Here is a 72089-nt window from a genome sequence, read left to right as displayed (position 1 = left end):
AAATAAACGACATAATTAAATGCAGAAACATGACAGATCTTTCATCAAGACACCAAATGAGGGAATATCATTTGGAAGAATGGTGTTGTTCCTCCACACACTTGGCAATTTATCACAAGGAGCACTAAAGCTGTTGTGAGGCTACAATACGAAGGCACTTTATGTTGGGGTTTAGCCACATAAGCACTGGATGGATTGTCATGAAAGTGTGTACAGAGATTCATGTTCCCAGAGGATGGGGAATGACTTTGGTGAACCCTTGACTTTTCTTCTAGACCAACATTAGGTTAATGTTTTTGGTTTAGAGACAACTATCGGAAGGTTTGTCATGAAATTTGGAACAAAAATTCATGTTTATGTTCTAATCACCTTGATGACCCCCTGACTTTTCATATAGGGCCATTATCAGATCAGATTTTAAATTTGTCCAATACTTTGGTTCATGATCAACCTCTGCTGTACTGTCTTTAATGCTAATTGGAACACATTAGCATGCTAATATGTTAAACTAAGATGGTGACAATGGTAAACATTACACAGCAAGAAAAACAAATTGAATTAATAAATATTCTGAAGTGGATGTGAGGCACTTTACAAAACTGAATTTTTTAGTTGCCACTCTCATATTCATTGCAACCACTACACACTGCAGTGCTTTAAATGTATTCCACCTTTCACAATTTTAGCACTAGTGGTCACTATCACTCCAACTAGCAGAAGATTTCTTGGGGAAACATGGATGATTTTAATGTATTACTCAGAAAAACAAAAACTATGTGCTCTTACAGTAACATCCAGTGTGAGAGAGCTTAGCCAGGGCATCAAGAAAGGTGATAGGAGGCAAACTCAGAGACTTGTTCAATGACTACAAAAGGTGATTTATTCCTTTTCCTTTCTGCTCTCTCTAAACCACCAACTCTCCCCTTGAATAGGCCCTCCAACTTCTAACCTGCCAAAAAATATGACAAGTATGGAAAGAAATACATCAAAGTGCAATGGGGACAAATGTTGAGGTCTCACCCACTTTGTCACATCCAGTAACGTGTGTGTCTTATAACTGTCGAATGTTTTAATGGTGGTGGCAGAAGTTGGTTCTGACTGTTGCAGTTTGCAGAGCAAGCCCTGTCTGCTTGTGTTCACAGGTAGCTCAGCCTCCATTTTCTCCATTTCTCTGACAGAGTTAGTGGTACTTTAAATGAGGTGTTATAAACACCACATGCAAATTAATGTAGAGTAGAAATTGGTCGTTTTAGCATAAGTCTGGAGTTTAGCGTGTGTAGGCAGATGGATGAAGTGAGCAATTGGTTAATAGCATCATTTAGTCAAAGATGAATTCATTCTAAACAATCAGAATTGCTTTTGGTGATAAGAAAGCAAGAAAGAAATATCTCTGTAGATATCAGACATATAAGTTTTGCAGAGTCACTTCCCTGTAGCAGGAGCAGTACATGATTTATTATCATGGATGTCTCCGTACTGGAATTGGCACATACTGTATTTATTTATTTATTTATTTATTTATTTATTTATTTATTTATTACAGGTCATAAAAATTCAACCCTGGAGCACTGTTTACTCCCTGGTGTATGAGCCCTGCCACTGACTTAAGTTGTGTTTATTAGATAGTAACTTAGAAAGATATTCTGCTTCATTCAGCTCACTTACACATACACAATGTCGATAGTAGTTTGATGTTCAATACTTTCATACTATGTTACTTATCTTATGTTGATTGGCTCTGAGTTCAGTCCAAATACTCAGTGGAAGTCAATATGAGTTAGTCTGTTTCTAATTAGACAACTGCATTTAACAGCATCTGAAGGAGAGGTCTTCAGAAGTCATTTTGGTTTGCGGTGCTCCTTAAATTTCAGTGCGTTTTAAATAGACCCCAGAGTTTTCACTGGAAATCATATGTACATGTACAGGCTGTCATTTGCCATCTCCATCTTAAACCAAATAGCTGACAGTGAGGTCTGTATGACAGGAAATGAGTTACAGTTTGCAGTGGAGCATTTTTAAGTGATACGAATGGAAAATGACGTGACTCCAGCTCTGAACTGTGCTTCTTTAAAGGTCCTGTAAAGCTCAGTGAATATGGCAGGAGGGCACTGACACTGCCATTTAAAAATGTATGTACTCATGGTACTGGTGCCAATTATATGTGTTCATGCCATCAGAGCACAGCCTACTGAACAGCCATAATCTGACTTATTCACTAAGAAGATATTCAAGACATTTAAACTGACCTCATATTTTAGCACACCCATACTAGGGATATTTCTGAATTAGGACTTGATTTAGATTGGGATGCAATTTAGGTGCCTCTAAAAACCCACATTCAGATGAAATTTTGCAATAGAGCCTATTTAACCCCCAAAATTAGACATCAGATGGGATTGGCACCAGATCCACACTGCCTCGTCCTTACATTTTGTCATATTTCAAAGAAAACAGTTGTGTTCATTGATTTTACCTGTTGAATAAGTAACTGAAATGTACAGTACTGTGCAAAAGTTTTAGGCACCCTAGATGTTTAGATTCTTATCCATTATGCAATACCATCAGGGAGGTGTCTGATCAGTCCCATAAAGAACTATTTTCAGCAACAAGAAGAATGATGAGTCCTGCAACAGATGGTATGGTTTGGCCCCCACAGAGCCTTGATCTCAACATCATGGAGTCAATCTGGGATTACATGAAGAAGCCCCTGAGATGGCCTAAATAATAAATCCACAGAAGAACATTCTTTCTCCAGGATGGTTACAACAACCTGCCTGCAAGTTACCATGAAAAACTGTGTTTAAGTGTACCGAGGAGAACTACTGCTGTTTTAAAGGCAAAGCTGCTCACAGCAAATATTGATTTCATTTAGGTTTCTGCTGTTTATTCAACTTTTCAAGAAGTTAATTAATAAATTAAAACAATTTATAGCAATATTTTTGTAAGCATTCTCACTTTACCTCCAGTGCCTAAAACTTTTGCACAGTACTGTATGTTTAGACTACAAAAAAGATTGCATAACATCCCAAGTCCCTCTTGCAATGTCATCTCACATGGTTGCTGTTAACTAACAAACCCAACTCACTTTCATGCGTATTTGATTACCAAGCACAAGGCCTACAGCATTTGCAAACCATGACTTTATGAAAGGACTGTAGCTTCTGTAAATTGATCTAATGTAACACTATTTGTTGTTAGATAACACTAAGAGAATGAGCCTTACTAACACTACCATCATCCAAAAGATATAAACACTAGTGGTTATTCGGCAAAGCACAAATAGTGGGTTTTTTACAAACATTTTGTACAAATATTTTAAAAATTATTTGTTTTCGGGAAAAAAAACATGTCAAATACCAGCGCGCAGGTGGGTTACATCGTTATCTCAGTCTCTCTCCTCTGCGCCGCTGGTACGTCTATCAGCAGGTCTCAATGAGGGGAGTCACATCCACCTGCTGCATGACGCACATTTCCTAATTTGGACATCACTCCCGGAGTTTGGAATGTTCCCCAGAGATAAAGCTGAACTACTGACACAAGCAAAGTGCTTACAAGGGACTCTTGATAACCTGTTGTTCCCTTTCTCCTTTCCACAAAGTTAGGTTATAAAAAATAGGCAATAAATGAAAAGTGGAAATCAAGAATCACAAGTTCTTCTTTACACGTTACACGTTGAACTGTCTCTGTGTTATGGGTGTATAAATAAGTAGAGGTCTGTCTGCAGGTTGGCAATGCACTTGGTTTAGCTCAGTAGTCAGCACAGTTGTCTATGATCTGGGAGACTGGAGTTTGAGGCGCAGTGTAGGGGCCTCCTTCGTAAGATACTTTATTCATAAATACTTATTTTAACACTTTAATATCCTAGAATTAAAAGCACAATAAAAATAAAAACTGGATTTTTACACCTACTTCCCCTTTTATTCAAATACAAATACAAATAATTTTGCTACCTCAACAAATATAGATACAAATACAAATATTGGGCCCTCTGCACATCCCTAATAAACACACAGCAAGTGGATTTATTACAAGCTAAGGGTGATTCATCCAAACAACTAGCTACAAATTTAAATTAGCAAGTAGGTTAGCTGGAAATGCAACCTGCATCATGTTTGAAACACCTTTCTTATTCATTTAGTTGTCTCCAACATGCAAAGGTTTCTAAACCAGATGAGTGTTTTTGTCTCACGTTGCCTTTTGGCTTTGCTACCTCCGAGAGATTCTTATTTTGGTTGTGTCAAAGCCTGTAGCTTAATTCAGTCAGCCTTTGCGAAATTGAATTGTAGGTACTCTATATACTTATTGTCACAGCACAGGTAGGACTGAAGAAAATGATTTGTTGTCATATTTAGGAAATGAATTAAAACTAAGCATTGCAGCTACACCAGTTACTAACAGGACACAACATATACGGAATATCTGTGGTTGCCAATTATCAAGAAAGGATGTGGGCCAGTTTGAACCCTAGAGCTTGACTCCTCACCTGTAGTGTCTGATAAGATGGCATGGCTGAAACGCAATGCTACTGTGGTAAACAAACAACACTCATAAAATAACAGACACAAATCCACAGACATTGTCATCTAAAGGATAATGTTGTAATCACAGTTCTGACAGCCATTGGTGGCTAGTGATTAGTGATGGTGATTAGTCTGATAGCACTAGCACTCTTATTGGTCACCTGACTCTCGCCTTGCAGGTCATAGAGGTCCTTCGAGTGCCTCTGGTTCCAGGCAAGCAACCTAGAACTGTAATGAGAATTTGGTGTAGAGGCCACACTGAGTATTGTAACTTCCAGTAGCATCCACACTGGATCACAAAGCATTTTTCCCATACACATTCATTGGAAAAGGACCTGCTGCAGAACAGTGAATAGTTTTTTGTCACAAACCCTGCAAATTGACTCTTTCTTTTAAATTATCAGAATATGTTCCATTTAGTCTAATAACATTTGGAAAGACTCAAAGAGCTATTATGATTAAATTATTTTATCCCGTTTATGTGTGCAGGGAGCAAACAGGAAGTCAGCCAGCTTAGCCAGCAGAAGTCTTGGATCGGCATGCACTCAACAAGCCCGGCTGGAGAAGGACTCTATTGCTCGTGCTCAATGGGCCCAAAGACATGGAAGCATAAGGAAACCTGCAGAGACTTTTTTGTTGTATGTGTTCAGTGACCATCTGTCATAGAAATGAACAGGGCGCCTTTTTCATCCGGTTCTTCTTAATGGCTTAGTAACTTCCTGTGTAATGGTTCCAATTTGAAAAACCTTTATTACCATTGTCAATCAGAAAGGTAGTGAGTATCTAAAAGGAGCAATGAGACCAAATAGCAGCATATATACAGTAAGTCCATCTATTGTGTCTTATAGAATTACATTATTTTTGCTAGAAAAAAAGTTCCACCGCTGTACAGTGAACACATGAACATTTAGCCTGGGAGCCACCAGGAAACACTTCAAATCTGAGCCAATAGTGAAAATGAACTGCATCATAAGCATAAACTTTACAGCAGATTTCACACATTTTAAAATACAATTTACACCTAATGTATTAGTGTGCACATTAATGCAATCACCACATTAATGCAATAATGTGATCACCACAAACCAACCGGAGTTATTCAGACCACGACAGACAGAGGGTCGTAAAAATGAAAGACAATAATCAAATGATAGATTGATTGAGCAAGTGTGTGTGTGTGTGTGAAAGAGAGAGAGAGAGAGAGAAAGTTAGAGAGAGGGAGAAAGAAGAGATAGTGTTGCTGACAGCCTGTCAGTTTGCATGGACAACAATGTGACGACAAGGTCTGCTCCGATTTGACAGGTTGCCCTCTACACACACACATACACACACACACACACACACACACACACACACACAAAGACAGTGCATTAGCCCACAGAAAGAGAATAATAAAACATAAATTGGATCACATGGGTTCAAAGTAATTGCCAGTCGTCAAGGTGACAGAGAGGTGGAGCAGACAACTCTTTTATATTGAGAGTATGGGATTGAAGGGATTAGTTGTAGGAGAAAAATATAATCAAAACAGTACAGACTGATATTAAGGGTGTAGTGCTACAGTTTCTGGTATCAGTCACTTCATTTTGGTTCCTGCATGAACTGGTCAGGTTGTGATTAGATGTTTTGTTATATCCTTGTCCCCTTGTAGATGTACAGCTAAAATTAATTATTATTTTCAATATAATTTCATTTGTAGATTTTTAGTGAGTAATTTGTCTTTGATTCTACAAAATGTCTCAATATTTTTTTAAATGACTAACACAATTTTACACAGCCTAAAGTGATGTCTTTAAATTGTTTTTACATCACTTTTACATAATTACTTGTTTTTTCATTTATAATTAATGCAATTAATTTGATTAAATAACAAAAATTAAACTTCATTACCAAATATTTCACTATTTTGCATTATGAATCATAGTTACACAATTACTGAACAGACAAATTGTGTCTGTTCTGTATTAAAAAGTAAGAGTGGTGGTTAATTTATCCATTTTGCCAGCCCTAACTGGACAGAACATTTAAAAAAAAAAAAAAATCATATGTTCAAATGTATGCGTCCACATATCTTTGTGTACTTGTGTGTGCTGGAGCATTTTTTATTTGCTTTGGCCCGCTACTCTCAGTCAAAGGGAATCTTAATGCAAGAGAGCATACAATATTTTAGACAATAGTGTTCTAACTTGTCATTATTTTGGGGAAGATTGTTTCAACATGATAATGCCTCTGTGCACACAGCCAGCTCCATAAAGAAATGGTTTTAACAGTTTGGTGTGGAAGAACTTGACTGGCCTGCACAGAGCCCTGACCTCAACCCTGTCCAGCACCTTTGGGACAAACTGGAACACTGACTGTGAGCCAGTACTTATCACCCAACATCAGTGTTGGACCTCACTAATGTTTATTTACTGACATATTCGACTAGTGTGATGTTCAGGTGTACAAATAAGAGTAGATCAATACGGCTCATGTCTGTATGCTACTGTATATGCAGCTAGTGCCATAAGCTAACAATTAGCTTAAAGCATTAGTCTAGCTTAGCTAGGTTAATATTTAGTAATAAAGTTTTAATGTTTATATCAGATACGAAGTAAGGGTGATTTTCCAGTAACTAAAGAAAATCCTATTTAAATTACCAAATGAAGGGGACACTCAAAACATTTTATGATAAAAAAGCTGTGCTTCTATCTCTGCCAGGGAGCCGAGGCAGGTCTTGGTTACCATAAAAAAATCCTAGCTATTAAAAAGATGTCATCACATATCTAAGACTTCACATTCAAAAGGCCAAATCTGCTCCAGCAGGCACAAGAAACAGCAGATTTTGCAACACACACAGAATGACTTTTTTGTGTATGTGTTGCATTTATTTCAGTTTTTCAGCTACCAATACTGGCCCAGACTGGCCAGTAAAGTAATCCACTTTATTTATAGAGCAATTTGTGTGCAGTATATTACAGGGCTATCTATTATGACACTGTGTACGCCCACCTACACACACAGACACACAGACACACACACTCACACACACACACACACACACATACACACAAAACGGCTGAATGGTCTAATGCAATGACACAGAAAGATTGATTCAGGCTCCTAAACAGGCCACATCCCTTCATATGAAATAATCTTCTCTTCTCTTCATTTTAGGTTGTTCACACATCTGAAATGCAGAAGAAAATTAGTGATTTGTTAAAACAGACCCTCTTTCCTTGCCCCACCAAAATTTCAATGAACATTTGTGTGTTTGCGTTTGCCCGTTTGTTCATCGCTTCATGAGTATCTCCTGTAATAATGGCAGCGACAGAGAAAAACAAGGCACATGATCTAGGACAAGACAGACAGAGAGAGAGAGAGAGAGACAGAAAGACAGACAGAGAGAAAAAAGAGAAAAACAGAGAGTCCAAACGGGGAGAAATGGAGCGCAGCACATCAATCATTAGGATGATTATTATGGCAGTTGTCATGGCAACATTCTCCCATCCCCCTCTCCCTCCTCTCCCCTCCTCTCCTTCTCTTTCCCTTTCTCTCTCAAATCAATTCAAATGCACTTAAATGCCACGGTAGGCATAGTAAAGATTCTGTAAGTGTAGATTAATATGAAGAACAAAGAAACCAGGACAAGAACATAAAGTACGTGGCTGTAAAATAATGTACAACCAAAATGAGATTTTCATTCCATGGTTTTTATTTAAGGTGCCATATGTTGCAGTTTCATTTCTCTAAATCATGTCTGTAATGTGATTACCATAAACAAACGAGACAATTATCAGCTCGTACAGGCCTCTGCACTGCTTATTAATTTATATTTCAGCAAGTCAGATAGAAATCTGCTTGGTTTGTGTTACAGCACTCAGCAGGAAGAGGGCAGTACAACTGAAGCTACATCCTCCATGTTTTCCAGTGATAACAGATGGTGGAAGGACAGAGCTACGTAAGAAACACCAGCAGTTGTAATACCACTGATATGAGATACAGGAAGAGACTAAGAATCCTCCCTGGGAATTAATCTGCTGCTATGACAGCTTCCACTCTTCAGATTTTCCAACAGATTTTGGAACCAGGTTGCAGGAATTTGCTCATTACAACATAGTAAAATAGTTATTGATTGAAGTTTTGAACTGTAGCTTAATTAATTGCTTGTTAATTTCTGTTTAAAAAGTCCATTGCAACAAGTCATTTTGTCTCACATTTAAACTCCAACTGATACAGCCACTGACTTCCTGACATGAAAACACTGCTGCTAAGCCCAGAAATAATAGGCAAACAGTATAGGTCCACTTGCCTTTGACTACTTCTTCATAGACCTGGATAACTGAAAATCTTCAAGGATGCACTCGTAAATACATTTATCAGTATGAACTTGCCCAAAACACAAGTTTTGGGCAGACTTTGTGGGCATGGGTTGGGCTGATGCGAGTATGATACTGATCTGTTGTATAGAGAGACTGGCTGGGATGACAAGGAGCTCAGTCTTGGAGAGGTTAAGTTGAAGGTGGTGTTCTTTCATCTTTGCTGAGTTATCAGCAAGGCATGAAGAGATCCGAGCCAAGACTGTGTGGTCTTCCAGTGGGAACGATAGGAAGAGCTGGGTATCGTCAGCATAGCAATGGTATGAGAAACCATGGGAGCGGATGATTGCACCAAGTGAGGTGGTGTATATTGAGAAGGGGACCAGACACTGACCCTTGAGGAACCCTTGTGGATAAGCCGTGTGGTTTGGACACTTCTCCCCTCCAAGATACTTTAAAAGATCTCCCTGAGAGGTAAGACATAAACCAGCAGAGGGCAGATCCTGAGATACCAAGCTCAGTGAGTGTGCTACTAAACTCAGACAAAGCTGAAGTTATTGTGCTTGGCCCTAAACACCTTAGAAGCACATTATCTAATGATATAGCTACTTTAGATGGCATTGCCCTGGCCTCCAGCACCACTGTAAGGAATCTGGGAGCCATCTTTGATCAGGATATGTCCTTTAAGTCCCAACTAAAACAAATTTCAAGGACTGCCTTTTTTCACCCATATAACGTTGCAGAAATCAGGCACATCCTGTCTCAAAAAGATGCAGAAAAACTAGTCCACAGATTTGTTACCTCTGGCTGGATTATTGCAATTCCTTATTATCAGGCTGCCCTAATAAGTCTCTAAAGACTTTCCAGTTGGTCCAGAATGCAGCTGCACGTCTCTTGACAAAAACTAGGAAAAGAGATCATGTTTCTTCCATTTTAGCTTCTCTACACTGGCTCCCTGTAAAATCCAGATTAGAATTTAAAAACCTTCTCCTCACCTACAAAGCCCTTAATGGTCAAGCACCATCATATCTCATAGTACCCTATTACCTCACTAGAACACTTCGCTCCCAGAATGCAGATTTACTTGTGGTTCCTAGAGTCTCCAAAAGTAGAATGTGAGGCAGAGCCTCCAGCTATCAGGCTCCTCTCCTGTGGAACCATCTTCCATTTTCGGTGTGGGAGGCTGACACCCTCTCTACGTTTAAGAGTCGGCTTAAAACAATCTTTTTTGATAAAGCTTATAGTTAGGGCCGGTGAGGCTTGCCTTGGACCAGTCCCTACTTATGCTGCTATAGGCCTGGACCGCCGGGGACTTCCCATGATGCACTGAGCTCCTCTCTCTTCCTCCCCCTCTCCATCTGTGTGCATTCATGTCCCATTAATGCATGTTACTAAATTGGCATCTTCCCCGGCACTTTTGTGCTTTCTTGTCTCGCAGGTGACCCTCGGCTGCAGACTGATGGATGTCCAGCATGACACCCACCACTGCTGCTGATATTATTATTACTCATTTTTGCTGACTGCTACCACTATTATTATTAGTCATACTTCTGTCATTATTATTGTTGTTATTGTTGTTATTGTTATTATTGTTGCTGTGCCCAACCAGTCAAGGCAGATAGCTGCCCACCTAGAGCCCGGTTCTGCTTGAGGCTTCTTCCCGTTAAAGGGGAGTTTTCATTGCTGCTGTCGCCAAGTGCTTGCTCATGGGGGAATGTTGGGTCTCTGTAAATTAAAGAGTATGATCTAAGCCTACTCAATGTGAAAAGTGCCATGAGATAACTTCTCTTTTGATTTGGCACTATATAAATTGACTTGACTTGACTGCTGGTAACAACTTGGTTTGCTGTGAACATTAACATAAGCATTGTGAAACTGTGCCCCCTCAAAAACATTGTCTACGCCCTTACACACCTGCATTAGTGGAATCACATAGAGACTCTTTTTATGCTATAATCAAGGGGTTAAGCCCAAACCATGATAGAGGTGTCTATCCATCTATCTATCTATCTACAGTAGTAATATAAAATGATTAAATGATTTGGATACAGTAACTCTCAATAACAATAGAAAAATAGGCTGTGGTAACTTTGGAATATGAAAGAGAGTAATTCTAAACAACTGATTTACACGGCAGCTATTACATTTACCAGTCAAAAGTACCAGTCAAAAGTGTGGACACTTTCTTATTCAAGTGAATGTGAAGGTGTGTCCAAACTTTTGACTGGTACTGTGTATATTTATGTAACGCTTCATAGTACTAGCAAATTCCTACAAGTGTTGCACTGGAACAGTGATTGCTAAAAGGTTAAAAACATCACAAGGTAAAATTATGTTTCAGACAACCATTACATCAGTAAAACATGATGTAATGTGTTGCTAAAGTAACCACTCTAACCATTTAGTCAATTCATTCAACCTCCACAGCCACACAATAAATAATAAATAAATAATAAAGATTTCCTTGACCTTGACCTTGACCTTGACATGTTCCATCTTCTGTGTTTAACATGTGTAGAAATAGAAACTGAGACATTGTGGTGTAGTAGCCAGATTACAGTTTGGAGGTATTTACTGACCATCAACAGCTAGATTAATGTTTGCTGCAGTGACTGTATGAAGTCTCGTACTCTCAGTGAAGCAGCCTCCAACTCTGAATTAAAGCAGCTGATTCCTGAATGTAGTCTTACCAGTGGCTAACAGCAGAAAGCCAGCTAAGACACAATCATAGACTTTATATACAGTCTATGGACACAACATGTAAATACGACAAATTTGGAGTTACCCGTACCCACATTTCTCCTCTTTTGGTGGCAGTTAACCATGTCCCTGCAGACCTCACATCTAGCTAGGTTAGCACTTACCAGTCTATCCACCGAACGCACAGAGACAAAACTAATATCAACCCTCCATCTAACTAACGGTAAGACAGCAAACAAGTCAACCCACAAACTGTTTACCTAACTGTTAGTGGGAATAGTAACTACTCATTGCTAAATAAAATAGTAATAACATTACTGTAACACATCACACAGTAATGCGTTACTGCCCAACACTGTTGAATCACACACTCACACACTATCAATAGTTAGCATGGATAGTGACAATTCTCAGGGAACTTTGGCCATGGAAGGATCATACTTAAGGTAGAGGACTTATCTCCAGAGTCCATGGAGGTCCAAGAGAACACAGGAGATGTCAGGGACTGGTACAAAGCTAGAAGTGTTGGTTTTCGTTAGCTGAGATAATTTAGATAATTATAGCAATAAGTCACATATGGGCATTTTCAGTGCAACTCACTCAAAAAAATATATTTTGATGTTAGCTACCCTGACGACGTCATTACATTCATAGTGGAAATGAGCAGCACAGCTTGTGTTCTGCTTTTTATACTTAGCGCAGCAGATCATACCACTGTTGGAGGAGTTCAACACACTAAATATATGTCAGAGTGTTGGCTATTTCATCACAGTTGAGGAGTGGCCATAGAGTTTGCTATATTGTTTGACAGTTAAACAGTTTTATCACTTGCTACTGATTTGACCACCTTAAAGGCCATGCAGACATGTTTGGACATGTTTGGATTTTGTGAAATAAAGTGAGTTAATCCCTATTGATTCATGAATAATAGCTCTTGTTGTTCTGTGTTTAGAGATTTCCAGCAGGCCTGGCTACAGATCAGACCAAAATGAGCCACAGTACACAGAGATGTCTATTGATAACACAGTACATCACGTTCAGGCTAGCCTCTGTTCCACTTGCTTCTGCAACTCAATTCATTCAGCAGTTCAGCATTTCTTTCATCAGTCTTATCACTGTTATGACTCTTAAGAAAAAATGAAGCATGTTCCTAGGGTCTGCTTTCCACTGTGGATGATGATTTATCTTAGTATTCTAAGATAAATCAACATCCGCTACAGTACTTTTAACTTTTAGAAGTTGAAACCTTCAGGATTTTAACAAAGTTAAACAATTTATTTTTTGGATACAAAAACTACAGCTAACACAAAAATTTACTGGTGCACTTTGTGTCATCGTAATTTGACTTCATCCTTATCCATAAAATGCAGCAACACTCCTGTTATTTTCTCAACTTTTCAGCTGTAATCTCTGCTGTCTAAAAACATGGTCTAGGGCTTATGGGAAATGCTGTTTGTTAGGCTGCGAAAAAAAACAGAAATATGGAATAAACAACAATATTAGATTGTTTTTTTAATTAACTATCCTTGTCTAAATATATGGAGTGAATAACACAACATACTTTTGAGAAAGGTTATGTTCCGAGGCTGGATTTCTAAGTATTTACATTACTACAAATGTCAATGGGATTTCAAATGAGGTTTTCTTACTTCTGGAAAATAATCCACAAGATTCAGTTTTACTTCAGCTCTCTATAAGAGGGATTTATCTTTTCTGCACCTTTTGGCGAGATGTTATTGGTCATTGTCATCATAGACAAATACCCAACAGATATTTTCCCTAAAGTAAATTTAAGATGTAATGAGGGATACAGAGCCCTGCTCGAATCTGAATGTGTGTTACTTTCCTGCTCTGCAGCCAATAAATATTTTTAAAGCCTTGCCCAATTACTTTACATCATCTCTTATAAATTCTGTCTGAGAATATAGAGTAAACACTGAAATTAAAGACAGGGTCTGAGGAACATCCTGATGTCATCCTCTGGCACGTCTATAATGCAGGGTGGATGTTAGTCAACACGCAGGCTGGAACCCCTGGCCTATATTTAATAATTGCTCCATTCTCACCGTGACATCCTGCTAAATTTGTCTGAATTGAAAGCAATTAAATCGCATTTTCTGGTGTCTCATTATTAAACCCAGCTATTATAATTATTATTATAGTCACTGGTGAGAAATCTGCATCAACATCTTCTTATGCTGCTGCCAGAGGTCTCCTAATTTGATCTGTTTCAAATTGGCTCCACATTACATCCGTGCATTAGTCAAATTTTTTCGCTGACTGTCATTCCATACACACCTCTACCATTCCAACCTCCTTTTCTTTGCTAACCCTCTTTCCTTTATTGTGTTAAAACACACTAAGAGGCTATATTCAGACTTAATATTACTCTGCTACATATTTGCTAAGAGAAATGAAGGAAAAGGCAACATTTGAGCTTCTTTCTCTCGGCCCCCTCCCCCATCCTGCTCTCTTTTCATCTAGTATTTTCTATTTTCTCAGACATGAGGAGATCGATAAAGGCTGATAGGAACATGTAATGACCCTATTAGCAAGCATGTGTGTTTGTGTGTGTGCATTATTTAAAACAAGGACGTTCTCACGTAGTTTAAAAACACAGCAATGTTACTCAGCCGACAAAGCATCTAGATCAGATTTGTGAAAATATGAATTGATGAGTGTGGGAGAGTGAAGATAGCAGCAAATATGTCTCTTTGCATGTTTTCTTACATATATCAGCACTGTCTCCTGCTCCATAGCTCAATATTAAATAAAAAAAAACACACACATTTTCTCACTTGCCTCTTGTGGTATTATTAAAGATGCAGATAGATTTGGTTCTTCCTCTGAGATTTTTTTGCTGCCACCTCATTATAATGGAGAGGAATACAAATTTTGTTTGTGGTACTCACAGTGACAAAAAATTACATTAAAAAAATTAATCAGCATTAATCTCTTTCTAGGAATAATGTCCTCATCAATCAGGACAATTCAAAGAACACTCCATGAACAGTTTTCATATGCACTATATCTCAGTAGAAAATAGTGCCAATGAATACAGTTGACACTGGTTTGTGGTTTATTAAAAATAACAGTTACTTCCATTGTACTGGAGTGGCATAACCTGGGCAAATAAAATCTGTTTGCCATGTAAGGTAAATGAGAAAGTAAGTTTTTGGTTTTGTTTTTGTTTTTGGGGGGTTTTTTGGTTTTTGGTTTTTGGTATTTGTTGGGGTTTTTTGGTAATTTGGGTTGGTTCACTCTTTAATATAAATCTAAATGCAATTCCCCAATGTAGTAAATGATTAAACTAGTGAAATACTAGTAAAAGGGCGCATTTTTTGGAGAAATGTAAAAATTGAGATACCTAGAAGGACACATTCAGAAGGTGCCTCAGCTGTGGTCTCAACAGGTGTCCTCCATTACGTTCTCATTTACTATTGCATCTCCACAAGATATATGAAAAGGAAGAAGACATTAGGATGAACAATAAAATATCTTAAACTTGTACTAGTTAACTTTTTTTGGCCCCTTGAAGGGAGTGGAACACAGAGGTCTTCACAGATCCACTGCATTGAGGAGAGACTCAACCTGGGGTTGGACCAGATCCCAGCGTACTCAGTATCAGCTCTGATTACATTGTACATCATGATCACTATGACAAAAAATATCTTAAACGTTTGCTATCAAGTGAAAATTTATGGAATATGATTCACACTTTTTAAATTGGTTGTTGAATTTTTTTTTTTTCCCCAGTTTTCTATAGAATGCTTTATTATTGATGCAGGAGGTGAAAAAAGAACTTTCAGACATTTCTATAAAGTAGATTTTGAAGCATGAAAATATATCATTTTTGGATTTAGTTTCTATGACTTTACATTTGCTTTTAGGAAATTATTATCATATTGCTACCATTTTCCACTGTGACTGCTTATTAATTGCAGCCAGAGTTGGTGTTCTCTCTCTATTATGGTCTGTTTGGGTTGAATGTACCTTAGATTGGGTCTAATTATCCTCTGGTCTTTTTGGATCAGGTTGGGGAGTGCTAGGATCTGATCTGTCTTTCATTCAGGTGGGTGTCAGGTCCAACATTTTGGACCCTGTGATGACTTCTAGCAGAACAAGTTCAATACACAATATTGACATATCCCCTTATAAAGTTAATATGCTGAACATGCTAAGGCTGAAACATGCTAACCCAAACTGCATACAGGCAAATGTACATTGTGAGATGTTCACACGGCTGTTATTTAATACTTATATTTACCACTTGTATGACCTTTTTTTTCAAACTCACCTAGGAGGAGTTGAATCAACCTGACCAAGAGTTTGATGAGTTTGCAGGCCACGAAACCAAAATGAGCTAAAGGAAGTTATGACGCAGCTGCAGAGTCAAGTGATAATTCTCTGTGTTTAATTTTGACTTGCTATGTGAGTGAATGACACAGCATGAAGCTTGTGACCAGAAAGGTTGTCAGTTCAATCCCCAAACCAGCACTCAGAGACTGTGGTTGTAGTAGGCTTTTTACAGGTGTGAGTGTGAAGCAACCTTGCCTGGATAAATAATTTGTATTACAGTATTGATATTGTTATTATTAATCAGATAAAAGCTTCTTTTAATGAAATATAGATGGTGACGAGTACATGTTAATAGTTTTTGCTCAGCAGCTGCTGCAGGCTTGATAATGGAACATGTGAAGCAGGTGGGAGGCTGGTGAGTCAAACAGAAATATTCTGCAGCGCTCTGTGTGCAGCAGACTGAACTACAAAATAGTAAAATGTCTTGATGGATGACATTTAGCGAAGTTCAGGATGATAGGGGGAACTCTGCCTCTCTCTCTCTTCCTGTCTCTATCTATCTGTCTGTCTCTCTGTATTTACTGGGTCTTTGCTCTGACACAATTACACTTCAGCTCCTATCAGCTCGCTGGATGCTCCACTGCACCCCAGGAATGGCTGGGCACACACACACACACACATACACACACACCCGCACACACACACACACACACACACACACACACACACACACACACACACACACACACACGCACACACGCACACACGCCCACACACTTTTTGCTAGACCTACTAGGGTAGAATTTATATTGGATGTTTAGTTTATTCAGTCATTCTTTAGATGGAAAATAGACTTTTAAATTAAAAAAGCCAGATTTAATTGCTTTTTTGTAGATTCTGATGAAAAACTGTGAACTACCAATAACCTTTGCGCCAGGTTGAGCTAAATAAATCTGAATAATAGGAAATGAAACCTTAATAATCCTAAATGGGAAAATGGAAATGACTTAATGACAGTACATTAAAATGCCTTCATGACCAAATAAAGATAATTTTTATCCATACAACTTATAGTTATATAAACAACAAGATCTAATTCAGAAATATGATGACATTTAGTCATATCTAGGTCACACGCTCAATGTCCAGCTCCAAGGAAACAACAGAACAACCCTGTTTTACACAGCAACTTGGTATACTACACAGGTTCTGAAAGGTTCCACAGACCTCTGAAGGACTGGTGGCCTGACCAGTCTATCCGTCTATACAGTTAGCCATAATGCTGCTACAGGTGGCTAGTTCCTGTGTTTACTTTCATTGTCAGACGCTTATAATAACAATCTGAGTCTGTCAGTGGTGGAAACAAGCATTTTTAGTGGACGTGCTTCTACAGGCCCAATTGCCCCCAAGGATTACATTACAGCCTGTTTAGCAACTGCTGGCTGAAGCAAGCTCACTGTTCCAATTCCAAATGTTTTTGTCCTCATTAGTCACTTAGTCCCCAAATGATGAGAAAATAGGGTCCAGGTTGAAAGATACCGTAATTACCCTTTAACCTTGTCACTTGAGTAGCATTAATAGGGCTGAAGACTACAAATTTGAAAATGAAATCTGGGGGTTACCAGACCTCTGTAGCCCACTCCTCAACGCTGCTTGAAGCTGGCAGCTCCAGCCTACATTAGCCGCTACTAGCATAATAGAGCTTAATTTGTATGGGTTTCGTCAAGGAAAAAGGAAATGTGAATTAAAAGATCCTATCTCTGGTTCTGCTGTATCAATTTTGATCCTTTTTTTCTAATGTCCACCATAAATCTGATAATGTTATAGAGTGCTGTTTTTAACTATAGATGTAACGGATCTGAAGACACTTTCATTTTTTGTCATTTGTGTCAGTTTTAGAGGGAAATGACAAATGATGGGACCACTGCAGAACTCATGACTCATACAGGTCACTTTGGAAAGCAATGACATATTGACTATTTTGTCATTTAGTTTAGAGGACTTTTGTTGTTTTTGTTGCAGTTGCTCCCCTTCAGCTCAGTTCTGGTATTTAGTCATAGTCTAGTCATTTAACCATAATGAGGAGCTTCTGCCACATTGCTGTTAAAAGTAATTTGTTAAATGAGGACAGTGATATTTGTTCTTGGACTATATTAACTAGCTAGGTAGTTAGCAAGCTAACTGTGCAAGCTAACAAAGCTGAGTTTCTTTCCTAAACCTCCAAATAGTGTTTTGAAGTGGAGCTCTTGTCCCACAGTAATCTACATGTGGAAAAAGATCTTCAACAAGCTTTTTTAGGAATCTGAAAACCTCCAAACCACTTAGTTATGACATTTCTGACAGTACTGCAAAGCCTCTATAATCAAACACGTGTGTAATGGCAGGGTGTGTCTACTCCCCTCCTCCACATCTCCTTCCTATCTCCAGCTCCTCTTCCTCTTTCTTCCTCATCCCTCACTATTATGCTGCAGTCATTCAGAAGTTAATGATGTCTGTGCTAATGTGATCTAGGCTGAGGGCACAATCCACACGCACACACACACACACACACACAAGTTTGCGCAGCTATCCTTGTTAGGACATTGCATTGACTTCCATTCACAGCCTAAGCCAAACTCTAGACCTAACCTTAACCAGGACCTCACACACACACACACACACACACACACACACACACACACACACACAAAGGGTCAATAGTGTGAGAGGGTCAGACAGATGGTCAAGTTAACAAACGGCAGGGGAATTCAAACCATAATGTGCGAACACTACACAATTATATTTTGTCCAATTATATTTCTATCAAAGTCCCAATCCCATACTAATTATAAATGTAACCCTTAGCCTAATATAAAGCTGATCCTGATTCAAATCGTAACCTTAAACCCCAGAAACGCATGTAATAATTCTTATTCTAAACCGGGGTTTACTCAAATGTTGTGACTTAGGAGAATGTCGTTCATATTTATACCTTTGTGAGATTATTTCGTCCTTATAAGTTATGGAAAAGCTATGCTAACACTGTGACTTTAACAGCCCTTATTGTCTTCTTTTCCTATCTCCTCCCTGTCCTCTTGTCCATCTATCCATCAATCCATCTGTTCATAAATCAGTCAGTTATTATGGAAATACACGGACACACACACACACACACATACACAGACACACACAAAGAGACAGATACACACATACTGTGGTTTTACATAGTGCCGCACATTTCTTTTCTTTTTTTTTCAAATCATTGTAATAAACTTGTAATCCTCCTAAAAGCACTTAGATTTTGTAGCAGTCTTATTTTTGTCTCTCATGGTATTCCCATAATATTTCCATTCCTGTCTGATAACCTTGGAAATTGGATTTTGACAGAATTTTCACTCAAGGTCCACTTATTAGCTTTTTCTGGAGCTTTCAACCGCATTGAATGGCCTTCATCAGAGATGCAGTTTGCTTTATTTTAATGGAGTTGTTTCATCTATCATCACAATAAGAGCTCCACGAAGATTATTTTGTCCAATGTCTGCTTTCTTTTTTATGCATTGACTCATCCATGTAAAGGCTGATTATTCATTATGTTGTTGTAGTGGAGGTATAATAGATGCACACTGGTAAGGCAATATTTGCTGGCCCATGATGGGCAAAGAACACCCGTATGGCAGCGTTATAACAATATCAATCTTAACCAGTCCTTTAACCCAGCTTTGATTCTAAAATCATAGTTTTTTGTACAACATATGAATGTCCATCTATGTCCAGTCAGAATACATCAGAATCAGAATCAAGGATGCTGGAATACTAACAGCAAGAAAAAAGGACACAACCAGGATTTTAACAACACTGAGGTCATGAGTCCACACATTTTATATCACATTATCCTTCCTCTCTCCTGTGCATCACTAGCAGGCTTTCACTCATTTCTTTCATGTCACCACAGCGCCCCCTGCTGGTCACCAGATGAACTGTCAAGAAGAAAAAATAAGTCTATAGACTTGCTGTAGTGGGGTATGAATATCGTTTATAACGGGAGGACTAAAAGAACATCCACACATCAAGAAAATTAAATGCTTTTGATTAAAACAAATTGTGTTGAAACAAAGCCAAAAATGTGAATATACACTACCTTTACTTCAATATTAAAGGGGCACTCTGATGATTTACTATTTCACTACCATAAAGTTTGGAAAAGAATCATCAAAATATACAGTATATTGCCTACACCTCCTATATACTCCATACCCCCAGTTTGTAGCACAGACTTAATATTGTATTCCTGACACTTGACATCACCAGTGTTATTTTCTCAAACTTGAAACAACTCCTCCAGAGACAGAAGACATTACACAAAGGTTTGTGGCTTAGTAGTACTCCTCATGTGTGAAATCTGCAGAGAAACACTGAAATATAATATTATTTCAATTTCATTTATTATTACTCGCATAATTTTATGTATATTATATTATATTATAATAAAAAAAAATGTGACAATACACTAAAAACACAGTCCCAAGATACTGTGTAAAACTTTCCAAAATTCCAAAAATGCTCAGCTGAGAGCAGATTTTTTGTTGCATATACAGCACCTTTATTGGATAGTATGATAAAGAAGATATGGATAGAAAACATGGGGACACACAGAAGGATATGACATGCAACAAAGACTCTGACTCATACAGATCTAATAATTACCATAATAATAGTACCGGGGGTGTAGTGAGTTCATCTCCACTGTGTTTGACCAACTTTATAGTGATGGGACGTCAACACAAAATTCATGTGCTTGTTGAAGTGAAATGAAAGTGACATGTAACCATAAAGTTTAGTTTTATAACGTTACATTAACTACGTGGTGATCAGTGTCAAGAGGTCCTGGGTGTGCTGAGGTGTGTGTTGTGATGCCTCTTTCTAACATCAGAGGGCAGCATAGTTACATATTGATCATTTTATCCAACACTCAAAGCTTTGTAAGTGTGGACTTGTGTTAAATGAATCTCTGGATGGAATGGAAATATAAGAACAGAGGTACGTTTTGGTGTAGAGGGTAAGTTCATTAAGTATGACATACCATAAAGCTACATGGTTAGTTGTATAGTTGATATTGACCCAGTGACTATGGAAGAGGAACTGCTAATTATTGTCAGTCAAAGTTAACAGGCATTTCCCCTCAAAATCTGCTTATAAAGTATTTTACAGTATCTTCTGCTTTATCAGATAGAGGTGGAGATGTTCCAGGTGTGAATCACTTTAACTCATTTAGCTCCATAATGGAAATTTGGAAGTATTTCATTTATTTCATTAATCATTTGTCACAAGGAACAACTGATTTTTTTAAAGATGTAAAAAAAAATTGCAAGAAGCAGATTTTTAAGTATGACTACAAAAAATGACATTTCTTTACACCAATCAGATCAAATTTAGATGCATGATTAAAGCATTACCATACTGACTTTGAGAAAAGGTGCCATTATTTTATAGCAATGACACAGTATCTTGGAATATTTAGAGTTTTGGGTTTAGGAGGGAAATCTGCTGGAGCGGTTTTACAGTTGAAAAAAGGAAGATGGTAGATGGGGGGGGGGGGGGGGGGTAGCGATGAGAGATTTGGTCTAGATTTTTTGATCCAAAGTAAACTAGTTTGTAAAATAGTAAAATAATTTGACAGATTGACAGATATATGGATAGTTAATGCTGCACCTTGGTGTTTATCCTGGTGGGTTTTGGATCCACAGAAATTCAAAAAACTCTCAAGTATGGATACTGTCTCATGCTACATTAATATAGATGTGCACAATACTGTAAAACTGTGGATTAAGCCCTGAGACCTGTGTCTGTCTGTACTACTCCTGAATCCTCTTTTCAAGCCTGACAGCAAAACAGAGCAGATATCTGGTACCAACAGATGATTGTAAAAAAAAAAAAAAAAAAAAAAGAACAAAAACCTCTAACTGTGTCCCAGTAGATTAAACAGAGTAAACATCAGCCTGTGTCGTCTTGACACCAAACAACCACACCTTGTTGAATTTACCAGACTTTAGCTTCAAACATTTGAACAAGTCTGTGGTGCGTTTTATTTACATTAGCAGACACAGCTGACTGAACATGTGTTGAAAACAGCTAATCCACCATATTTACTCAAAGGATAAGGCTGCTGTTGTATATTCTTTTTTGTCAGGTAATCTCATCTAAAGACAAAAACCAACAATGTGTCATTCCGTCTGTCAATACTTTCTGACCTCCCTATACACTGTGTGTGGCTCTCAGCTATTGAAAATGTAAATCTTTAAAAAATGACTCAAATATATCTTTTCATTTTTAAAAAAAGACTCAGTAATTTCTTAAAGCACCTGGGCACTGTAGTTTTTATCAAATGCTACTCAAACAGGAGGAAATAGTGCAATGTTAGGACCTATTTTCAGCTGCATATTAATCCACATTTGGTGCTCTGGTGAGTATTTCTGGCAGCAGGATGGTGTGTGCAGGATTGAGTCAAAATAAAGTAGAGTGTGTGTGTTAAAGAAGGTAATGTTTAGTCAATCAATTCATGGTTGGTTTTGGCTCTTTTCATGAGATTTGTGGACAATAAGAAAAGCATTTAGAATAGTGATTAGTGTTCATGAGTGTCAGGCTGCTGTTTTTCCTGGATCAGTGTATAAAAAAACACACTTCAGTTCAGTGTTTTAGTAAGTCAGTGTTGTAATTTATTGTTGCTTTATAGTAACAGTCATCAGTCCTCACAGTTTATTTCAGCTCCGTTTGTCAGACACAGTACCTTTAAAAGACTACACACACACACACACACAAACATGCACACACACACACACATAAAAACAGTGCTTGTGACCCTCCCTGCCTCCTAAAACAATATGAAGGGAGTGATGAGAGTAGTGTTACACTGTCAATGACGTCTTTGAAGGATAACAACAATACTGATCGTTCTGTATTAAAGCTGATAGTCAACATTTTGTGAAGGCTGTTGTCACATTTGACCATTTTCATTCAAAAATATTGAAGAAAAGTGTTCAGACAGTGCCACGGATTCTAATAATGATAATAGATGATCGACTCTCATCTGATTTACGTCAGCACTTTGGTGGAAGGTCTAGTGGGAGGAGGCACAGGTGGGTCCAAAGGGAGACTATAAAGATAGATGATAGCATTTCAACACTTTCCATTTAATTCTATTCAGTTTGTGACAGTTTGTAATCCTGAAACCCAGATATTTAATAAGATGTATTATGTGTTTCATTGCCTGATTTACTATGTTTATCTTGTTAAACAAAATATAAGCATATCATAATATTTCTTTTTTATTAATTATGAACCCAATGCATAAATGTCATTAGAAGAACTCAGTGAGAACCTTGAGCGAAGATAATGCTGCATTCATGTCATGTCTGCAGAATGAGAGGAGTATGACATCCTCTTCTCGTTTTAAATTGGGGACGTTCACCAGTTACTAGCCCGATAGTCACATTAGATAAATGGAAAATAATCCTAAATTAACAGTTTCATCATTTGACATATTTTTAGCGGTTTGTTAATAGCAACCGAAACCAAATACAAACAAATAGGCCTATATGTTAACATTCTGGAGCTTTCTGTCAGAAATCCCCTCTGACATGGAAATACATCTCAGACGCTGACATGAAAGTTTTTCCCCCTCAGCTGCTCTGTATGATATGACATGAAGGCAGCATAATATCTGGGTTGGTCAACAAAAAAACATCAAAGCTGGACTTTTTTTTTAATAATAGCCAAAGCATCAGCATTGTCTTACAGTGACTTAAGAGGGATGTTTTTTTATAGCAGCTCATATTTAAAAGACAGTAAAAGTCAGTTTCCATCTAAATGTAACGCAAATTTATCCAAATTTCCAGGAGATTTGAAAAAGAAAATGTGAATTAATATGCGTTTCCATCCACTACTGTATGTGAATATTAGGAGTCGGCTCATCAAGATAAAAAGTTGGTGGTGGTAATTCTCCAGTTGCAGAAGAGGGCACAGCAAGATGACATCATTAAAAGAGTGCCAGTCAAACCTCAAACAATGGAAAACCATGTGAAAAATGTGATGGAAATAAGACTATATATGATTTCTGTTTGAGGAGCTTTACAGTCTCCTCACAGATCTGATGTTTTTGTCTCCTGAGTAGAAGCTTGAGAGACGTTTAAGTCACATGCTTCATGTACGTCAAGATTTATTCACTCGCATTTCTTGTTATCGATACACCAACTTTTCCACCTCAGACAAGTGTAAAAACTTTTCAACAATATTTTGACTTTTCTTAGAATTTCCTGCATTTCTACACTCCAGTTTTTGATTCATGCAAATTGAAAATACACATAAAACAGGTGGATGGAAACGCGCTTATATTCACACTTCACACAGACAGTCCAAAGCAGGGAGAGGTGAGAGTGACTTGTGAGGACTTCATTAACCAGAATTCATGTAATGTGAGTTTGGCAAACTAAATCTGTTGGTGAGATGTGAAGGAGGTTCAACAGAAGCTGTTGACCTCAGATTTCTATGGACCGAGTGTTCACTCAGCAGATCCCACCAGTGTCCATCCTGTGTAATTTAGGCTGATATGAAGGCTGCCAATATATATATTATCACATTATGCAAATTTAATAGAATGTAAACCCAATCTAAAACTATTTACCACATAACTCCCATTATATCTGTTATAGCCAGTCATTACAGAGCAAATAGTTACAAACTATTGTTATATACTAACAAGTATACTTGCTGTATATGAATTTGGTTTGATTCTTCTGTCATGTTGACTTCATTTTCAGTTTAAATTCATTAGTATAGTTTGTAAACTGTGTGTTAAACTAGTCCAGCAAGTTGACTGCAGTACATTCACGGTGTAACATTTAATGAACAACACATGTGTGTGTGTATGTGTGTGTGTGTGTATGTGTATGTGTGTGTGTGTGTGTGTGTGTGTGTGTGTGTGTGTGTGTGTGTGTGTGTGTGTGTACAGGTACATCTGTGGTTCATATTTCCTCTTGTTTTAACAGCAGACACCAGGCCGGTAGTAAAGCCTACTATCATCTGATCAGGACACACACACACACACACACACACACACACACACACACACACAGAGCAGTTTGGTACAGTAATACTAGAGACATAACTACAGAGCATACACAAGCATAGAGCGCTACATTCACACACACACACACACACACAAACAGTGAGAATGAGAGGGAGAGAGAGAGGTTAAGCAGAAAAGGAAGAACAGCACACCTACACACACTCAAACACACAGTGAATCAATAGTTTCTTTGTCCACCTTCAATCTGCAGCTGATCTATAACCACATCAACTCTCCTTCTCTTTCCAACATTCCTCCTCTCACCTCTCCTTTCTTCTCTCCTGTAAAGAAAAAAAAATATGGATCAGATTAAAAGAAAGGAAAAAGAGAAACCTGATGTGCTCCACAGAAGAGTGAAACTTGTCAAAAGAGGGAGGCAGGATGACAGAACTTTGGGAAAATGTTGAAAAGAGAGGAACTTTTATTGCTCCTGTGTTCCTGGTAGTTGAATTACAGTGTTGGGATGTAATGGTTGGGAACGCTATGTTAAAGTTCTGGTTTTACAAGCTGCCAGTTACATCATTCTGGAAAAAGTTCAACATGTAAAAAGGCTTCTCAGGAAAAAAAAAGACTACTAAACTAAAGTTTCTAAAAAAAAAAAGGTGTTCAAGCCTCTCTATAAAAGTTAATGATATTTCCATCTGCAGTATTGTTTCATATAAAAATCACATGATTGTGTGAGCTGGACTGGTGGCCATGAAAATGGTCATCAGTCAAATCACCAAACCACTGAGGCTTGATATAAAGAATTTATATCACATCTTAATATTTATATGAAACTGGATAGGAGTGTGAAATTATTTATTTTCTCAGGGTACAATATATCAGCCTGGTCCTATAAATTGCAACTATATTAGAATTTTTCAAGAGCGCTGGGGGGTTGTAGCTTTATATGTAGTTTTTTTTCCTGAAAGTAGTTGCTATGTAACTGTTAATTCTTATGTAATTTGGTAGACTATAAGAAATGTGCTCATTAAAGAGTTTTTAAGAAAGAATGTAATATACCAATACTAATACAAACTAAGCATTTTGAGTCATTTATTAAGATTTTTTGCAAATTAACAACTGAACCAACATAACACTTCTTCCGTTTTGTTTTGTTTTTTTGTATCAAATTGCACCACCCTTTCAGTAAAATGTCCTACTAATTGCCTGTTAAATACCTGCAAATTACATTGAAAATTTTCAGGAATTTGTTATAGAATTAAAGGACCAATGCTTTAAAGGATTAAAGCATTACCGAATAACGCAGCCCAGCTCTCTTAGAGGATGTACAACCTCAGCTGTTTTTGTAGGTGTAGCTGAATTTTGGTTGAATTAAAGGGTCTTTATTTCCACAACAATATTTGCTCTTTTCAACTGCTGACAGCCTGTTTATTTCCATGCTGGTCATTCATGCAGGTCACAGCTGATTCATGCAGGTAGCAGGACACATTGGCTTGGATTCTGTGTATTTTGTTTCAGCGGAAGACTAGGAAGAGGACTAGATGAAGTGGATTTGGCAAGAGAGCCAACCTGCTCTTAACATGGGATGAAACCCTACTTTTTCTTAAGGATGTTTAGCCACTTTATGGTGTACTCTTCTGCAATGCTGAGTCTTTTTCTGAGCTTTGTAACCACTCCAGATTGAAAAACATGTAAGAAGTGTAGCAGAATGTCAAAAAATAGAAACAGTGAGAATGTTCTGGCACCATTTGACTTTTACCTCACACTAAATGCCACCATTACACTTTTTTACCACTAGTTTTCTGACCTCCACCAGCCCCTCTCCTCTCTACCTCTCACCTACCTCTCCTCCCCTTCAGAGGTCTTGTCTCAGGTGGGTTTGTGCTGGTGGGACTAGATCAGTATCCATTTACACTTTAAACAATAGTCCTCTGTTCTGTCTCTCCCTTTTCCCCCTGCCCTCCCTCTGTCTCCTCCACTTTCAGCCCTCTGGCACTCTCACCTCCCGTCCACCACAGTACCCCTTTATCTGCCTCCTCTCAACACACTTCTCCCCTCACTCTGTTTTGACTGTTCAGTCTAGTCCTTCTGTTACTCTCATCTCTTTGTCCCTTAAATACGAATTAAGTTAAGTCAGGTCACATCTTCACTGGCAATCACAATGCCAGTGAAACTCTAAGAGTCGCACTGTAAAACAACTTCTGTTCAACTCCACCTTCAGAGGGTAAACACTATTTGGGAGTTCACAGTTTGGTGTTGGAACTGCCAAAAAATAGCTGTATTCAGTGAAATGGGAATGATTCATTTCAAACGACTGCATTGGTCATTATGTGATCATAGCTCCAAAAATACCATGACTGCCTGGAAACACCCACTTGCATGATTTTTCCTCTATGGTTGACATCGTAAAGTTTGTAATGAGGTTACAATCTTCTTGGCATTCCACTTATCTCATCATATGGAGTACACTCTTGAAAACAGTTGTATGATCTCCTCTTTGGCTCTACAGGGAGCTTTATCAAGTATGAGATACCCCTGATAGAGACTACTTTTTTTTTTAAAGAAGAACTCTTTAAAAACACTTTCTGTGCTTTTTTATACCACAATCACATAGTTTGTTAGCATATTCAACTATACACAAATGCTTTTGCTGCTCAAAACTCAAAACTATCTCACTCTAGTTGAAAGTTCAGTTAAACTAAGTACTGTGGCCCCTCCTCAACAGTTACAAGATACCTAAGAGTCTATCATCACCAAAGCTAAGAAGAACCAACACCAGCTTAGTACCCAGCCAGAGGTTCAAACTGGTAAAGCTCAGGGCTCATTATCATTGGGCAAAGGGGGAGGGGACTCTAGTGGAGATAGGTCCTCCACAGTATGATACTTCTGTAGCGAAAGCACCTGTCCCCTTGTCCCCCATCACTCACATACTATGTTGCCAAACCTGCATACAACTGTTGGGCAGAAATCAAAGGTGTACATAACCTTGAACACATGCCACAAACTGGGGGCATAGACTTTGAAAGATGTTTGAAAGATGCTGTCAAGTTGTAGGAAATCTATGATCCAGCATTTTTGGGACAATCTATACTTGGATTGTAAAGTGTAACTTAACACCCACTGACCTCCAGTGATTTAAAGGATAGGTTCACAATTTTTCAAGTCCATCTTAAAACATGAACTGTCATGCCCTGGCTGGATAGCTGAGTTATCTTTTTGTTTCTCCCAGTGTTCTTTGTCGTGTACTTCCTGTTTTATTTTGATACTCACCTCTTGTCTCGTTTCAGGTTTTTCACTTCCTGCCCTCATGTGTCTCCCTCTTGTGTGATTACCTGCCCTGCCCTGATGTGTTGCACCTGTGTCTCATTGTCTCCCCTCCCCCAGAGTATACAGTCTCAGTGTTCCCTATCTTCTGTGCCAGTTCGTCTTTTTCCTGTGTGACAGCATTCCAGCCCTTTTTTCCTTGTGAGGTCAGTTTCCTGGCCTGTTTTTGCCTTCGGCCTTGCCTTTAGCCCACTGATTTGGATAATCTTGTTTTGCTGACTGTTCACCTGTGTACCGACCCAGCTGTGATTAAAGGATTGATTTTTGAACTTGCCAACTGAGTCTGTCTGCATTTGAGTCCAAGCCGTGGTTCAGTACCTGACAGTACGAACTGGCCATAGCATGGACTCAGCAGACTCAGATACAGTACGCTCTGTGCTCCAGGCACAGGTTTGCAAAATCCACAGTCAAGATGAACAAATCAGTCTTCTTCGCCATGAAGTGAAGGAGCTGACGAATCATCAAGAGTCCCTCCTGACAGCTTTCTGAACCCAGATCAACTATTTAATTGACCAAATTCAGAAGATGCAGAACCTGCCGGCCTCTGCCGAATTGACACCGGCGGCACCACCGGAATCTGTGTTCGATGCTGCTTCTCCTGTGCCCGCTACTCCGTCCCAGACCAGAGTGTTTCTCCAGAGACTCAGGTGACTGCAGAGCTTTTCTTACCAAGTGTGATCTGCATTTTGAGCTTCAGGCTGCTGCCTTTCCCTCTGACTGCTCAAAAATTGCATACATTATTTCTCACTTGACTAGGAGAGCGGAGGCCTGGGCAGAGTGGAGCCAGAAATCACCTGTCTGCAATTCACTGTCACTGTTCTCCAAGACCTTCACCCAGATCTTCCAGCAGACAGCCCCTGGACAGCAGGCAGCCCGAGCCCTGGTTGGACTGTGACAGGGTAAGAAGAAGGTCTCTGATTACGCCATAGAGTTCCGCACTCTAGCAGCAGAGAGTGATTGGAACCAGCCAGCCTTGTTTGATGCATTTCTTGATGGACTTTCTGACACTCTCAAAGTCCAATTAGCCCCCCGGACGTACTCGCAGAGCTGGATTCCTTTATCGCACTGGCAATAAAGATTGACAAGCGCCTTTATGAGAGAGGCAGAACCAGACCCTGCAGTTCGCTGCCACTCCAGCGGAGGCAACAGGCTGGCAGTTCTCCTTCTTTTTCTTCCTGGTGACGCACTCCTCCGGCTAACTCTACCACAGCACCTCCCCCCATCACGGAGGAACCTATGCAGCTTGGCCGTACCCATCTGACTCCAGAGGAACGCCAACAACGAGTTTCAGAGGGTCACTGCATCTACTGCGGTCAACTGGGCCATTTCATCGCCTTCTGCCCGTTAAAAGACCGGGCTCACCAGTGAAGGTGAGGGCACTGGTGAGCTGTACTTTGACTGTCTCTAATCCCTCTCGTTTGCAACCTTTAGTGTCTCTCACCTCCCCTGTGTTTTCTCTTAAGCATCCAGTTCTAGTTGATTCCGGCTCAGATGCGAACCTTATGGACTTTAGTCTTGTCCGGAAGCTGGGCCTCAAAACCTTCCGCCTCAACCAGCCCTTGGATGCCAGTGCCCTTCCTTCTGTGCTAGTTCGTCTTGTTCCTGTGTGACAGCATTCCAGCTTTTTTTTTCCTTGTGAGGTCAGTTTCCTGACCTGTTTTTGCCTTTGACCTTGCCTTTAGCCTACTGATTTGGATAATCTTCTTTTGCTGACTGTTCACCTGTGTACCAACCCAGCTGTGATTAAAGGATTGATTTTTGAACTTGCCAACTGAGTCTGTCTGCATTTGAGTCCAAGCTGTGGTTCAGTACCTGACAGTACAAGCTGGCCATAACATGGACTCAGCAGACTCGGATACAGTACGCTCTGTGCTCCAGGCACAGGTTTACAAAATCCACAGTCAAGATGAACAAATCAGTCTTCTTCACCATGAAGTGGTCCTCCTGTTCATACTGGTTATTAAAAGATCCTCTTCAAATATGCATTCAATGTAAGTGATGGGGACAAAATCCACAGACCTCCTTCTGTGCAAAAATGCATTTAAAAGTTGATGTGAAGCTTATGAGGCTTCAGCAGTCTGAGTTAGTCATATCAAATGGATATCTGCCACATTTACAGCCTTTTTAGCATCAGATTCCCTCTTTGTGTTTCCTCAGACAGTGTTTCCCTGTTGAGCTGCGGTGGAAGTATAGTAACAAAAAAAGGGACTTTGGCACTAAAAAGTCTGTAACATTGAAAAATACCTACTTGATTTGACTCACTTGGACGACTGAAGCTTCATATTTGCTTCAAATAAACTTTGAAATACACTTTTACACAGAGGGAGGACTGTGGATTTTGTCCCCCAACAGTTACATTGTAAGTGCATTATGAAGGCATCTTCTAATGCAGACTTGAAAAATTGTGTACCCGTCCTTTAACTTCTCACCTTGTTGCAGTGGTGCACAGGTGTACTCCAGGACCCTGTGACATCACTGTTGGGTGACCACACCCAATCACACCCATGAGTGGTGCTAGGTGTGGTAAGTAGTGAAACAGGCTTGAACTTTCAACCAAAGATGACAGCAAAATATGGCTTTTCAGCCTGGTGTTACTCTTTAAAGTCAAGATACCAGTGTTAATCTGTCTCTTGCAGTCCTCCCAACATTCTGGAAAACCAAAACTAAAACATTGGAGTATTTCTTAAAGACAGAAGATCCAAACTGAATGTGGAAATGATTTAATGAAGTCAGCTGCTGCATAACATACCTTTAACATCCGGAGTGACACAAATAAGATGTATAAACGTCCTCTGATATCACACCAGGGTCAGATTAGATAATTAATTTCATAATAGATACTGTGCCCCCCCTGTTCCTGACATTATGTTGTGAGCAAAGGCTAGTTGATATTGTATATTGTATCGTTCATTAGTTTTTGTGAATCTAACATGCTGACATGTAGAAAAAATACTTTAATAGTTTTAATATCACTAAAATTCAGAACTTCAAGGTCCTTTCAGTGTTTTTCCCCCCGGAGTTCCAAAAGTTCTACCCTGCCTCTCTACTGCAGTGCTGCGGAACTAAATCCGGGATCCCTCCATACTCTACATACTGTATATAGGCTAGTCCCAGATTAGTAACTGAACTGGGTTAGTTCTTCCAGGGCTTGAACCATTATACAGTGGTTTCACAGGACCCAAATACCTCAGGGACAGCATGCCTACTTCCATTAAAAGTCTGTCCCTTGTGAGGAAATGTGCTGAACTAACTAAAAATACTGTATTTGGTGAAAAATAGAGCAAGTGCTTGTCGTTAGTGCCATTATCTGCAGATGCTAAGTTAAAGCTGTACTAATCAGTATTTTTATATTACCAATGGGTGAAATCACTACATGTAATGTGAAACCTGTCAGTCATAGTGACAAATCCACAGAGAATTATGACTCACTCTGTAGCCGCCCTCAACAGAGCATTTTAGCTTCTTTCAGCCCATTGTTTCCATTTCAAGGCCCATAACTTTACTGTTTTGGTTCAGTCTATTTGCTCTCATCCCCCTGGTACCCAGCAGCAGCAAGCAGCTGTTTTGAGTCAGAAAGTTCTGAGAAACCCAAAGTACACTAGCTGCCCAGCACCAAACAGCAGACAGATAAAGTTAGCAGATAGCTGGTGAACATAGTGGATCATATAAAAGAGTGCCAGATCTTTTTCTCAGGAGTTTACAGATACCAAAACTAAAAGGAGCTGAAAGGAGAGTAATTATCAAACTTAGGTTAGGTGGACACAAAATGACTTCAAATAAAAGCGTAGCTCACTGAAACACTCTTACCTTCAATACTTATATCTGTGGGTCCATAGTTTTTCTGAGTTGGCAGTGGAAAGTGACAGTCACTGGAAGGCGGCACGAACCGTCCGGTCACTGAGTGGCTGGGTGGGACGGAAGTTGTCCCCCAACATCCCATCATTTCCTTCTGGCAGCTCAGCCCCTTTGACATGAGACCGCAGCCTCCGAAACTCCTCAATCTACAGTAACAGAAAGGGAAATATTTAATTTTAGAGGCTGAACTGGGTCGCAGCTCCATATTTCAAGCCTCCACACATGACAAGTTTGACCAATATGGCCCAATACTGATATTCAGTATCTTAATGTTTTAGTTTGCATGACAAAAGCATCCCCAAAAACTTAAAACATGCAGTGTCCACTGTGAATGTTAGTGTTGGCAGAGTGGTCTGAAATTTGTACAGTGCTTTTATACAGTCTGGTCCCTGTAAAAAAACAACATAGTTGCATGAACATACTGCTTTTGTTGTTTGACTTTCAATAGATACACATGATCATTCATTATATGACTTCAAATATTTGCACTAAACTCAGGGTTTCCTCCGGCTGTTTGACACTGAGGTGATAAAGCTTTCAGAGCTGAGCTTAGTCACCATCTGGGGATGGTGAGAGAAATCTGGCTGGGGAAATATAAAAGGACTGGGACCCATGTGGAGTCCCTAATGACAGAGGAAGAGCCCTTAACAATATAATGATAATGTGGGAACCAGGTTTTAACAAACATAGTAGACATTGGTTTTTTTTCTTGCCAAGACCAGAACTGTGAAGCAAAAGATCCAAAATCTGACTTCCTGTTCATGTGTAAAGGCAGCCGCTGCGTATATTATCACTACTGGTGACACATGGGTAGCAGCTGGCTACATCGGCCAAAACAAACATGACAACAGTTCCGGTGCTGTCATGCTATTGGCTTACAGAAGGAGGATTTATAGCCCACTGTCAAAGTGCAAAATTAGTCGGCATGGCAACTGTTGTACGACACACACACATACTTGAATATTTAGATGTACATATGCACTGTGTACACACACTACACACACTCTTGGTCCTTGAACAGTCAATAACAGCTGGATGTTTGATGTGTCTATTCTAGAAGAACAGGACCTGCTGTTTTGAAACACTTCTGCTGTTGTCCATCTTCACTCAGTGGTGTGAACATGGTATATGTTCACACCACTGAACTATACCACTATATGTATATTTTTGGTATATGTATATATATATATATATATATATATATCATATATAGCTCTTCAATTGAAATGCCCACAAGTCATATACATGTAACCTTTGACAATTCCCTCAAAGTATATAATGCTTTATATGCAGGTGTCACTTGCAAAAAAGGTTGAAAACCACTGCCTAGACCAAGTCCACACTATTGTGGATACATCTGAAAACACATCAGTTTCTCTCCATTTCAGCATTCGATCCACATTAAACTGGTGTTTTTTTTAACCCCCCAAAATGTTTTTTTCAAAAGTATTCTCCCAAAGTGGTTCAACAAAACATCAGACCTGAACACCACTGTTCATTTCCCATTTTCAATGACGCGTCAGCATTGTTTTGTTTTTTTAAACAATGACCACAGTCATCTCCTGACCTTAACCACCTTAACAAACAAAACCTTTGCAGAGTACTTAAACCATAATCTTTCCCTAAACCCATAACCAAACCTGTTGTCCCATCATAAAACATATTCATTTTTCAACTGTAACTTGTAACAGTTTTTGAGGGCACAGACAAATTATCCACCAATGTATTTTGTTGTTTAATTTAGAGGAATTGTTGGTCTAAGGACTGAGACAAAGATATCATGTGAGGTGAAACAGCAGGTGCCCTTTCAATGTTGTGAAAACAGCTGGAAGTCAGAAATGGTAGTTTGGCCTACTCATTTAGCCTTTTTATTGATAGTGAGTGCAGATGTCTCAATCTTGTCTGGCTACACAAATACAAAAAAACAATTTCATCAAAAGTTTCAATGCAGCAGTCCAAGATTAGCCTTATTGAGCAGGTAGCATTTACAGCATTTATGATGATATATATAGACAGAGGGGTGCAGTCACTATTGCGTGCTTTGCCATATTAAAACAGAAGTGATGACAGAGAGAGTCAGAGTTTGCTATACTAAGGCCAAGCAGAGCACCCAGCTGTGTTTGTAAAAATGATTTAACTGGAGTTTTATAAGTTCATCCACATTAGTAACATGGCCTAAGGCATGAGGACAGCCAGAAGTCAGTCTATTAGCATTTCAAAGGGCCAGCAGGCCAGAGGGCAGCTCAGATGAAAGACTGAAAGAAATGTCAGGGGTTTGCCATCATCATCCTTTACAACAATTTGCTTGAAGAGAGCCATGAGTCAGGCAAAGGCTGAATTAAAGTTTAAATCTATTAAAGGCATGATGACAGGCTCATTGATTGGCAGTGGGTGTAAACGCTTCCTGTATTGTGGTGAATGCCTCACAGCCTCAGGTTAGTGGTCTTGTGTGGTATGAAAGCCATAAAAGGGCTTGACGTATTGATTATATGGGATGTAGAGAAAGAGAGAGCCAAGTTGAAACATGGACGCTACAGCTGTTGACAGCTATATACTTTCCAGTTTCATTTGTCAGATGACTGCACAAGCATAAAATAGTCATTTGATGATGGAGCTCTTGGTGAATAGCATTTATGATTCTTGATCAAACCATTTTTATTGCTCACTACTTTTTACCACTCTTATTAATACTCATGCAGTTGTCCTAATGTCAATCCAAATACCTGATAGTCCTGTACTCAATAGACTTCCCAAGAGCTTAAAGGATATGGCTTCCTATGGTTTTCTTATCGTCAACAAATCTCTGTGCAGAGCAAACCAACAGTAAACTAAGTGATCTACTTACAAGCCTGATATATCACATTCTTCTGTGCTGTAAACCTCCATTGTTGTCCAAAAACTATTAAAAACACAGCAATGAGCTCCAAAGACTGATATGGGTCTAATTCAGAGTCTGGAGAGTAGTCTCGTGCCACTGAGCATGTTTTGAGCATGGGTTCAAAACATGGATTCTTTATTGCTTCCAGTGATCGACAGCAGAACAGAGATTCTGAAGGGGAAAAGTAAAATTTCTGTTGCTTTTCTAACCGTGTGGTCTGGACATTTCCACAACCAGGGACAGGGCACTTCATTTTCTAATGTTAACTTCTCACAAGTTGAAAAGCCATGGAAAAATATCAATTCTTTATAATAAGAACTATGTTTCTGTGCATGCTCAGCAGCATCGGCCCTGCACGGAACTACTCTCTAGAGACTGAAAACGTGATCGCTGTTATTAGTCTTTGGAGCCATTTCTAAACAAGCTAATGTGACCAAACTCTTCATAATGAAGGAACATGTCACCTGGTGCAGCCATGTGACTCACTGACATGTTTTACGGCATAGAGGAAAGCCATATATCAGGCTTTGCATACACACACAACACTTGCTAGTAGTGTAGATTCATGATTGGTTTGGCTCTGCATATGAAATTTGCTGACAATAAGGAAAATATAAAAAATTGCCAGCCTTAACCTTTAAGGCCTTAGGAAGTCTAGTGAGTGCAGAAAACTTTCCTTCACTTGAACTCTGACCTTCCTGTGAAGGGGGAAGTTGAGAGATTTCAATATGTGGATCATTAAGGCATCAGACGATTGTTATATTTATTCACTGGCAGAGTATTGCTTTTTTAACATATGCTATAAGGAGCATCAGAGATAGCACTGATCCGGTTTAGCACCAGGTAAATCAATGACAATAATTATAATAAGACTTTTATTCTCTGTGGGGTTGTCACTATGAGCAACAGCTTTCACATTCACACAGTCACTTCATCGATTGATAGTATAAATACATTGCTTAGTGCAGCTTTAAATATTGCAAGGCAGGAATGGAAGAAGAATGCAGTAAATGTTTCTAACATAGTACAAGGAGCCTGAACTGCAGCATGTTTTTATTTCATTTTTTACCTGTAGCTGTGAGATGGTGAGAGGGTAGCGGTAGAGGATCCAGGTCACATTCTCACTACAAGGTGGTGTGGTCAGAGATCCTTCATACACCCAGTAGTCTCTCAATAATGGGTCTGAGGGCAGATTTAACATTTAATGTAATACAAAATAATATTCCACAAAATTGTGCAACTTTGTGAAGTTTTTGACTGCTTGGTTCCTAATCTTTTTGGCTTGTGACCCCTTAAAATGAAGCTTTGTCTACTTATGACCTCTCATCATAGATTATAGCCTCACTCTGGACATGACATGAGTGACGAGCAATGAGTCAGTTTTCCTTCTTGTGTCATTTGAGGGATTTTTAGAGGCTCAAAGAGGTCAAACTATCCAATATTTCACAAGGAAAAAAGCAAAAACTGATTTATTAAATTTAATTTTAAGATGGGAAGTGTGGCTGTAACTACAAAATAATAGACAATCCATTACATTGGATGAAGATGTTAGCCTGGTGTATTGATTCATTCATTCACATTCCATTCTGCGTTTCACTTTTCTTTTACTGAAGAATAATGTTTTATATTCATCATTATTGGTACTGTAAATCAAAAGGTGTGTGAACAAGGCCCAGTCAGTGAAGATCAGAGGGTAATACAATCACATATAAACTAAAAGACAAGGCAAGTTTATTTCGTGGAACTTTTCAAATACAAGGCAGTTCAATGGGGTTAACATAGAACATAAAGTTAAATTTATCAGACTTCACACAGCTCCCTCTGGAGACAGAAATGGCTTTATACTACTTTTTTCACATCTGCAGTAGAACTCCACAACACCTGGACACACACGCTGATGTATGATGAGTTCCCCATAATGAATGAATGAGTGAAGCAACGATAGTGAAACACCAGGTTGACATCTTGATTCAACTGTGGCAGTAAAACTGAAGCTACATTAATTTGTCACAAGGCTTCATATATTCATTATGAAACCAGATTTTCTGCTCACCTGGTAACAGAGTGTTGGGGTTGAAGCACGGAATTATCTTGCTCTTCCCCTGATGGAAAAACAACAGCAATACCATAATTGTCATCATGTTACCAGTTTCACAATGTTATTATTCATCTAATATTTAACATTTATACATCTGATGTAACATAACATCATCTAATCTGCTCTGATCTTTTCAGTTTTGGCCTCACCTTGTACTGCAGGTCCTGTAGGACTTCAGTGATGGCCTTCAGACCCAGATGCTCCTTACCAATCTGATTAAAACATATCAAACATTTCAGGTTCCAGTGAGCAGTTGGTGGTAAGAGAACTTATATCTTCAAAAGGCAATGTTGTCGGTGATTGTTTCATAGATGTCAACAATGTTTTAAGCAAATCTTAGTTTCTATCAGCCGTATCCTTGCAGGATGTAAACAGGAAGTAGAACTAAAGGAGCTGTCAAAAACAGGACGTGTGAGGTTGACGTGTTAAGATTGTGACCTCAGGAGGTCAGGGCTTTCTGAGGTAAAACGTGAATGAGACTTTTATTTATTACTGGGTGTGTTTTCCTCAGCTGGCACAACAGAGCAGAATCATTCTCTGAGGTTTTATTGGTTTCATTAAAATGAGAGGAATAAAAGGTTCCCACAATTTAAAGAGTTTTCCTGACAGTTAAACCCAGGATGATTTCTCTGGTTAATGAAGTGATGAAGTATGGGAATTGGGGAATTTCACATGAATGTAGCAGAGGGTAGTTTCAAGCTTGTGTAATACTTTCATTGCACATGATGATTCAAGCTAATCTGAAGTGAAAGCGTGTTCACTCCTCTAAGAAAACAATACAAGTACAATTCCAGGAAGGAAAAACACCACTAAAGCCACTGATCGGCTGAAAAAGTCAATATTTTTACAAAATACCTAGACACTTTCAGGACATACCTACACTTTCAGATATGTTTCAGAACCATTTACAGATATACTGTATTATGTTTTTAGAGAACTTTGTCATGTTTCAGATGTCTATGAGTTGAGACATTTCCCCTCTAAACTTCTCACATGGTTTCAAAATAAATAAGTGTTTGAGAGGTAAGAGGTAAAACTCAATCCACAATATTTCAATTTCTACCTTTAATACTTTAAGTAAATTTCGCCAAAAATACATTTAATGCAGGACTTTTTCTTGTAATTGCATATATTTACATTGTGGTATTGCTACTTTTACTTAAGAAAATGATCTGAGTACTTCTTCAACCGCTGTTGTAAGGCCACCCAGCCTGGGAACCATGGTGGAAGTAAATCTCCACTGTCATGAAGTCCTGATACTTTGTGTTGACATGGATGTTTACCTGCACAAAAAGAGCAATGATGAGGACTCCATTCTTCTTCCCCAGAGCGTCCTCCAGAGTGTTAAACAGTGTGCTGTTCCAGTGAATCAGATGGAGCTGCACAGAGACACAACAAAACCTGTATTTGAGAGGCCACTGCTGTGAACAGGTGTAGGGAACAGTAGTAAGTGAGAGTGTGAGAAGTCATCAGCTGGTGGTGACTGAGGGTTCTTATGTTGAGATCATCTGAACAGAGAAAAAGAGTGCAATACTTCTACTCTGAAACAGGTGTCAGACCAGACCACAGATCTGTAACTGATTAGATGATAAAGAAACCGTGAACTGAACTGTCAACATTGTTATCAATAGTTTCGACTGTGACTTCCTATTGAGGATTAATTGGTTGATTTGTTAAAATATGTCAAGATTTGTAACTACAGTATGGTCATTGAAAGACTATTGAAATAATGGCTAAAAGTAACCAGACCTTTACAAATTTTGCCAAGTTTTATCAAGCTGTCCACCAACCTAAATGACAAATTTCTCATTGCCCTCCAAAACTGTCACAAATGATTGTTACCAAAATAATTTTGTACAACAGCTCTCTGATCTGCCTATCTTCTAAGGTTAAGGTTATGATTTAGATTTGGTTAGGTTTAGTCAACTAAAACTATTTGGTCAGGTAAAGATTGTGATATTGGTTAAAAGAAACCAATGACATTGAACATGAATGCCAAAAGGGGTCTGCAGTCTCAAAGTGTGACATTTTGTACGTCCAATGTAGCCCAACCTCCTCCCTAACAGCTTTTTTAGCATTACACCAACATAAAGCTACTTCCACTCCACCTTTGCTTCAATAATTATTCGCAACCTCTGAGTGTGTTGAATTTAGGGTACATTTTTTGAAAGAGGATGATTGTTTTATTTCTTCTTTTCATAAGTTACATAATCTTGCTTCGAGGTTAAGAACTGTATGGTAGACATGTTAAGCTAAATTATACCACTCACTAAACAAATATTAAAGTAGTAACTGCACCAAGACAAACTGAGGAACTTCACACATTGATCTATGAATGAAGTAATGACGAATTAATTAATTAAAAGAGGCACCAGGTATCATCAATGTAATCGATGTAGTGTTATGACAGTTGTGGCATTTTCAAAGTTTCAGTTTTGCCCTTAACCTCCAACTAAATGCCAGATGTTAGTGCCAGGACATGCAGCCTGGGAGACTAAACCTGAGTTCAAAAGTTTGACCTTTAAAAAAATAGTTCAACATTTTGAGAAATACATTTGTTCACTTCCTTTCTGAGAAAGAGGGTTAGATGAGAAGACTGATATCACATTCAAGGACGAAAGTGGCATTGATTTTCTCATCTAACTATGCTGTATACAATTTATACAAATTAATAAAATTATTTCTGAAAATGTTGAACTAACTTTTTAAGGACAGGTGGACTTACATAGCAAGTTTCCTGTGTTGTAAGACAGTTTTATATTATATATATATATATATATATATATATATATATATATATATATATATATATATATATATATATAAGTGAATATATATATATATTCACTTTTTTTAACCAAATAATTAAACCTGATTTTCATTTTCATTTTCCTTTCCAGTTTGTTTACATACATACATACAGATGGACACAACCCAATCTGAAGGCTCCCTAGAGACATTCACACCAGCTTTTCAACTTTACCCACACCGGATGTCAAAAGTGTTACTTATCAGAAATGAAAACATTTTGTGTTCAAGGACTGTGGTGTTATCTGAAGGACAAATGCCAATGCCAGAAGTCTTATTATATTAACACAGTGTTTCTTTAGTTTTTTGGAGGTTGTTGATGTGGCTCCATGGTCTAGGCCTTATTTGTGTGTGTGTGTGTGTGTGTGTGTGTGTGTGTGTGTGTGTGTGTGTGTGTGTGTGTGTGTGGTGCACTATCTACCTCCATAGGGAAAGCCTTGAAGTTGACGGTGTGCTCTGATCCTCTCTGGTTCTCTTTGCCCCAATGGAATCGAACCTCATGAAGTTCATACTCATGATCGCTGGGCAACGGACCCCCGGTAACCACTGGCAACAGCACAGAAAACACCTGGTATTGTTTATTAATTATTTTATTTTTTATTTATTTGGGACCATGTACAGTGTTCAACATAAATGTTACCATTTGATGTCCCTTGGCAGATCACAGTTAAAACATATAACAGCAAAATAACAAACAGTGCAAAGCAAAAAACACACAGGACACATGATACAAAATAGAAAGCTACACACAATAGCACATCACATACACTCACAATGTCAATTAGAAATGACTAATGTATGTTTATCAGATTAAAAGCAAGATTATTTGTGTTTATGATAAAACCATGAGATAAAATCTAGAGTCAGTGGTTACAGAGCTGAATAGCTTTTAGCAGATTTTTTAATTTGGTTTTAAATGTACTGATGGAGCTGCAGCTCTTAATATCGTCGGGTAGGACATTCCACTGAGTTGTGGCTTTTACAGAGAACGCTGACTGCCCAAATGCAGTGTGACGAAATGGTCAGATTGTAATGGTATGGTACAATCTTGTATAAAGGATATTCTGGAGGATCTAATAGAACTCACTGAGCGTGTATACACAAAGTCATGTAGTGGAGGAGGGGCCAAACCATTAAAAAGCTCACTAAATTGTATTTCTCCAGTACCCTACAGTGATGGAAATGCATTGGCTTTTTGTCCAGAGCTTTTAGTGTTTGTTTGCATAAGGACTCAAGAGGTTTTATGGCTGTTTCTCCAGCCTGCCCCCAACATGTGATGCAATAAGACATATGGGAAAGAATCATAGCATGCATAAATATCTTGGCTGCGTCCAAAGAGAGACAGTTTCTAAGATGTTGAAAATTTGCTTAGTTGTACTTTATGATTTTAACCATTTTTTAAACATGTTTCTTAAAGTTCAAATTTGGATCCAATGTCACACCAAGATATTTAAAATCAGTTACTATGTCAGTCCTTTCACCTTTGATGAGAATATCAGCGTTAGGAGGTTGTACCATAGTCTTAGAGAAAAACATACCTTTTGTCTTGTTTACATTTAGACTCAGACATGATTGATGAAGCCAGTGATGTTTTCCAACACAATTGTTAGCTTAGCAGCTGCGAACTCAGCTGTTTTTGCATGTTTGTATACAACGGCGTCATCTGCATACATTTATAGTTCTACATCATGACACTGTTGAGGGAGATCATTAATTATAGGCTCAATAATAGTGGACCTAACACTGACCCTTTTGGAACCGGCACTTCATGTTGCTGGACAGTGCATCACAAACTTTAACACATTGTATCCTATTAGATAAATATAAAAACATTCATGCCAGTGCAGATGAGAAATTAATTTATAGAGTTCCGATATTAAAACATCATGATTGTTGATTGTGTTGAATGCTTTACGCAGCACCAACTACTCCTCCTTTGTCAAGTCTTGATTTAATTTGCTCTATTAAGTGCGAGGCAGCAGTTTTGGTGGAATGATTTGTTCTAAAGCCAAATTGCATACAATATAGACCAAAATTGCTTGTATTAAGAAGTCAGTTGTTCAATGACAACTTTCTGAGCAACCTTTGAGAGTACTGGTAGTATGCTTATTGGTCTGTAGTTACTGGCTTTAAGGCAGTCCCCAGATTTTAAAGATTAAAAAATATGTGTGACGATGGCACATTTCCAGTCATCAGGAAAGGAGCTGTGTTTAAAAGACAAGTTAATTAAATGAGCAATAGGGGACTTAAAATATCTTTGTGTGATTTAAGAAACATGGGGTCAAATTGGAAAGCATCTCCACTTTTTGAGCTTTTTATGTTTACTTGTAACTCATAAGTCTCCACCAGCTTGAAAACCTGGCCTGTAGCATCTATAGGAGCAATATCCAGTTTCCTTTTTGTAAATTTTATTCCGAACTCATACACAGATTCAAGAAAAAATATGAAAGACAGAAGCAACAGTAAGATGATCTTCAATTAACTCCTCATGTACTTTGAGTTTAAAATCTCTTCTAGTTTTAATTGCCTTCCTTAATGCAGCATCTCTAGATTTCATAAGTTTCCACAAATTTTCATCAATCCACAGTAAATTGTTTTTATTTTTAGATTTTATCTGTATCCTCACATTAAATCTTTCCCTCACAGAGTTGATTCTGTTAGTAAAAGTATCACCGCCATAGTTCAGATCATCAGAGGGCAGTACATCATCCCCGTTCAAGCTTTCACTGACAAATTCTTCTTGCTTAGCTCTGGGTATGCACTGAAGGATAATTGTCTTAGTTGCTGTGTTTTAGTCAGTTTTCTCACACATATGGTAAGCACACACAGGAAGTAGAGGATAGATCAAAACAGACAGAAGTGAAAGTGAGACAGAAAGTTTATTTACACTAGGTTAGACTGATTTATGATTCACACATTAGATGATAATAGTACATGCATTCACATTGATAGATCATCAGACAGCAAAAACTAAAGCAACATCTCCAAATCTGCTCTTGATTCTTAAAACAAACAGTTTTAGTTTTAGTAGTAGTAGTAGTAGTAGTAGTAGTTAATTGGGGGATGGCTTATCCAATAGGGGACAAATGCTGTGTGTGTGTGTGAGTGAGTGTGTTTCTCCTGACAGTCACCTGACTTGGACTTGAGAATGATGCGAACAGTGTGTCCATCGTTGATGACCTCACAGTCTCGACACACCACGTAGTTTGGGGATAGGCCGACATCCAGGAGGGACGGGTCATACTGGGCCTCCCTGGAGTTTAAGTTGATGGGAGACTGGTACTCGCCGTTGGCTGCTGGGAAATGGAGTCCCCACTCTACACCTATGGGGGGGAACAGGCAAACATACACATAAAAAATAGCTTTTGTTAAAAATGTTTCTGCCATCATCTCCAGAAATGCTCTCTGCGTTGTGGAGAAAGAGGAGAGGGAGAGCCAGACATGGTCCTGAGTGTAAACTAATATATGGACATTTTATTACACAGCACCAACATTTACATATAGACTGGAATGGCCTACCAAGTAAATTAAAAAAAAAGATTAATGATTTTAAATACAGTGGGTTAATTAAATATAAAAACTTACTGATCACACAGGCACTGAGGTGATAAAAAATTTTAAAAAATAAAAATTTCTCAGAGAGCATTAGAGATGTTGCTTATTTCTGTCACAGACTGACAGAGCTGTTGTTTCATGGAGTTATTATGTAACAACAAAAGAATGTCCCATGATTTATTGTAATGATGATGAAACAAAACCTCCCGATGGACTGTTACAGAGTTCAGGAGGTCTGGTCTATAATGCAAGGCCTTGGACTGGTTTTTAATCTGAACTCTATCATGTATTGCCTGCTGCAAGAAAAGATGCCCTCCAAACAAAAAGAACTGTTCCAACTGATCATCAGTGTAGTGTGTGTTAAACTGTGGTAAACCAGATGTGCCATAGTAATCAAACAGACTGTGACTTACAGCAACATGGTCTTTAAACATGTGCTTGTTGACCTCGGAGGGAAGAGAACTTTGGATAGAGATCAAAACCTTCCTTGGCGTGTGCTGGATCTTCGATCTGAGGGACCAACATGCTCTCAAGGAGGCACTTCCAGACTGACTGAACTCTCTGCACTTTGTTCACCCAGCACTTTATTTTTATTCATTGTGTTTCTGACTTGTGTTTCATGTATGTGTTTTGGGGTTTTTTTTGTAAATTGTGAAGTTTGTTAAAAAAAAAAAAGAATTAGCAAAGTTTTTACAATAAAAATCTTTAAAATCACCATACATGTGCATGGTGTCATTGTCGAGCCCTACATTCTACATGATGAGATGTTAAATATAGTGTGCTTCAGTGGTAATATGTAACCATGATCAAATCCTTATCCAAGCCCTAACCAGAATATGCTCCCAAACCTATGACCAAAATTACCGTACTATAATTACTTACAGTATTTTAAGTCTAACACATTTACTATGTAATCTTAGCAGCAATATACAATTAGATTTTTCCCTTTTGTAATGATATAATACATATTCATGGTTTTCTTAAAGACATTATAAACAGCAGAGGAATATACTGGAGCTAAAGGCCTTTCTAAAAGCACATATTCTAACTTACAGGTATCACTTTAACAATGTGTCTGTTCCATTTAAATGCCCTGCAAACCCTGCAAGTGAGCCAGCATGCGCAGTACCAAGCGCAATTAATGTTATTAATTACACCTGTGCTTATCCTGCAATAACATGTCAAAACCAACGTACCCCACAACAGTGTGTCACTGATGAAACCCTGTCAGCATTAGGTCCTTGCCGAAATACATTTATGTAATAAACATAGCGGTTTATCCCATAGCCTGCGAGCAAATTTAGCTTTTTGCTCTGAACTCTGGTTTTTCACACTTCCAAATGCCAAAGCAGACCTTCATAAAGCAGTGCAGCACCTGGCTTCAAGTATTTCACTAGATAAGGCTACCTTGGACCCAACTTCACCCAAGGGAACATGCAGCAAAGCATGAACTAAACACTTAAAGGTACTGTGTGGAGTTTCTGAGCTCAAGTAGCACTATGGACCAGGTTTTTTATGAGTGGGTCCCCGAGTTGTTTTTCTTGTGCACATATATGCACAAGAAAAACAACTCGGGGTGATGCAATGCACAGTCCTGCCAATGGTTTCACACTAATGCAATGATCCACAGGTGGCTGTAATGTTCCAATACAGGCAGGGAAGGAGAGCACTGCAAGCTAGTAAACATGGATGTAAACAATGCAAAAGAACTTAAAAATTAGCTTTGCTACTGTTTTGTTAGAAAAGAAATGCCTTCAACAGGTATGTTAGACATCATTTAATTTTGCTGAGTTACACTCAATAAAAGCATAACTTTGTTTACAAGAAAACTTCACAGGGCCCCTTTAAAGAGGTGTTCAGGAGTACTACTGAATAGTTTAAAAAAAGAAAAAAAAGTTGTATAATAGCCTCAAGTGATGTCACCTGAGGCAGCGTTGGTTGGGTCTGTAGACTACAAGTTTGAAAAAGAAAAAAATCTGGAGGAGTGGAGTTAGACAGCAGTGACGTTAGCAGACTTTGTGGCTCCTCATCTCTGTTGGAAGCTAGCAGCTCCAGGCTACATTAACGGCTACTAGCATAGAATACCCCAATCTCTGACCACACTTTCGGTGGTCAAGTTGCATTGTGGATAATGTGGGTGCCAGGTTTTGACAAGGAAGAAGAATGCATGTAATACAATAATAAATAATAAAATACAATATCTTCTGCTGCATCATTTTTTATACTTTTTTAAAACTGTCCATCATGAGTCAAATGTCGGTTGGAGAGTGCAATGCTAAATCATGGACTACTCTTGTTTACAACAGATCTGACTGAATTTAGATGTGTGTTTAGTTAGATGTAGAACTATACATCTTTTTCCTCATGCTGTTAGCTGTATCTGGAAGTTAAATGGCTTCTAAAGCTCACCAACAGCTCAACTATAAATGAGGACAATGGATTGAAATGTGAGAGTGGGTTTAAGTTAATGAGTCTGACATTTAGCCTATACTGTAATGTTAAGAAACCACAGTTTAACTACAATTTAGCACCTGGACTGTAAATGGTCCAAAATTTTCATGTCATAGAAACAGACACTGGTGGAGACAGAGACTAAATGTTCAACTAACAGACACTCCTGACTGGAAACAATGAAAAACACTAAGCCTGAAAGACACTGGATCACTGTGCCACACCTGTAAGTTGTTGATAGCTATTGTATGTAGATATGCAGTACAAAAAGTCAGAGTAAAGCAAACTTCAACAAAAGAAAATAGCTAGAGGTGTAGACAGATATGTGTATTCAGTTAAAAATGCAGTTGTACTCTTTAAAAGTGTCCTTAGCCTGTATAAAATGAGTGAAATAGGTGGAACTGTAGACATTTTGACTCGTTACAACAGAAAACTCACTGGTGATGTTAATAACATTAATGAAACGTTCAATTTAAGTGTCCAGTATGACATGATAGTGAACATGAACAATACTATAGCCAAGGGACTGGCTGACATAAACTGAATAATATGAATACATACACTTGTGCTTTTCTTGTTAAGACATTTCAAAATGTCTGTCATGAAAATGTATGTTTAATAGAGATAGCTCTCTGATATTTAGCAGACAGACTGGAAGTAGGTAGATATAGCAAGTTTCTGTTAAAAGTTAAGAATAAAAAAAAACTCAGTTAGCTAGCAAGGTAATCACATGTACATCCAAGAATCACATAGGTTTTGTTCAGAGTTAGGAATGTACAGCAAAATTGCTAACTCACTTAGCCTATTGGACATCTAAGATGCTGTATGTGGTCACTGGCCCCAGCTGTTGCTTGTTTAACTGTGGTTCACTGCTAGTTAAATCACAATGTCTCCTTATCATTTTCTACATGTGTTAAATACACACATACAAGATGTAAAAGCAGTAAGAGCTAGGCTAGCTGTCGCCATCTGTCTCCATTGTTTGTGCTAAACTAGCCTAAACTAAACGTATTATAGAGCTATACTGCTGCATTAAGCACACAGATTAAACTGATATTTTTTTCTCGTCTAACTCTCAGTAAGACAGCAAGTGAATTTCCTCAAAGCTACAGTATTCCTTTAGGACTTTTGGTTTAGTTTTGAGTTTCTGCAAGTGCTGCGCTTTTCTTTCTTCAACTATATTGCTCATTACGGCTCAAATTCTTCCTCTATTAACTTCACGTGGATTGGAAATGTAAATACATCACTGTCTGTGCAGCTTACATGAACTGGATATAGGTTCAATAAACTGCTTAATTGAAATGTATTGACAGTAAATGAAAAACCTATGGTTTTCTCTAAAATCACACTGATAATCAGTGTAAGAGTTTGAGAGTCTGCAGAGTTGGAGAGGACATCAGCAAACTACCTACATCAGGAAACTACCTACATCTGAGTTATTTAGGTCTCAACCTATTTAAGTGATTTCCTTTTTAAGCAGTCAGTTGGGTTAGGGTTTTGTGTTTTGTTTGCTCATATCACTCGCCACATTCATCCATACCCTACCTTCATTGCTGACCCAGCTAACTGACATTATTATATATTATTTTGTCTTAAGTTGATGATAAATGTAATTTTAGAAACTTTATACATGTGTGATTGACCTTGAGTAAATGATTTTTGTCTTTTCAGTCACTCAGTGCATAACCCTTCTTTTTCTTCTTTTCCCTGCTATTTTCATCATCCTCTTTAGGAACAAATGACACAAAATACTATCGAGGCCAGTTCCTCTGTGTGTGTGTGTGTGTGTGTGTGTGTCTGTGTCTGTGTCTGTGTCTGTGTCCAGTTCCTCTGTGTGTGTGTGTGTGTCTGTGTGTGTGTCTGTGTCCAGTTCCTCTGTGTGTGTGTGTGTGTGTGTGTGTGTGTGTGTGTGTGTGTGTGTGTGTGTGTGTGTGTGTGTGTGTGTGTTTGTGTGTGTAGGAGAACACTTTTCAGAAGGTCACATAAAGTGTTTCAAACACAAACTATTCTTCACTCTCTTTCTCTCTAAAGTCTGTTTGAAAAGAGCCTGCGATCACCCTTCGCCTTTCTCTCCCTCTACCCCTCCGCTCATTCCCTCTCTGCTTCCTCTCAGTATCCAGTGTGTGAACAGGATTTCTTGCTGGGACTGTGACAATGAGAGTATTGCTGCAAGCAGGGGAGAAAAACACCAAGTGAAAGAGAGATGGGAAGGAAGTTTAAGTGCAAAAAAATAAATTTAAGCAGGTTGTGGTTGCAGAAAGAGGGTCAGCCTATGTAGGGCACGAGAATTGACAAATTATTTTATAAGGATGTATATTTTTTATGAGAAACTAATATTGTAATATCTTAATTTTGACCAAACGACAGGAAAATTGTGCAAACTGACTTTGATTAACAGAGTAACACTGTTCAACAACCAGTTCACTATCAACTTAAGTTTTCTTGCACTGGCAGAAAGTGAAGACCAAGTGAAACAGCGTGGAGAAAGTGATATCAAGAAATACCACAGGTGCACTCTGGTCTAGATTCAGTTCAGCTTGTCGCTGACCACAATCACTCACAATGAGAACACTGTAGGATGTGTGGAACAGTGTCTTTTTTTTTTTAAAGGAGGAAACGAACACATTTGGTGAGTATCATGTTCAGGAAAGTCCAGTACACCCATGTTCCACCAAGAAAATGAACTAAACTTCTCACAGTACGCCTTTCTGCTGCAACTACAGCTGAGGCGGACACTTCACACTGACTGACTATTCACTCTGTAGCCAAGTGGTGGGGTGGGGGGACCCGTCACATTCCCTCTTTCCTCAGCAACTAGAGCCTTGACAACAGTTTACTAAAGGCACAGAGTGTTTCACTGCAGCGACAATAATGCAGCTAAAAAGGCTGTATAAAATTCTATGTGTGCTTGTTGGGATGAATGGGTTTTGACTGAGACAACAGACAGACCAATTGCATTCAAACAGCTACTATGTTGTTGTTTGAACATGCTAAGCTAAGTTAACCGGCTGCTTGTAGTTTCATGTTCATCCTACAGACATGAGAGTGATATCGATCTTCTTTTCTCTGGGGAAGAAAACAAATACGTGTGTTTCCCAAAATTTCAAACTGTTCCTTTAAACTATTTTTCCATAGTGGATTACTTTCAATGGGCTTTGTGAAAAAGCTGAAAAATGATACTGGGTTTCATATTCTATAGAAAATGAATACCTAATGCAGTCCAAGACAGTCATATTTTAGCAGGCTGGCATTTTATTCAAGAAGAAAACAACTGTTTTGCAAGTCCAATAACCAATAAAATCTTTTAGCTCTGGTTCTGGTATCTGGGGAAGAATAATCAACGTTTTCATGAAATATTGATCATTCCTCCCCAGTCATTCCTTTACTTTGAGGCTCTGCTTTAATGCAGTTTGGAAATAGCTCACAGTTAGTTTGTATTAGTGCTGGTTCTGGGAGCGAGTATCATTGTTTTGGTTTCATTGGGTGAATTTAGAGGGTTGCCCAGCCTTGGTGATTGTCTGTCCTGTTAAAGTGCTTTAGTTCTATTTAATAATTAATATCTTTTCACTGTGTAGAGTTGTTATTATGATGTGACTGTTGCCTCAGGCCTGTTATTTTTTCATAAATAGTCTATAAGGTCTTTTGGAGGAATCATAAATTATTCTATCTTCAATTAAAGCTTTCAATTTTTTATGTTGTTTCTCACATTATAATCCTTAAAAAAGTCGATTTTAATAAAGACCTTATAAACGTCCAATATCACAAGTGTCCTGCAGAGAATCGAAGCTCACATGCACAAAATGTTCTCTGACTCTGTGCCGAGAGTAAATAATAAATGAAAAACATTAAAAAATATACTATTTGTGTCAATTCAAGCATGGCTCTCTCTGCTTAGCCTATGAAAAATGGACTGTTCAGACACAAAGTTTCTACAGGACACTTGTGGCATATGCAAGCCATATGTTAGTGTCTAGGTTATGTGTGCAAAGTGTTACACAGCACTCAGTATACTTACAGTAAGAAGATTACAGATTAATATCACAGTTCATCCCACGGTGCTCAGTAAAGGCAAGCAACAAAAGGAAGAGAGAGTGAGATAACACACACACCAACTGAGCTCATCACACAACTGTATGACATACTATTACTAAACACATTTTTATATCAACCCAAAAAGTTGATATTAGTGTTAGATATTACACTGTGCAAAGAATGCAAAAACCCCCAGCTCCAGATAACCCTTTCCACAGTTACTGGAGAGTGTTACCTTTCACTCTGATCTTGTTCAGCCCAAATATGGACTGACTGACCTGACACTGAACAAAAATGTTTATGACAGTTAAAGGGTCAATCCACCAATTTTAAACATGAGGTTTAGCTTACTGATCATGCAAAGGCGCCTGTGAAAACAGGCTCATAACATCACAATGTAGTGATGTCTCATCTTGGTCTTGATATTTCATACTTTTGATAGAAAACCTGCATTACAACCTGGCACTGTGGAGTTTGAAAGACGCATGCTTTTCCCAGGCACAGAGAGTCTAAAAAAGGACATAATTAAGTTGCTTTATGGGAATTGTAGGATCCAGCATTTTTTTTCCTCATTAGGGACTAAAAGTCAGGAAATCTCATCTTCTGCTGCTTTGATTTTGATGATTCTTTTTTGATTTGTCTGTTGTTAGTCCCCCAAACTTTACTAAATCCAATATAAACTGCAGTACTAAATTGCTGGAGTATCCCTTTAATTCCATCACATATCAAGTTGTTTAAGAAAAATCTTGAATGTAAAATGTCCTTGAATGTGAAATCCTGAAATCCAAACAAAGCTTTGTTGCTGCTTTAATATAAAGTACATCTGTTCCTGTCCAGCAGAGGAACAAGTGACACCCTGATGTACAAATCAATTGTCTTATTTTGACAGACATTTTTTACAGTGTACCAACACAAAACCAGGATCTAGAGTACATATGACAACACTGCAAAAGTTCACTTCAGAATGAGCAGGCTGACACAGTAAGTGTCCAAGACCACTCAAAGTGCTTCAAGTTTTGGGTTCAGACCACTTTAAAACACATCTGGAACTTCAGCCTTTTAAAGCAGCTGTTAGCATCACATACTGTATTTCCCAGCATCCCTTCACATGTTGATGAAGACCAGCCTACCTTCCTCATAGCCCCAGTCCAGCTCATCTTTCCCCGGGACATAATTCGACTCCTCGTTCACGTTGTCAGCCATGGTGTTTGGCAGTCTGCTCACTGCGGGTGGAAACCAGTCTGTCCTCCCAGTAGACTCCCAGTCACACTGGTTTTGTCCAAAACTGAAGTCTCTACAGTCCACTGGATGGATTCCCAGCTCACCCTTTCACTGTCTTCTTAATGTCTTTTTCTTTCTTTTCTTTTCTTTACTTTCTTTTTTCTTTTCTGACTCTCGTTCTCCCTCTTTCTAGTCTTTCTTCCTTCTTATCCTCCTTTCTCCTCTCTTGCTCTCGTCTTCTCAAAGCCACTGACTGATGTGCGTGGAGCTCTCTGCCTCTCGGTATTTTTCTTTACACTCTTTGCTCCTCCTCTTTCTCTCTCTTCACTTTGCTGTTATCTCCCCCCACCCTCCTCTCTCTCTCTCTCTCTCTCTCCCCTCTCTTTCTCTCTCTTCCTCTTTGTCTTCCTCTCTTTCTCTCTCTGTCTTTCTCAGCAGGTGTGCTCACTTACCCTGGCTTTCTCCCATACAATGACAGACCAGTATTTCTTTTTCATCCCCGTCTCTCTATGCTCCCTCTTTTAAAAATAAACTTTAAAGTCTGTTAGCTGTAATTACTTTTTCTTTTAATTATATCATTTATGTTTCTTGGTAGTAGTTTAACTTGAATGTGGTTTTATGTTAACCTTCTGTGCTGTTTTGGGTACGCATGGTTGTATTATATGTGTGTGTGTGTTGGAATGCTGGCAGGAAGGTCATGCTGGTGTTTCTGTTGGAGACCACAGGCCCACCCTTGGGTGAAGGAAACAGCAGTGGTTGAGAAAACAGGCAAAAAATGGCAGGACAGAGAGAGTGAAAGGCCAAATTGTTCTAAAACCTTGATGACTTCAAGATGGACAGATAGGCTAACTCTGACACACTGGATTCTCAAACTATTCAATACGCCCACAGTTTTGCACATTTTCTCTTGAAGCCGTTCCCTGAAGTTTTCGATTGGACTTTACATGCAGGCACTAACTAACATTACATTAAGTTCTTGAATTTCATCTGGGATTAATTAAAAGATGACTGAACAGAATAGCATGTTGTATAGTGTATTTCTTGCCAAAAATGTCAGCTGTAAGAGGAAAGTGTATGAAAAGTCAAGAGGAACAAATAGCTCATAGTTTCCTATTATTCTCGCTTTCTTAATTTCTTTCTTTCTTAATCCATATCCTCCAGGCTGCTGATGTTAATTACCCTACATTCTTTATCAGGAAACTGTCCTCCGAGCCATCTAAATGCAGGCGAGCTCCCTTGTTTCTACATTGTGGATCTAAAAGCAGGACATGTACTGTACTCTCTCAGCCTGTGATCCACATCTGAACTTACTGAAGCCACATGGAGAACAGAAACAGGTCTACAGTCCTGACTACAGTCCAGGTTGATGTTAACCTTTGTATCTCAAACCTGTGGTACCTCAAAGTGAAAATGACAATTTAGCTGAGATGGTCTGAAATATGATCCTCCAGAACTACTGTTAATTTTAATTATTTATGTACACATTATGGATATTTATTATTTATTACAATAGCAAAACAAATCGAATAATGATTTGACACTGCAAATATAGTCAGTTGATTCACAGTGACATACATACACTATACTTTCAATGAAAAAGGCACAAAACAAGAGTTGCGATAAGCATCACTTTACATGTAGAGTAACTAGACTTTATAGTTATATATTTATTACATTTTTCTCTTATGTGTATGAATAGTCAAACAATATTTTTTTTACTACTTTGAATTGTTCTATAACAATATTTTCAGTGATTATCATTAAAGATTTATACATTTTTATAGCCTCCTGTCATTTTTCATTGTTTGGGTTCCTGGCAGCGTTATACTTTGTTAAATTGACAAAATAATGAGATATAATTATATCGTGCTGAAAATAGAATACCATGAATGTGGGGTAAAGACAGTCTGCAGATATTAAACAATATGAACCTGGACTCCAGAGGGTTAATATCATACATTTTGAGACATATAATGAGTGTACATATATTTTTGTAGATGTTCTTATCCTACTCCAATGATACAGTAAAATAATAATAATAATAATAAGTTTATTCATAGAGCACTTTTCAAGCAATAAGTACAAAGTGCTTTCCAAGGTGAGGAAATTCAAAACATAAACAACATTAGGGTCAATTGCAAGAGGTGAAAAATGAAACATATGCATATACATACATACAAACATACATATAAATACATACTGTATATAAATATATGCATACACACACACACACACACAAACCAACAGCTCATGACCACAGAAGTGTAGTCTGTCAAAAAATGACATAGCCCACTGATACCACACAAACACACATGCACACACACACACAAACACACACACACACACACACACACACACACACACACACACACACACACACAAACACACACACACAGACAAACCTTTCACATCCAAAAAATGGCACTTTGCTCCTCTCTGCAGGACATGATGATCCATTACAGCTGAGTTGCAGGAGCAGCTACAAACTCGTCAACACGTCAAAGAACAGACAGCAGCAGAGCAAGTCTGTCTCAGTTCTCGTCAATAACATGAGTTTGGATCTAATAAAGAGTCACATTTATGATGTCTTTTTGGGCCTCCTCAGAGAGCCTTGGGTTTTTTCTGTTTTGCAGTTGTTCAAATCCAAAGAATCCAAAAAGCACCTTTGTTGGTTGAATGTGATTTTTCTGAAGAAACACTTACTTACACAGTTCTCTATGGGTTAAAGAGATTTACTTGTGTTTTGAGTTGTTGGATCTGCTGTACATCTACAGAAATCATTTCTTGTAATGTTAACTTTATTAAAAGTAAGCTTTTACTGAAGTTTGAAGAAAAATGGTTTGAAAATATCTTATCAAAGCCAAAATTAAGGACATTTGTATATATCAAACAAAAATTTGGCCCTGGTTCATAAGATGTATCTTGTTTATCTAGAAGCCAAAGATCTTTTGTTTCCAGTTGAGAGCTGGTTTTCTTCCAACAACTACTGAAGTTGAAATATTAAGGAGAAAATCTGACTGTGAGAATTGTGTGATTCAGGTCATGTGCAAAGTGAGTCCTTTTTTTGGTGCTTTATAAATTATGATGATTTAAGAGAGTCAATTCTCCATGAAATGAGTAAAAAAAATACCTGAAATATTCTTCAGATTATCAGAATTTGGAACGTCTGTTTTATTTTGATTTGTTTAAGTTTGCTAATGTTTCAAAAGCCTGAAAAATAAGGCAAGATGTTATTTTTCATTAGTATTTATTCTGATTTCTCCAATACTATACAGTAAATGTTTTTGTCAGTGATTTATGAATTTTGTTTATTTGTTTGATTTGTTGATTTTATTGTTAAATATGGTTATATGTATATATATATATATATATATATATATTTGTAGCTGTATTACAGGAACTTTGGCATTTCTGTTCAGGATGGAAGTCAGTTGTTGGTGTTAGTCAAGCTTTATGCCTTTCAAGAAAGCATTGTCTTCATTATTGAAGCTGTTTAGATGTGGGATCAATACATGTGATGGCTGGAAGGTGTCCAGTTTGTCCTCTCTTGTAACCATGGCAACTGACCAGAGAGGATGTAAGACCATCTTGCTGATGGAATTATCAGCAAGAGAAGCCGGTCCATGTTTCAGCCACCAACTCTGGTGGAATCATACCATATGTTAAGGCTTCAGTTATTTTGAGTGTGTCTAATCAATTTGTGTACCATCTGTTTTGTCCATATGTTTGGACTGTATTTTACTATATTATGAAATGACAGAAGTATGAAAATTGTGTGTGTGTGTGTGTGTGTGTGTGTGTGTGTGTGTGTGTGTGTGTGTGTGTGTGTGTGTGTGTGTAATGTTGTGTCATGATGGCAATCTTGTCTGTGAATAAACAAGCTGGTATGCTGTTTGCCGACCTTTTTTGCATATAGCCAACCAAAACAATTCACTTAAAGCTCTATTTGCATACACCATCACATGTTAACAATGACACTAACAGCTAAACAGCAATCTGTGACACCGTTTTGTTTTTTTAAAGTCCCCTTCCACTCAAAAATATGCTTTTCTTCTAGTTCCTATAGTTGAATGTTTGAGCATCTCTGTGTAGAATGATGTATGTGCAGAGTTTGATACTAGAAGGCCTTTATCACATTCATCTGCTGAAAGTGGAAAGTTTCTCTGTGCTCATTGAAAATAAAATATTAAGGGGTAGGCATGATTTGTAGCATCGCCACTAATTATGAGCCATATATTTGAGCAATATTCAATTTACACAGATGTGATGTGGAAACTTGAAGCCTCCAGTGCACAAACTCTGAGAATGGACTTTTCAGTGAAGCAGCAGACATCTTGTATCCAGCACTTAAACCTCTGAAATGATATATATTTGGATATTCATAGATTCTGGATTTTTTAATGAGAGATAAGGGGTAGATGTCATTTAGATGTCATGTCTGGAGGGCCTCTTTTATCATGAAAAATGATGACTTTTGCCATTTCAGTTCTGTCCATAGACTACAGTCTATGGCTCTGCCCATCAGATTTGAGTTGTGTGTAATGAACATTGCAGCCTCTAGGAGCTGCCAGAGTGACTTTTAGACTTTAGCTTTGTAACAGTTTTATAATTTCTTTGATATTTCCTGTCTACTACAATACACAAGTGATGTTGAATTCAAATGTGGAATTAGCTGTATGGCTTATGTATGAAAAAGGCCACACTTTATTTCAATAAAGGGCGGAGTGGAGACATCGTAACACATCTTAAGTTTCCGAGGAGACCGTGAAGACATCACGCTGTAGCGTGGCGAGGGCGGGTCGTGTGACGTAGAGCCGGGGCTCTGGCTGTTTATTGTTCCTTCCTCACAGCGCCGACACAGAAAAACAGGCTAACAAGCTGTCAGCTACCTTTTTCCTTCACGGTTCACGGTCGGTTTAACGAAGGGTGTCACAGTCGAGATAGCTGGGGCCATGGCGTACGCGTATCTCTTCAAATACATCATCATCGGAGACACGGGTAAGCTGCAGCAAGTGCTAGCGAAAGCTGCCAGTTAGCATTCAGCTAGCGAACTATTTCCGCAGTGTTGGATAGTCTCAATGACGTGGTCAAAGCAGAGATGCGAGGGGTGGGATGACAGCACCAAATCTACACTGTTTAACACACTGGGACAATATTTTAAAACACCCTGACAGTACCAAATAATGTCATGTCACATTAAGTACACACAGCACTTTGGCTTAGCAGATAACGTTATATGTTAGGCCTTTTGTCCGTTTGCGTCGAGGGTGGGGGGGTGTTAGCCACAGCTAGCTAGCATAGCAGTAGCTCTGTAACGAAAAAAAATAAAGCAAACAGCTGTCACGACACTAAATTAGCGGTGTATTACAGTGAGTTACTTGAAAAAGATAATCACAGTATCCATTTCCTTTTGTTGTGGATGCATAATCAAGTAACATAGTTTACATTAACTTAGTTTCTTCTTGTCAGAGAAGGCCAAAACGTCGAGCTAAAGCCTTCAATATTCCCCTGAAATGGCGTAACGTTAGAGCAGCTGATATTACTGATCAGTTTTCTGTTGAACGGATCGGACTCGTTGGCTTTCCTGTCCTGTAATTGTTATAATTTTTATTTTAGAAGATTGTGGGGGTTTCTGTCGTGTAACGTTAGCTCACTGTGTGGAAAACCAGTGGAGCAGTAGTTAATGTTGTCATCTGTTTACTGTTAGCTGGCTATCCTGGTGAGGGGCCTGCTCAGTTAGCCTGCAGGCTGGCAGCAGGTGCATTTGCAATTCTTCATTATTACAATGATGTAATACTAGCGTTAGTAAATCAGACAGGTTAACAGCATTTATCTAAGGTCGAATGAAATGTGATTATTTCGTACAGGGAGCCAAACCAAAGACTTGGGCCAAATGTATACAGTCAGGGCCCAAAAAGTGTTTCCACTTAAGAAAGCATCATTAAAATGATCATTAGACTTTTTTCGTACAGTTATTTGTTTACATTGTTAGGAGGACTAAAGTAAGAAACACATAATATAGTAGAAGGTATTGAGCATGTAGGGAATGATTCATAATATGCATATTTGTTTAATTCATTTTAGATGAGCACTGTGGTGACTGCATGTTTACTACAACGTCATTACAAAACAGGTTCATGTTTTGCCTGCTGTTGTTTATCTCTAGTAGCGAGTGTTGAAGAGAGCTGCAGCCAAGGTCCTGGCTCGATTACATGTTCCTACACCAGAAATACTCTTGAAGAAATACTGAGCACTGTACGCATCTACAGCAGGGTTTATTTTTCTAATTATGTCAAGCATGGTCCAGGCTTTTTTGGGAGTTCAAGGCATCCTCAGCAAAATGAGAGAATACAAACGATCATTGCTTTAACAAATTACAGTTTAATAATCAACAATTCCTAAACTAAACATCATCTGATAAAGATCTTATCAAATTTGAGAATTTTCAGAACTGCACATATGTACAATGTCTGTTGTGTATGTGTATGATTGCATGTTAACATATACATATATTCAGGGTGAAAGTAGGCGTTGTAACATATCACATAGATTGTTTTGATTGCAGAGCTTATGTGTCGTAGTCGTATTATTTTGTGCATCTCCAGTAGATATACACACTTTGACATTTTCTTTGCACAGGATGTTCGGGGGGGTCAGTGTGTGATCAGTTGTATTTCAACTGCTCTTAAACGTCATTGTGGGTTGCCAGAAAATCCTGAACCCTCCTCTCTTGTACTGAAGCTCTTCCACAAATAACAGCAGTAGCACAGAAGTCCTTTAAACAGGGCAGATATTACGTGGTACATTTTTCTCATGTTGACAACATGTTTACCTTTGACATCAAGTCCTATTATCTTTGTTGAAGTGGAAGAAAGGAAGAATAGAAGGACAGAAAGACAGAAATTTGTTGTTGACATAGAGCTGTTGGCTTTGACTAACTGTATAATAAAAACATGGTTTAGTTATAGTTTTAGCACTTAATCTTAATTTATTACAACTAATCCCACACAATCAGCACATCAATACACACTTGAAATATATTTGAAGGATAAATCTTGAAATGAAGCAAACCCAAGATAAAGAGTAACATTTTTTCACAGCACTAACACAATCTTTCCAGTTACAGTCCAGATCAGATAGTCAGTTCTTTTGAACTTTGAACAGTAAACCGTCCGTGTCTCAACAAATTAGATTTGAGATTTAGATTAAATTTAAAAAGAAACTAGAGGGACTTTTCCCAACTCCCACTTCCTAATTGTTAATAATCAAGCCACAAGGTCAGCAAAAGCTACAGCTTTAAAAAGGATGAGACCCAAAACTGCAAGCCTGCAAATATGTGAAGGAGACGTCAGTTTTGTTGGAGGATGTTTGCGAACACTGGATCATGTGATTTCTGTCAACAAAAAGATCAACTGGCTGTAATTGCACATGCATGAACACACAGATCATATTAGGCGGAAAATCAGCCTATAGAGTATTCGTATGTGCATTCTTTTGTGTCATGACTGTTGATAAGGAGTATTGGTTTTAATGATGGATTGTGTTTAGTGATATTATTTGTCTTACTGTTTGCTAATAGTATTATAAGCCTGAACAAGCAGTCAGTCAGGTTCTAATCCTTTAATTTGATGACTTAAGTGTGTTGGTTATTCCAAATACATCCTGACACAGGCATCGAATTTTAGATGGTAAGATAGAAAGAGGCACATAATTCGGAAGATATTTTTCCCAAAGGTTGGAACCAAATGGACACCAACCAAAGAGGCTGTTGAGGTTATTTATGCTGTGGTAACTAACAGTTTGTTAGTGTTTTGTATTTTTTACGTTAGTCTATAAAATGTTGAAAATAAACACAGTTGATCCTAACATATCCAGAGACCAAAGGTGGCATTTTACTGAGCATCTTTGAAGCTTTTTGGTATTTAACATTATAATTGACCACAGTGTTGATGCAAGTAGAAAAATTTGCATTGAACATTTTTGACTAATAGTTTAGCAATGCTATTAATACATATACTTAACACTTTACTAAAACATAATTGTTTCAGCATTGTCCTGCTGTATAATATTAGTATTGATAAATGGAATAAAATTTGCATGGACAGAACTAATGACAAAATAAAAAGACTTATATTTGTTAACAAGTAGCGTCTTACCACCTGTTCTTTAGAGGTGCAGGAGTGTTTTAAGGCTGTACAATTTGTTTTACATGATCAGATTATTTTTTGTTTGATTGATTTCAGTTTTTATAGATTTTTATTATGAGTTTGCTATAGTTTTGCAACCCTACATTATAATGTAATCTATCAGGTCCTTATCTTCCTTCAGACTAATGGAGATTCACTGGTTGTTACTTTGTACCAGATGTTATCTGTCCTTCATTATCAGAGGCTAGTCATGGCCTACAGTAATTTGACATGTTTCACTTGGGTGTGTCTGTTTGTACCCTGGTAACTGCCATGTTGAGTCATGATACACCAAAGCAAATAACTATATATCCCCAAATTACAAGACCAGTAGCTTTGTCCAGAAAACCTCTGGTGTCCACACTGGTCCAGCTGTATGGCAACCGATCTCCATTACAGAAACTAACTGTAAAGGCCTCAGTCTTCCCTCCATTGTCTTCCTGGCCACAGTTTGACCCTTACCTGTGCCAAACCACCTGTCAGACCCATGGTTTCTATGTAATATGCTGAGCAGTAGACTAAGTAGTTGGAAGTGCAGAGGAAAATATCATCGTTTGGCTCATCCAGTCAGTTTAGATCTGTGATAATCATGGCAAATACTTGTCAGGTTATTTAGCTGAACTTTTTAAAGGTTTAATGTACAGGTGACATTTTAGACAGGAAAAACTTGTGGACTAACACCTCTCTTTTCCTTGTTGGCAGTTTTCTGTTGTAAGTGTCTGCATTCAGACTTGTATTGGTATCTGGCATTCTTGTTATTCTAAGCTGTTACATACAGTTGAGCTCCCAGATGCCTCTCCTTAACCATTTCTTAACGTTACACTTTAAAACATAAAGTCAGCCAAATATTTTAGGAGGTCATTACACTGAACTGGTGACATGACCGGACAGTTATAACCCAAATTCCTTCTCATAAAATTGTTTTCTGTCACAGAAATTAAAATAGCAGACATGGTCAGAAAGTCAGAAAAACAACATATTAATCAAAATTAACATGTATTTACATTAAAGTTATGCAAAAGTGACTATAAAATATTTAGAAGTGAGTAGTTTTTTGAGACTTGTGATTTGTGCAAATCACTTTCATGAATCAGCCTCCAAATATAGTCTCTCATCGTCATATCCAGTGATTCATATGTTGTTTTTTCTGACTTAATGTGAATGAAAATGTGCAAATTGGCCTGTTTTCCCATTGGAAACAAGTACATTTTAAAATATCACTGTCCAAAGTTTGCAGGGAATAATAGCCATTTTCTATACTTTTTATGCATAAGCAATTATGAAATAACACTTACTACCCAGGAACAAAAAACGAGTTAAAATTAGTTAGTGTATTCCGTCATCCATTCAGTTTTGGAGGAGCAGCTCTGCAGTTTGACACAAGGACTGGCTCTGCTTTTTAATACAAGGCCGTAGCTGTAAGTTTTAGAAGTAAAGAGTTATTGATTGAACTGTCCAAGTTATTAGGAAAAAAAAGTTTTGAATTCTGTTTTAGGTTGGATTTTCTCTCAAGCCAATGGCCTCCAGCCAGCCTGTCCACAGATCTGGTTGGCAGAAAAACAGATTGACTCTGAAAAGAAAATTATAGTCTCTGTACATGTTGAAGCCTCCAAAAATAGACTGCGCTATGGAACACTGCCTGTAGGTCTGCACATTTCCAGAGACTTACCACTTTTTCGAGAGTTTTGACCCCGTTTTCTGAATTTTGATTTGTGATATGGATCACTGGTAACTCAGAAGTCTATGAGGGAACCAGAGTTCATTGGAAATTTTTACAAGAAATGTAAAGGTTAATATAAAACCAATACTTTAACTTCATTAAACTGAATATTCAACATTAAAACTATGCATGAGAAGACATGAGTAAACCCTCCATTCGGTCACTTTATAAAGATGGTCCTGGGTCAGTTGGACAGTGTCGGCTATATATCTGCCCTTATTAAACTTTTACAACAGGAGCCCTCGGGAGCCTACAATCCAGTGGAGGTTCGGTGAAAGAGAACATTACACATTTTTCAGACAGTGCTTCTAATGGACTGTTGCTATATTCAGTTTAATATCTCTGGCTAGCATCTGCTTACATAGTGCTACGCAGTGTATGTAGACATTCTTTATAAGAAGACATACATTCTGAGTTTCTCTTAAATCCGTTTTAATAGCGCCAATTCAAATAAAACTCAAACTACACTGTCCTATACACTGATAACGTATATCCACGCCAAGACTTCCTCTTCCATGTGGCGGTCAATGTCTACAGTCCAATTAGCAATTTGAGAGGCGAGGTTGGAGTTGAGAGACGACGTCTATGACCGGATTGTTTCACTAGTAGTCAGTTTACACTCAGTTAACATTTTAAAACCAAGTAAACATTGATACTTTTCGTAGGTGTTTTAGGTCCAGATGAACTGCCAGATAATCGAGAAATTTCCCCATCTCTACTGTTTACCTGCATGCAATCAAAGCACGTTCCTGTAGAAATTGCCAGAATGGAAACTGAAACCAGGACGCTTCCGATCCCAAAATCTTGTCCCGTTGCCTTCAGATTCTGCATTCATATAGATATCTGTTTATAGAGATTAATGATTCACAAATGGGTGTGTCTTGTGCCATGGCAAGTTGACAAGGCGTCTTCAGTTCTTGATTGAAATGAAGTCAATTTTTCACTACTTAATCCATTATAGCATTTCTTCCTCTCTTATGGAGGATGTAGCTACATTATCCAGTGTGTTAATCAGCAGTCTGAGTAATTGGTGGTTAGCTGAGCACAACTTTGGTATGGTAAGCTTGCGGTCATATGACCTGACTTACACAGATCAACTCTCCTAACTGCCTCACATACAAGGCGGTTTTCTGACTGCTGTATTTCAAACTGTAATTTTAGGGTCAACACGGTGTTACTGTGCATTTCAACAAGGCAACTTAGTTTTTACAATGTTACTAATGGCTTTTCCTGCCTGTCCAGTGCTTTGGATTGGCTCATACAACCATCTACAGACACAAGGGCTGGGCGATAAAACAATAACAATAATTATCTCTGTAAGTTTCCTCGGTAGAAATATAACAAATGTTCGATATAATTAAACTGAGAGGGAGTGAGAGAAGCATTTGCAGGAGCTATGCTGCTAACGACTGGGTTTCCATGGTGCCGAGCCACACTTCTAATTCACTGAGCCTCGCCTCCATCACAGCAAATAAACTACATTTATTATATGTACCGTTATCACTAAAGGAGGCAGAGGAATAGCTGAACATATGACACGCTGAGCAAGAGAGAGAAGCCATCGCTAACTGATAAGCTAGAGTAACTAGGAGATCTGAATAGTGCAATAAACAATTGCAGGATTAGTGAGAAAGTTGCTAAAAGCAGGAGAGAGCTATGAGTGCTTGAGCAGAACCAGTGTATGTTTAAATGTACAGAAGATAATTAGCCGCTGTAATGAAGAATATAGCAAAATTAACTGGGTGGAGAGCAGCAAAACGCTACCAGTGACAGAAAAGCCGGCAACCAGAAATGAGACAATACACTTAAGGCAGCACATCAGCACGTCAGGTCACAACTTCACATTGACTGATGTGCACCGACTATGAAATTTTCATCATTAAAACATTTTTGGCCATATCGCCCAGCCCTAACAGACACTGCTTGTCCAAAACTGACTGTCTGCTGGAAATGGTTGTTGATGTATTGATGTTTTTTTAAGACTATTGCCATGAGGTTTATTGTGTTTCATTATATCATTATATTGCATTGACATTCCCAGTGGCTAGAGAAAAACTGCAGTGCTCAAAGGCACCTCAATAGTACATATTCAGATTCCTCAGCTGGGATTGCAGCGCAATCTGCTGACCTTGCGAAGCTTCAGGTTACTGCTGTAAGCGAGCAGAGCAGCATCTCATTGGCCTGCTGAACACTCTGACACATCTGCAGTAAAAGCCATGTTGTTGTTGTTTAAAAATGTGAAATCACTGGTAACACCCTGCCAAAATGAGCCTGTTATTGATGCCTAATTCATTTAAGAGTCTTTCCAGCCTAAAAGACCATGTACATGGATTGTGTCACCAGCAGGTCAAAATTTACATTCGACCAATTCTTTGGTTTTTGACCAAATACCTGAAAAATTAATATTGCTGTTAGTATCAGCTGTTCAGTTCAGCTTATAACAAATGCCAGCATGCTAACAAACTAAACAGGTACCTGCACATTGTGAGCATATTAGTACGCTGACATTAGCATTTAGCTCAAAGCACAGCTGTGCCTAATTGCAACCTCAGAGTTGTTCGAAACAAGTATGGCTTATTTCTTTTATTGTGAAAATCAAAAGATAAATATTTCAACTAATTTTGTTTCTTTTCAAACGCAAAAGATGTGTTCTATGGATACCTATAACTTAAAGTTCCTTCCAGATGTGTATTAAAATTTATAAAAATAGGAAGAACAATAATGTGTGTCAGGTATTGTTTTTTCATAAAAAAAGTATAATTATACGTTAAAATCCTTTTAAAATGACATCTACTCCTTCTCCCTCATTTAAAATACCAGAATCTGAATATGCAAATATATTTCATTTCTAAAGTTTTCCTGCTGGACACAAGATGTCTCCTACTTCACTGTAAAGTTCATTCTCAGTGTTTGTGCACCCGAGGCTTCAAGTTTCCACATCACACTTGTGTAAGTTGAATATTAGACCAGGATGGGCTCCAAACTAGTGGTGATGTCACAAATCCTGCTCGTAGGCCCTTAAAATCAGATTTTCAATGAACACAGAGAAACTTTCCACTTTCAGCAGATGGATGTGAAAATACAGTAGCTTTCTAGTGTCAAACTCTGCTCATACATCATTCTGCACAGTGAGGCTCAAACATCCAACTGTAGGAATAAGAAGAAAAACACATTTATGAGTGGAGGGGGACTTTCAGTAGCAGACATGTGTGAAAAAGGCACCATGGATGGGATGAACGGAGAAAAGGCTCAGCCATGATCCAGCTACCCTTGAGAGAACCTGCACTTTTACTGGGTTAAGCTGAAGGAATTGTTGCTGTGACAACAGCTACAGTCAGCGTTCAAGAACAGAAAAATCCACCCTGATGTAAAATCATCAACATTCACATTAACCATGTTTCCTCTTATGAAGAACAAGGCTCTGCTTTATGTTTGAATAGTCTCACATTGCCAGAGCTATCTCCTTATAATACTTGCACTGGGCCTGTGCAGAATATTGTTCTTGCTTGTTTGAAGCTCTTAGACCATATCATTAAGGGCATGTCCAAACTGAACTAAGCTTACCTCTATTATTAAATATGTTGCTAGGGGGACAAAATGATGTTGAAAACATTTTACACATGGTTATCATTAGCATATACCTCCTCAGCCAGGTCCTCCACTTGCACTGGAGTGGAAGGAAGCAGCATGCAGTCGTTGGCTTGTCTCAACAATCTACATTAGGGGTGGGAATCACAGATGAACTCGATATAATACTATCACAATATTCTTCCCACATTAACAATATATCAGAACAAAGGCAATTCTGTGATACACGATATATCACAAAAAAATAATCTTCAATATATCATGATATCTGTAATGGAAGAAGAAAGAAAAAATATTTCAAAGAGCAGGAAATGGATAATGTACAGTATGTATTAACAGTACATTAGTTTCTGTAAATTCATCTATAAATGATACTGAGTTTTTGCACTTCTAGTTGGATGCTAATTTCATTTCATTGGCTTTGTACCCATACTCTGCATGATGGCAATAAAGTTGAATCTAATCTAATCTAATTACTTTCGCAGAAAAGAAATGCCACCAAGTATAAATATCACAACATTGATAACTGTAGCCTCAGTTTTTATAAAAACACAACACTGCTAACTGTAGCTTCAGTTTAAATAAATATCACAACAATGCTAACTGTAGCCTCAGTTTTTTATAAATATCGCAACACTGCTAACTGTAGCCTCAGTTTATATAAGTATTACAACAATGCTAACTGTAGCCTCGGTTTTTATAAATATCGCAACACTGCTAACTGTAACCTCAGTTTATATAAATATCACAACACTGCTAACTGTAGCCTCAGTTTTTATAAATATCACAACACTGCTAACTGTAGCCTCAGTTTATATAAATATTACAACAATGCTAACTGTAGCCTCAGTTTTTATAAATGTCACAACACTGCTAACTGTAGCCTCAGTTTTTATAAATATCGCAACACTGCTAACTGTAACCTCAGTTTATATAAATATCACAACACTGCTAACTGTAGCCTCAGTTTTTATAAATATCACAACACTGCTAACTGTAGCCTCAGTTTATATAAATATTACAACACTGCTAACTGTAGCCTCAGTTTTTATAAATATCACACCACTGCTAACTGTAGCCTCAGTTTATATAAATATCACAACACTGCTAACTGTAGCCTCAGTTTATATAAATATTACAACAATGCTAACTGTAGCCTCAGTTTATATAAATATCACAACACTGCTAACTGTAGCCTCAGTTTTTATAAATATCGCAACACTGCTAACTGTAGCCTCAGTTTATATAAATATTACAACAATGCTAACAGTAGCCTCAGTTTATATAAATATCACAACACTGCTAACTGTAGCTTCAGTTTTTATAAATATCGCAACACTGCTAACTGTAGCCTCAGTTTATATAAATATCACAACACTGCTAACTGTAGCTTCAGTTTTTATAAATATCGCAACACTGCTAACTGTAGCCTCAGTTTATATAAATATTACAACAATGCTAACAGTAGCCTCAGTTTATATAAATATCACAACACTGCTAACTGTAGCTTCAGTTTTTATAAATATCGCAACACTGCTAACTGTAGCCTCAGTTTATATAAATATTACAACAATGCTAACTGTAGCCTCAGTTTATATAAATATCACAACACTGCTAACTGTAGCTTCAGTTTTTATAAATATCGCAACACTGCTAACTGTAGCCTCAGTTTATATAAATATCACAACACTGCTAACTGTAGCCTCAGTTTTTATAAATATCGCAACACTGCTAACTGTAGCCTCAGTTTATATAAATATTACAACACTGCTAACTGTAGCCTCAGTTTTTATAAATATCGCAACACTGCTAACTGTAGCCTCAGTTTATATAAATATCACAACACTGCTAACTGTAGCCTCAGTTTATATAAATATCACAACACTGCTAACTGTAGCCTCAGTTTATATAAATATTACAACAATGCTAACTGTAGCCTCAGTTTATATAAATATCACAACACTGCTAACTGTAGCCTCAGTTTATATAAATATTACAACAATGCTAACTGTAGCCTCAGTTTTTATAAATATCACACCACTGCTAACTGTAGCCTCAGTTTATATAAATATCACAACACTGCTAACTGTAGCCTCAGTTTCAGTTTAATTGTGCTTCTAGTGACGGTCAAATCTCCAGTAGACTCTGTGTTTCCAGCATGGACACAGAGAATCTGACAGCAGCTGCTCATGGCTAGTTATTTTGCTTGCATTTCTTCTTTGTTGTCACCTACAATTGCCGTCCACCTGACCGTCACTAGTCCGTTCAGCGTCTCCATAAGGAGGTGGAGGGTAGTGGCACTCTGGTAGTGGCAAGTCAAAGTAGCTGAATCAATTCTGAGTGGTCCTATGTTTAAAAAAAAAAAACAAACAAAAAAAAAAACATCCCATCCCTAATCTACATCTATTGAGTCAGACTTTACCAGCCACTCAGTCACCTGGCTGACTTTTTTGTTTTTTATAGATTAGCAGGTCTTTCCACTTTTAAATTGCCTCTGCATAATAAGAGCCTCCAGGTATGATGACCTATTACCTGTAGGAAAGGCCTTGCACAGTAACATACTGCATTTTACTAATTATCACTATGATTGTAGCCGTTCTGACCACTGAAGGCGCTGCAGGCTAAGATTGTGGGCTGCCATGAACAGTTTGCTCATGCTCTCTACCACAGGTGCCATGCTGAAATAGGAAATTGTGTTATGTGAAAATTGTCTGTTGATTGTATTTTGACTAATTCAGCTAATATGAAAAATACAGCAAACAGAAGCTAAATTATTAATGTTTCCTTTGTGTTAGCTGTTGAGCCTGGTTAGCAGGAAAGGGTGTGTTATAAGCAGGTGTCTGTTGACTGCACACACAAGTGTGATGGAGATGACAATGACATGATTGTTACACCTCTATATAACTGCCCTCCTCGTGATCCCTCCATCCCTTATCATCATCATCACATAACCTCTGTCTAGCAACGCCACTGCCTGGCAATGGTAACCCTTGGAAACAGGGAGAAAGACCACATCCCCCTCTGTCACCTCCTTGAATCACTGTCAATTTCTGGCCATGTCATTAGCATCCTCCCCTCCCCTCCCCTTGTTCTCCTCCCTTCCCCTTGTTGACACTAGGAGGACTGTTCCCTCACACACACACACGTACTTGAAGTGTTCTTCCTCAAGCCATCTCACAGGGCAGTCAGTAGCAACGAGCGATAGGCTGAATTAATTGCTGGTGGATTTTTTATATATTTTTTTTATTTCATCATTCAATTAAAGCCTTTCTTTTTGGTGAAATGAATGCTTCAATTGATTTTTTTATGATCTTTTTTAAATCTAATTCAATACTCACATTGTAGGAGGTGGCTGACAAAGTCCACAGTCCCTGTATGCAAAAATGACTTCTTAAGTTCAGCCAAAGCTAATGTGTTATTATCCCCACACTGCAGCCCAGCAAGGAAACGCTGTCCAGGGAAGCAAAAAGAGCACATTTTGTACATGAAAACAGTAAAATCCACTTGGTTTTGATAACTCAGACTGCTAAAGCCTCATATTAGTTTTAGCTGAACTTTAAAATGCATAACAAGGACTGATTTCACTGGAATCATGCAAGGACAGCCAGTATGGATAAGAGAAATGATAAGAGCAACTAGAAACTCTTTAAATAGAGGCTACTATAGAGATCTGAGCCCATCCTGTAAGTGTGCAGCTACTTTCTAAAAAGCTTAATTCAGTGTGGTACATTCCCTTTAACCAAGTATTGAAACAAACATTTGATAATCACATTACAGTTACTGAACTGTTACTGGAAATGTTTTTTTCGGCTGCTCTGAATATAATTTCCCTGCATACACTGCCAAAGGATGAACAATAAGGTTGAAACAGGTTGAAGCAGAAACCTGTTTTGTGCGTTTCCAAAGCTTCTAAGTGTTTGTTTTATCAGCATGTGTTGAGGAAATAACAAGTCGCTACTGTTAGATCTAGTGGTTTCCGAGAAACTGTTGACTCTGACATACAGTGTTTCAACAAGATTATTTCATGATTCTGTTAAAGGCTTTGAAATTTAGTTTTGATATTATGATTAAATCTGCGAGGATCATTGTCCGACTTTATAATTCTGCTAGATCCTGTTTTGGACTGAAAAAGGAATCAAAGCAGCTCATTAAAAGTGAAAGAAATGAACGTTGACACCGCAATGTATGACTGTAATCTAATAAATCCATCTGAGTGTTTGTAGATCTGTGGCAGTCTGAAACATGCAGAACTGAAGTGTTAATAATGAGCAGATTCACCAGCGCCCTTTTGGAAGAACAACAGTGGCGTCACACATTTAAAGTAGCCAGCTGGTTAGTTAGCTCGCTATGCTAACTGAACTGACTGAAGCTAGGTTGGAGAAGAAGTGTGTACGCTCCCTGCTGGGGTTGTTTCCACTGGTTGATGACTGCAATATTCTCATATTAGATTTTAAAGATTTATATGCACACAACTTAATTATTGTTGTTCACTTGTAGCTTCCAGCCATGTACTTGTCTCTGTGTGGGAGTTCAGAGCTAGCAAATATAATTGATTTGATAACGATGTTGGTATGTGTGGTGTTTCATTCTCAGTACATGTGACACCATTGAAAATGATTCTGGAGCGTGTTCATGTGTATTTGTATGTATAACCATCAGTGAAGCATCCTGGCTATATTAAACCCCCTTTAATGCTGTGTTTTTTATTTTCCAGGTGTGGGGAAGTCATGTCTATTACTACAGTTCACAGACAAGAGGTTTCAGCCAGTTCACGACCTCACCATCGGTAAGAGAGCCCGTACTACACATTCAGCACTAAAGCATCACCATTACTAGAAAATACATTCATTTAAAATCTTATGAAAGACTAATCATTTTAGATACAGAGGCCTTTAGGTTGAAAGCAGTAACTGTTAATGTTTATCAGCTCTACAAAATCAGTACAGCTGGAGCTAATTAAAAGTAATAAGCTGTCCAGCTATAATCTACTGATATGTGAACCTTAATCGCAGCTAAAGATAATGTTAAATCAGATCAGCAGTTCAGATCCCCACAGTCTTGTTGACACTTAGATCAAATCACATTTAACTGAGTCTACCACTCCAAGAGCCAACTCTCCTACAGCTTTCAAATTGCATGTGGATCTACTTACATGGATGGATGACTTGTTTAATTTGTACTTTGTAAAGTAACCTCATCAGGCAGACCATACCCATTACAACAGTACATTTGGGATCCCCTAAACTAATGAGATAACTTGTTTGTACCTGTGTGTGTGTGTGAAAACACTGAGCTGGATGGTACAGATTAGTTTCTCCAGTTTACCTCATACTGTAGACATAAATGAATAAATGTAATAGGATTACAGTATAAAGCTTGAAATTCATACAAGATATATATCAGTCGGTCCACTTCACTTCATTTCAGTCACACTGAATATCTCAGTGTTTGACAGATAGCCATAAAATGTACTAGATATTCTGGATATTGCTAGAATGTTTTTCTGATTTTTTTCCTCAAGTCCAAGTGAAATATCTCAGCCTTTACTTGATGGATTGGCACCAAATTCTGTACAGATATTCATGGTTCCCAGACAGTGTATTCTGACAACTTTGGTGATTCTCTGACTCTTTGTTTTGAACCACCATGATATGAAAAGTTAATTTGTCTTAAAGCTTTGTCTTAAACATCATGGGGTAAAGAGTTTATTTAGAAAGACGTAAGAAGTCAGGGCTCCAATTAATGCCTTTCATGCAGGATACAGAATCAGCACCAGACACCAACTAAATGCTGGTAGAATATGCAAGTAGCTGGTAGATTTGCTTCACTCACCAGCCAAAAAAACAATGGTTATCTATTGATTGTCTGGTAAAATTTGAACATTCACTAGACATTTGGCTCAAAAAGTTAATTTTGCACCCTGTTTCCATGTGAGATGAGCCAATAGATATAATCAGCATATTTCAAAATATGATACCAGTTCCCTCCAGTGCACTTTGGCCAAATGGGCATCAGTTAGTTTCCATTTCCTACCAGCTGATTACACGCAATAATAAAGTTGACAGAACTTTGTTAGATGAATAATTAGATAATGCTATATTAATCCCACACTGACTCACTTTGGATTCTCTCATTCTTTTGTGTGTGTGTGTGTGTGTAGGTGTGGAGTTCGGAGCGAGGATGATCACTATAGATGGCAAACAGATCAAACTGCAGATCTGGGATACGGTAATATATCTATTATGTAAATTTTAACATGTGCCTCTGTAAAAAGACCTGGGGAAAAAAGTACCACCCAAAGGGCCCTAAATGTATTGAGGTCTGGGCATGCATGCATCAGAAGTCTTACACTAAAAAACAGTTGTTTTTTGTAGTTTTCAAATTAGACAAAAATCAAAGTTATGTGAAATAGGGTCTTTAATGTAGCCACTCAAGTATTGACTGTATTTGAAAAGTTTGTTCAGATTAGTGAGGCTAAGTTAACCAGTGTTGCCAATTTGGCGACTTTCAAGACCCCTTTAGGTACCTTTTTTCAAAAAGCGTAGTGATTTTTAAATAAATAAATAAATAAAAAATCTAGCAACTTTTTGGGCAGACCTTAACGTCTCTCCTTGGAGGGAGTTGCCAGTATTTCTCAGTGAATAAGCGCTAATGTCTCTGGACTGTGAGTGGGACAATACAGCAGCACATTCAGTTGACCAATCATCAACCAGGCAGAGACATGAATGAGACATGAATGTGCGCACCTAATGACCAATCACTGATCCACATTGTTTGACCAGTCCTTTGTTTTTATTCTAAATTATTTAGCTGTTTATTTTCTATTCATGATACTTATGTTCCACAGTCTAGCCTGCATTAAATAGTTTTTGGATATTTGAGGTAGATTTAGATGTCTACTGATTAAACAACAGCAGCATTAAAAACAATAGCTAATGACATAGCTAGTTGTTGTCTTCATTTTCTACATAAACGTTTTAATGTCTTGTGCGGTATCTACAGTATGTAGCTATGTTATGATGCCATAGACATGCATATTGGAGCATGACGACATCTAGCGACTTGTCGAGCAGTATTTACATTCCACTGAAAACAGTTGGCAACACTGAAGTGAACTGACCAGAAAATGTCTTAACAGGCAAATGTGATAAAAGCAGGTCCAGTTCTTCAAAACTTAAAGGGACATACTGTGCTTTTTCTGGTTTTCTGTTATTTTTATACAGTTATGATATCAGACATCTTTGTTAAACATAGTCAAAGTTTTAAAAGCTGAGGTTAATATTGGTAGAAATACTCCCTTCAAGTCAAAAGTCAGGGCGTTAACCTGCTCTGAAGGCTTCATTTGTGAGGTTTTTTCTACCTTGCCAACAAGCTGACATCGGGTAGTCATGCATGCCTATAAACAGCTATCTGTTCCATAGCCTTGGTTGCTAAGGTTGTTGCTAAGGTTCTTCCATGTGTTGTTTGCGTTGTCCACGCTCATATTTCAGATCGGATTTAAACCTGAACA

General features: G+C 38.2%; 2 protein-coding genes across 2 annotated transcripts in view; one reads left to right on the top strand and one right to left on the bottom strand.

Moving 5' to 3' along the window:
• Positions 1-24769: 24769 nt before the first annotated feature.
• ca8 (carbonic anhydrase VIII) lies at positions 24770-51387 on the bottom strand. Its single transcript, XM_067604913.1, has 9 exons — positions 50995-51387; positions 42958-43149; positions 40248-40372; positions 38302-38397; positions 37168-37230; positions 36974-37022; positions 35990-36102; positions 31995-32188; positions 24770-25198 (listed from the first exon to the last, which is right to left on the bottom strand). The coding sequence occupies exons 1-8, from the start codon at positions 51065-51067 to the stop codon at positions 32054-32056; spliced, it is 846 nt and encodes a 281-aa protein (XP_067461014.1). The 5' UTR covers positions 51068-51387; the 3' UTR covers positions 24770-25198; positions 31995-32053.
• A 4486-nt stretch (positions 51388-55873) lies between these two features.
• The window catches only part of rab2a (RAB2A, member RAS oncogene family), a 30174-nt gene continuing 13958 nt past the window's right edge, over positions 55874-72089 (top strand). The window contains exons 1-3 of the mRNA XM_067604912.1: positions 55874-56083; positions 69294-69365; positions 70740-70807. Of these exons, the coding sequence (XP_067461013.1) occupies positions 56038-56083; positions 69294-69365; positions 70740-70807 (186 nt within the window). The 5' untranslated portion in view covers positions 55874-56037. The remainder of the gene's footprint in view (positions 56084-69293; positions 69366-70739; positions 70808-72089) is intronic.

The sequence above is a fragment of the Thunnus thynnus genome, chromosome 12 (genome assembly GCF_963924715.1).
Source record: "Thunnus thynnus chromosome 12, fThuThy2.1, whole genome shotgun sequence".
NCBI classification, from domain to species: Eukaryota; Metazoa; Chordata; class Actinopteri; order Scombriformes; family Scombridae; genus Thunnus; species Thunnus thynnus.
The sequence above is the reverse complement of the archived record's forward strand: the minus strand, read 5'-3'. Positions and strand labels throughout refer to the sequence as shown.

Bases quoted from the DNA above. Each gene is read 5' to 3' on its own strand.
- ca8 (XM_067604913.1), bottom strand. From the start codon at position 51,067: ATGGCTGACAACGTGAACGAGGAGTCGAATTATGTCCCGGGGAAAGAT. The intron at 40,373-42,957 runs GTGACTGTCAGG...TGCTGTTGCCAG, and splicing joins CATTCTCAAGTCCAAGTCAG to TGGTTACCGGGGGTCCGTTG. The intron at 37,023-37,167 runs GTGAGGCCAAAA...TTTTTCCATCAG, and splicing joins TACAGGACCTGCAGTACAAG to GGGAAGAGCAAGATAATTCC.